This window comes from Pogona vitticeps, chromosome 14 (genome assembly GCF_051106095.1).
Source record: "Pogona vitticeps strain Pit_001003342236 chromosome 14, PviZW2.1, whole genome shotgun sequence".
NCBI classification, from domain to species: domain Eukaryota; kingdom Metazoa; phylum Chordata; class Lepidosauria; order Squamata; family Agamidae; genus Pogona; species Pogona vitticeps.
The window spans coordinates 9,518,008-9,590,096 of record NC_135796.1 but is presented as its reverse complement, the minus strand read 5'-3'; the positions used below and the strand labels follow the sequence as shown (position 1 = coordinate 9,590,096).

The window sequence follows — 72,089 nt, the reverse complement described above, 5'->3', positions numbered from 1 at the left end:
GGGAGCCATTTTATTTACCCAGTAGCCATTTTGAAACCACTGATCAGCTGTAGGAAAATTGTCATTTTGCGAAGAATCGGTTCCTGAAGCAGGGAACCATCATCGCAAAGCGAAAAACCCCTATTCAGACCATCGTTTTGTGATTGCAAAAATGTCGTCGTAATGCAGTTTCATCGTAATGCAGGGCAATCGTAAAGCAGGGCACGACTGTAGATCAAGGATCATCAATGGAGTTGCGGGTGATTTGGGAACATGATTGGAATATTAAAATTGATGAAAAACGGTCAGGAATGTTTACTAAATTCCCATACAAAGGTGTCTCCATCACAGCCAGGGAGATTGCATTGAAAATGCTCCAAAAATGGTATTTGACCCCACATTGGCTCTCCATATTAACCCTGCAATGTCACCAATGTGTTTAATGAAATAAATAAAACTACAAACCAGTCGATTAATAAATCTCCAGAATTAGCACTTCTTACTCTTTTTCTGAGGGAAAATGAATTGGTTGTTGTGGGTTTTTCGGGCTCTTGGCCATGTTCTGAAGGTTGTTCTTCCTAACGTTTCGCCAGCATCTCTGTGGCCGGCATCTTCAGAGGACTGTGCACACCAGAGCAAATGTTGCTGTCCTCTGAAGATGCCGCCCACAGAGACTGGCGAAACGTTAGGAAGAACAACCTTCAGAACATGGCCAAAGAGCCTGAAAAACCAACAACAACCATTCGATCCCGGCCGTGAAAGCCTTTGCGAAAAAATGAATTCATCTCATACAAAACCTTAATAGGCCATCTTTCGACTGCAGCAAGACAGGCCGTAGCGAACGGGTGGAAAAACATGGAGGGAGTATCAGTTTCAGCAGGGCACTGAAGAGTATGGCTGGTAGCACTGCAAGAAAAATTAGCCACCAAATTGCATATAGTTAAAGGGAGAAAACATTGTGACTCTTTTGCAACTGACTGGCATCCCTTTATTGTTTATATGAACAGAGTGGATAATAAGGGACTCCCCGATGTATGCAACAATAATTGGTCATTGTATTTTATCTGGAAAATTTATAATTTTCCCTGAAAAGTTTCCCTGAAAACTCCCAGATCATTTTGGTCCAGAGAGTGTGTTGTTGATGAAGTGCCATGTTCTCCTGTCTTTAGTTCCCTGCCAACCTGAGAACCTTAATTTATACGTCAACATATTTTTTTTGTTTCTGTTCAGCGTAAAACCAGAGACCTTCTTTCCTTACAAACAATGGATCCCTTCTATACCAATTGGCTGGCCTGGAAGGTCACATCTCCTCAGAGGGAGGGAAGCTTGTTCTGAAAAGGGGATGAGTTTGCATAGATTTGCATGATTGGCCCTCTTTCAATTGTGCGGGGGATTTAAAGAGGTTTGCAGCAGGAATGGAGTCCAACCAGTTAGGTGCTAAGTTGCTTCTCTGAAGTCGAAGAAGATCTCACCATGGCGCGGGCTCTGTATTTCCTAGCACTGCTCAGTTACTGCTCAGGTAAGGATGTAGGAGGCGTTGTAATCATAACATTCACTTTTCTGAAGTCTATTTGGTGAGAGAGAAGATGAAACGGTCACTCCTGTTCTTTTCCCCCTTCTCGTTGCAAAGGTGTCACTTCACAGCCGACATTGACCCAGCCTGTCTCCAGCTCTGGGTCCCCAGGAGAGACGGTGAAACTGTCCTGCACCATCAGCAGCAACCCAAACAATGTCTTGTGGCTCCAGCAGAGATCTGGGCAGGCCCCTCGCTATGTGCACGGCGATGGCTACAGCAGGGGACCAGGGATCCCAGATCGATTCACGGCTTCCCGCTCTGGCAACATGGGCTACTTGGACATCGCCAACCTTCAGGCTGAAGACGAGGCTGTTTATTACTGTTACATGTGGTATAGCAGTGGCGGCATGTTCCACAGTGGTACATTTGAAGGAGGAACTAAGACAAAAACCTTCTCTCTTCATTCTCACTGAGTATCTGAAAAAGGAACAGCAGAGCTTAAGCTGATCTCTGTGTTACTCTGTCTGGCCAATAATATGGGATGGAAGAGAGGAACATTCACACCCCCTTTCCCCAGTTTATTGTCAAGGCAAGGAAACTCAGCCAGTAGCCAAGCCACGAGCCGACGGCAGCACAGGAGAGGAATGAGAGATGATTTGGAAACATTCCTTTTTGGGAACCAGGAGTCTCCCGTTGGTTGGGGGATTTGGGAAAAGGTAGGGCCAGAAAGCAACTTTGGCAAGCTCAGGGTAAGGGGTCTGTAGGAGACAGGCTTTGGGGGGAGCAGTGGAAAGAGCTGGGTATGTTTATCCTGGGGAAGAGACGTTAAGTCAAGAGCTGTCAGATGGAAATTGGAGACCTTTTCTGTGGCTGCAGAAACAATAAAGATAGGAAAAGTGAAAAGGAGGAGGAGAAGAGGATGATTGGAAAGGAGATGGATTGACTCACTAAAGAGCTCTTTAAGGGTCTCTAGGGACTTAGTGGCTGCAGAGGGCCCAGGAAAAAGGATTCCAGGAAAGGAGACGGCAGCTACACAGTAGGAGGATGTTGCCAATGCAAAGAGCTGTTTAGCAGTGGAGTAACTACGGAGGAAGGCAGGGGGGCTCCCCCTCAGTGGAGGCTTTCCACCAGATGATGGACGGCCATCTGCCAGGGATGCTTTAGCTGTGGGCTTCTTCCCTGGGAGGGAATCTGAACAGGACGATCCTTGCAGTCCTGTACAGCTCTGTAGGGTTGTGTGCCATCAAACCACTTCAGACTCAGCTTGTCCATATGAAAGAAATAATGACCTTCTAAAGGTCCTGCCTTTCAGATCCCTGCTAAAGGGACTTAAAGAGCCTCTGATTGAGTCAATCCACCTCCTTTCCAATCATCCTCATCTCCTCCTGCCTTCCACTTTTCCTACCTCTATTGTTTTCTCTAGTGCCTCTTCTCTTGTCATAATATGTCCAAAATACCACCAGCACCGTTTAGGCATTTTAGTTTCTAATGAGAGTTCCCCTTTGACTTGATCTAGAACCCCCTTGCTTTTCTTTCGGGTGGGATCTAAAATCTGTTACCCTTTCCTCCGGCACCTTGTTTCAAATGAATGAAGATCCTAAAAATGGCCACATGCGGCCTTTTCATTCTTTTTAGCTGCACAGGCTGCTGTCTCCACCTGTTGCCACATTAGCTGGGAAAATCCCCATTATGGAGAAGAAGGTCTCCAGGTTTTGGAAACCCTGGGAAGATTTTTCTTCCAGGGTCTGGTGGAGTGTTGGGGTCCACAACTATGCCCTGGACCCTCCCTTGCACCCGAAGGAGCCACTGCAGCTGGCAACCATTTGTAAAAGTCACGGCAGCACCAAGGTCAAGGGCCGGGCCCTCTGTGCCGATTTCTTGTGGGGTCGACAGAGGTTCCTTCAGATAGCTTGGCCCCGTGCACTATAGGGGTTTTTATTTTAATCTCAAAAGCAGGACACTGAAGTGGGGCTACACAGAACCTATTACAATAAGCCTCACAAAATTGTGCCTAGAGAATATGTCACCGTAGTCGGGCATTTTCTTCTGTATGGAAATTGTGGCCGTCCCATTCCTCTCCCCCATAATGTCAATTCTTCCTCAAAGGAACAGTGAAGATGTGATGGCAGGACCCATTTGCATGAAGGGGCTGCGCTTCAACAGGTGCAGTTTAATAAAGGAAGTGAAGAAAGTGCCCGGCAGGTGGTCGTTGCCTCAGAAGTCCAGAAGTCCTTGAGGTTCCTCAGCCTGGCTTGGGCTCTGCTTTTCCTTACCCTCCTCAATTTCTGGGCAGGCAAGGAAGTGAACAGCGAAGATTACATGGGCTTAACGGTGAACAATGAAACTGTGCATAATGCGTTCTCATCACAGGAATATTATGGGTTCCAGATATAAAAGCTCAGACTCTCAACTGTAATTTCACCTCCCCCTCCTCCTCCTTCTTTTTTTGTAAAGGTGTCACTTCACAGCCAACGGTGACTCAACCTGCCTCCCAATCGGAGTCTCCTGGACAAACAACGACAATCCCATGTTCAAAAAGCAGCGGTAGCAGCTGGGACAGCTACCTTGGCTGGTTTCAAGAGAAACCTCGGCAGGCCCCTTGCTTTGTGCTCCGCGATGGATGCAACAGCAGAGAACCAGGGATCCCCGACCGGTTCACTGCCTCTGCTTCAGGGAACTCAGGCTCTCTCACCATCACCGACGTTGAGGCTGGAGACGAGGCCGTTTATTACTGCTATGCCTGGTCTAGCAGTGCTAGCGTGTTCCACATTGGTTCATCCTGACAGGGAACTGAGACAAAAACCTTCAGGCTCAAGAGAATTTGTGAATTTCGTTGTATGGGTATACTGTGTATATACTTACAATGACAATAAATTATTGTTATTATTATTATTATTATTATTATTATTATTATTATTATTATTATTATTATTATTATTATTATTATTATTATTATTATTATTATTATTATTATTATTATTATTATTAAGAGAGAAGAAGGTTTAAGACTTGAAGCACTTTATTGCCTCTTAATCTATTGCTTCTTATTTAGACAAGTGGGAAAACCTCTAAGAGGATTTAGATTTCTTGTTGGTCCCAAATTTTCCCCCAGTTTCATAGGTCCTTTTTTTTTTTCATTGACGCTTGGCTGCGCTCGTCTTCCTTTGATTGAGGGAGGGACCCCCAGCACCACCTTCTGCCCAATGTCAGCCACCGTGACTTACACGGGGATCAAAGGGATTAAAGGCATTCTCCTCCTTCCCTCCAGTCAACCTGAGTCTCTGTTATTTCTCTAGAGAAAAGGTATGAAAACATGCATCCTCATTCAATACGCAATAAGATCAGTGCCAGGTCTCTGTACTTTAAAAGCACAAATGCCGAATTTTCTCACAACCCCATGAACATCCTGGGGGTGGGGGGGTCACCAATGCTCTTCTGTTTTCTGTCCAAGCCTCCCTCACAGTCAGTCATTGCCGCTCGCTCTTTCTTCCACACATTCCAACATTTTCTTTCTCTCTTATACAGCCGCCTCATTCCTACACTTTTTTCCACGAAAGATACAGCTTTAGTGTATTTGCGAAGGCTTTCACGGCCGGGATCTAACAGTTGTTGTGGGTTTTTCGGGCTCTTTGGCCGTGTTCTGAAGCTTGTTTTTCCTAACGTTTTGCCAGTCTCTGTGGCCGGCATCTTCAGAGGACAGCACTCTGTGCTCCTCTGTGCTCTATCCTCTGTAGATGCCGGCCACAGAGACTGGCAAAACATTAGGAAGAACAACATTCAGAACACAGCCAAAGAGCCTGAAAAACCCACAACAACCAATACAGCTTTAGGTTTAATATGCTTTTGGCTGGTAGGCATCGCTGTTGGTCCAGAGTTCCAGTCACTCAAAGTCTTGAGCCTTTTGGAAGGAGGAAGCAGTGCATTTGCATAGCAAAGTTAAAAACACTTTTGAAAATGCCCCACGTGGGATCCTGTTCTGGGGGTGAGGGGTCCCCAAAGTTCTCTCTGATCCATTAGAAGAGACCCTAACAGTGAAAACCCTCCTTCCATCTCAGGCAGGGCTGTTGGGAGGAAGCCTTTGAAACTGATGAGAGTGCCAAAATAAGAAGGAGCCCAAATCCTGTTTTTGGGGGGGACACTTCAGGCACAACCAGCTCAGGGCTATCAGACATCATCCTGTCCCGGAAAGAGTCCAGCAGAGCAAAGAGTCAGATGTGGCTCAGCATCTTACTCCCCTGCGTCTCCGGGGAAACCTCATTGGTTTCAGTACTCATTCTGTCCTGATTTCCCCCCATCATTTGATTGGAAAAGGAACGGAAGGGCGCTGTTGCATTGATGGCCCTCTAGCGTAGCCCAGTTGGTGTGCGAGGAAATGGAACTGGGATGAGATGGGATTCCTGTAATTCCATCTCATAAAGCATATCTAGAAGCCTTTGTGCCCAATTTCTAATGCTTCTTTTCCAAAACACACGGTGCAACACGTTGTGATTAGAAGCAGCCATTCACATGGTAGAATTCATATTTTCACCTACAAGTCCTTCCTCTTATTCAAGCACACTTATTCTCATTGTGTTTTAGAGACAAACATATTAGTTCACAGACTTTTCAAGGCACCTTCATAATTCTGACAAAGAAGGAAAAAAATGTTGTATTGTAGAGATGTGGATTTCTGAATGTAGATGTGGATGACCTCCAAATCAGTCCAAGTTAAACCATGCTATTTTTTTTTGCTCCCGACTCCAAACAACCTCTTGTTTACATTCCCAGGACTGTCATGTTTTGGCACTTTTGGGTTCACTTCATAGGAATCTGGATCATGAGACAGATGGGAAATTAGGAGAGATGACCTCATAAGGGGCCCTTCTTCTCCATGATATGCATCCTGAAAGCCTGTTTGATTTTCTCAGTCAATGTGCTGGTCAGACCCAAAAGATCTCTAGGAGTTCAGTATGGAAATCTTTGATTCAATGGGAGAATCCTAGATTTTCCCTAATAGATGACGTGGACAATGTACTGGAAAATAACAGATAATGGAAAAATGACAGTAGAAGCCCTGAACTCACTCCAGTGAATACTGTCTCTTCAGTCAGACGCAACCTGCTCCTTCTCTTATTTTCTGGATGCTATCATTCCCTGCGGCAACGTAACATTTTATCTTTTTTTGTATAATTCATGGAAGATGTTTTCTGAAATGCAAAGAGAAGAAACAGTTATTATTTAGAAAATCAAAGAATTATCAGAAGTCTACAGAGAGGTCCATGCATTTTTTTCAGTCCATTGATTTATAGGGAGCTCCTTTTAAAAAGAATCTTATCACATAAATCCCTTTTCCTACCAAGACGTTTGCACAGCTGAAACAGAAGAAAAGGGATATTCTTCGACTGAGCATTCTGTGCTCAATTGCCCTTGTGGTCTCGTGGGCCAATCAGATTAGAGCTGATTCACATGCGGGGGGGGGGGGGGGATCACAGGTGCTCCACTCCTACAAATAGCATTGACAGAAATATGGGCAACACCAGAGACACAGCCAGCATTGAGAGATTTGTTTCATTCTGCCTCTTTCTCTCTCACTTAGGGCACAAGTCTATTTTTCCATGTTCTAGGTTCCCCTTCTCAGCCTGCTATTAGCGATGTGGTGCACAGGTGAGAATGTGGTGGTTCTGGAACAAAGGAAAGGCTAATTGCCTTGGAGAGAGAGAACAAAGGAGTCAACAAGGGATGTCCGAGCCAGCGGAGCCAACTGGCAACGCCTGAGGGCTCTTTTTATTGACTTAGCATGATTACATAGTAAGTTATGAGAGAAACAGATAGGATACTAGTTACCCAATCGTAACTAGGATTGGCTAAAATAGCCCTTTGATCTTATGCTCTACCTCTAAGTGAAAGGGCAGAAGAAGGGGCTACCCCACCTGTTGGCAACTGCCGCATCCTGCCAGGAGTGTATGCACACCACTGAAACAGAATGCAGCTAAAACCTTTAGGCAGGAGTTTCCCACATGAGAAGACACCATTTGCCTTCTAAAACAGCTGTTCAGGTGAGTGTCCCCGAAAAGGGCGAGAGAAGCCTGACCATTTCTCTCCTCTTTCCTTTCCAGGTGCCAATTCTCAGTTCACACTCTTTCAGCCGTCAGCCTCGGTGTCACCTGGGAACATGGCGAAACTCTCCTGTACCATCAGCAGCCGTGGGTATACTGTGTATTGGTACCAGCAGAAGCCTGGGAGTGCCCCCCGATACCTATTATATTATTATTCAGAGTCCAGCATAGGTCAAGGCTCCGGGGTCCCCTCTCGCTTCTCTTCAGGGAAAATCGGCTACTTGACCATTTCTGAGGCCCTGGCAGAAGACGAGGCTGTTTATTATTGTGCTGCTTGGGACAGTGGTGCTTGTCATGGTGTGACAGTTTAATGGGGAAGTAAGACAAAAACCTCTGTTTGGAGTCCCTCAGGAGGAATGAGGAACATCAGTTCTTTGCGCTTGCAATGCAAGCTGCCCCAAGGCCACACAGGCTGTCTTTTCTGGGATGCAGAGTGAGGACTTGAACTCTCAACCTCTGGTTCCACAGCCCGATACTAACTCACTGAGCTATCCAGCCAGCTGACGTTTGTTATACTGCCTGGCAGAATGATGGTTGTCACAGTGGTGTGTTCGGATAGAGAAGTGAAGATAGGAGGAAACAAGTGGGTGTTTGGCCACCTCCCCCCCCCCCTATTCAGACCTTCTCTCTGTCTCAGTGGGTGGCCTCCTGGAGAAGAGGAGATGGCATCCACACCACTCAACCCTCCACCAGCATCACATACTGGCTATATTTCCTGCACTTGACATTTTGCTGCTCAGAACCACGTCCTCCTCAGTGTCCTTGAAGAACCTAGTGGGAGGATCCCGTGGCATAAAGAGCAGAAGATTAAGCTTTGACCATTGACTCCTCAGGGATCCCTTGTTGCCTTTTCCCCAGAATCTTTTCCAAACCAATATTCTTTGGGTTTCTGAGAGAAGTCACTTTAAATGGTGTTTGACCACTGACCCACACCAATCCCTGCTGAATAGTGTGTACAACAGGACGGGCTCACCAGAAGCTTTGGCCTTCCACTATCACTACTCCTGCACATCATAACCAAACTTGGAACAAACTTCCTCTGGAGATTTGTGCGGCCCCTACGCTGGGTGTCTTTAAAAGCCAAGTAAAAAACATGGATGTTTATTCAGGCCTTCCCTCCAGTCAATACTTGATTCTCTCTTCTCATTTCAATTTAATTTATTTTTACTCTATTTTCTTGGTTTCCACATTTTCATTTGTAGATTTATGTAACTATGTGTTTTTATTAATTGTGTGTATTATATTGGAAGCCGCTCAGAGTGGTCGCATAGACCAGATGGGCAGGATACAAATCAAATCAAATCAAATCAATCAATCAATCAATCAATAACCAGAGGTGAAGGCCTGTGGTCCAAAACTTCAGGGGGTGGTGGAAAGTGTCCCACTTCTTGTTGACCCCGAGTGGTGGCCCTTCCCCACTGTTTGGGAGAAGGGCCTTTCCCAACCCAGGACTTCTCGTGTGCAAAGGGTGTACACTCTCCTTCCAGGATGTCTTTCAGTTTCCTTATTTGGAAGAATGCATGGGAATCACAGAACCATAGAGTTCAAACCCCTGTCAGTTGGGGGTAGATTGTTCATAACTACAGAGGAGCACAAACCAGGAAAAAAATGGCAATTCATGCTGGTTTGTGGTTCATCACTATTCAGGAACCACAAACTTTCTGATGAAAAGAACTGTTTCATTGTTTGTGCAATTCGGGACCTCTGGGATGAGTTGGAGGTGCCAAACACGCAGCAAGTCTTCAGCTGACTCTCTCAGCCTGTAGGGGGAGCTGTTGCTCCATCCATTCCCCTGTTTCTACTAGCCCAGAGATGGAAAAATCTCCACCTGTGCTGTGCAGTGAAGCCAGGCACTCTTCAGCCCAGCCGGTCGCTTTTCTTCCGGCCCTTCCTGCTCATTCAGGCATGGAGATCAACCAGGAGTCGGCCCTACTGGGGTGCACCAGAGGGAGCCAAACTCACGCATCGCTTGAAGGGTTAAACCAGGGTTAAACTTTGATGGTTTGATGCCCTCCGTTTCCAGCTTGCCTTGTTTCCCTTTTGAAGGATGGAGAGAGGCAGGGCTGGTGATTCGGCAGAGCAAGGCAACTGCCTCAGACTGCTGATATGATTGGGGGGGCTTTGGATATCGCCCCCCTCTAGGATCCCCGCCCCCCCCTTGTATTTCTTTCCTTGGGAAGATAATGGCTATTTAATGGATTTCATTAAGGTGGATTAGCCAGGATAGCTCAGGAGAGCTGCAAGCAACCTTCTGGTATGAATACATTCTGGAGTGAAAGGGACCAGGGCAGGGGAATCAGGCCAGCTGTCCAGCCTTGGGAAGAATGAGCCAGGATCTGATTCCAAGGTAGAACACAAAGGGGTTTGCAGGGCATACCTTGCATCACCTACTCCTGGGGTATCGATGCATTGATCAATATTATTGTTTTAAGAAATATATATAAATCAAGGGGCTATTTGGCCCCTTGAATCAAGAGAGAAAATAAACCAATACCCTGGTGTAGCCGGCCATAAAGGTTCAAATTGGAGGAAATAAATTGGTACTGCTAAACTCTGTTGGGACCTTTGTCCTGGGATATAAACCACGTGGCCATCATTCAGTACAACAGGGGTGTGGAAGCATCTGAAGACCTCGGAAACACTTCCCTTGCATGTCCAGGGTCACGGCCTCGGATGCAGTCTGAGCACAGAGGGGGAGGGTTCAGGGTGTGTGCAGCCTTGCCAGGGATTAGAGGCTGCCCTTTCTGGTGCTCAAAACCAATGAATGGCTGTTATCCTGGGTGCATTTCACTCGTGGGTCAGACGTGCCAGAGCTGGAGGGGCAAAAGAATGGCAAGATTGCTAGAACCTTGCAGATTTTTCTCAGTCAAGGCATGACATTCAGATTGAATGAGTCCCAAATTCAGTTTTCTGAAGGAGTCATTCTTTTGCTCCGAGGATATTTTAATGAAAGGGGAGGAAGAAGAGGGTGTCGGCCCAGAATCTTTTGCCCTCAGCAAGCCCTGCTCCTTTCCAGAGTTTGCCATGGGTTGGGGTCCGATCTGCTTTGACTTTTCCAGTTATTGGGTGGATGTAAAGAATCCACTTTCTTTAGGCCCGGGGTTCGCTCACCACATTTTTTATGTTGTGTACTTCTTACCAGAGGCATTGTAGCCTTCTTGTATTACGAACAGAAAACGATATCACAAGAACAGAAAATAACATATCCAGTGTATTTGTTTCATGCAACGGTTCAATATGCGGCCAAGATCCTTGCATGAGGTCAACTAGAGTCACACTTGAAGGTCATTGATGTACAAATGACCTGCACGGAAACTGATAAGGAAACGTTTGTTGGCTGGTTTGTTTGTTTGTTTGTTCATTTGTTCATCCTGCTCCATTAGCGGCAAGAGCACTACTGGGCAGCAAACAAATCAAAATAGCACAATATCTAACAAATCTAATAATAAAATTAACTTGGAAAAGCAAGCAAGGGACATACTCTCAAAGATAAAAAATAACGAATACACTCTTTTGCCTTCTTTACCACTTCCGCCTACAGAGATTTCATTTCGTTTCACATCCAGTCACAACCCACTTTCCTGCCCAAATGCCGTTGGGTTGCTGAGGGAGAAGGAGAAACTCTGACTGCTTTAACTGAAGGATTCACTAAGATTTGCCAGTGGCTCCACGTTCATGTTCAGCAAAAAAAATGTCCATGCAGCTCTGACAGTCTGGAGTGGAGTTTGGTAGTCTTTCGTCAACACCCCAGAAGGGAAATGGGTTCTCTGCGGCAGCCTATCAGGTCTGAGGTATTTGCATACATAAAGAAATCTTGGGTTCGGGGAAGGTTCAAAGGAGAACTGCAAAGATCTCGCAGCTGTCCTTGTGCTAGAGAGTTTGGAAGCCCTCATCATGACCAGGCCCTTGATGCTCGTTGTGCTTCTGGCTTACTCTTGGGGTAGGAGAGAATTTTAGAAATGCTTCATTAAACACCCCTCCCCATTTTTAATACTGATGCAGCTCCTTCAGGAAAAGTCCTCTCGTTGTCATCTTCCTCCTTCTCTTACTTTTGTCACTGATTTGGGTTTCAGGTTGTGATGGGCAGTTCACGATGTCTCAGCCGCCGTCCGTCTCGGCCGCCATCCGAGAAACAGTCCAGATCCCCTGCAGGAGAAGCAGCGGGAGTGTGAATGACCACTGGAACGCTTGGTACCAACAGAAGCCTGGCAGTGCCCCCATGTTGCTAATATATGAACACAGAATTAGAGCTTCAGGGATCCCAGAGCGATTCTCCGGTTCCATTGACAGCTCTGCCAACACAGCCACCTTAACCATCTCCAACGTTCAAGCAGAAGACGAGGCCGACTATTACTGTTTATCTTATGACAGCAGCGAGCAGAGCACAGTGATGCAACCCCAGGGGGAAGTGAGACCAAAACCTCCCTCCAGCTCACACTGGGCTTCACTTGGCATCATCTGTACTTGAAGCACTGAGGTCGTCCACAGTTCCCTGCAGGGATCCCAGATGGCCTCATGAATGGGGAAGGGGAGTGCCCCAGTTTTGGGGATGAGGCACCCATCTGTCTCCATGCATGAGCTATCTAGGGAAATACAGTGGTGCCTCGCTTGACGAGGATAATTTGTTCCATTGAAATCGCTCTTAAGCGAAATCCTTGACAAGCAAAATGAAGGAGCCCATTGAAATGCATTGAAACCGGTTTCAAGGGGTAGACTAATATATATATATATATATATAATACCGATGTGACTTGATCTCACTCTCTTTTCTGGGAAGCCGTCAACCTCCCTCAGCATCTGTGGTCTTCTCCGTTGGTCTGTTGGTCTTTTCTCTGCTGAAAAGACCCCTCAGGCTCCATCAACAGTGAGATGCTGGGGAGGGTCAGGAGTGATGGAGGCTCTGGCCTCAATAGGACAGACACTTTCCTACTTCAGTGACCGTTCCTGAGACTTCCATTGCATGGAGGTACATTTCTACAGGAAGGAGCTCTGGAAACCAAGCCTCTCTATCTTGTCTCTGCCTCCCTTTCTGCCAGGCTCTTGTTGCCAGGATGGGGAAAGGGGTGGGCTTGTCTTTCCAGCCTACAAAACCAAGTAGTAGTTTTCTGAGCTTCAGATTTCTACTTTGTGGTCCACAGTTTTATTAAACATCATGGAGGGGCAGCGCGATCGCATCCTGTGCCCCCCCCACATCATCCTGGGATCAGAATATTTCAGGAACACAAGCAGACTAAGATTTTTTTCTTGGAGGTCCTTTAATCATACAGCTATGGTTCATTTTCCAGGATGTCTCTCGCTGTGCTTTTAAAAATAACTTTTTGGACTACAAATCCCAGAATCAACTGGGCATCAAGGACCACAAACACATTTTCAGTCAGTAAAGATTTCTGAGTCTGACGCATGCGCTTCCCAATATATTTATTTATATATGTTTTCTTTATATATAAAGGGCATGTACTGCCAGAGTTAGTTAGAACATGACTCAGGGGAGTTCACAGAAGTAGACAAAGCACACAATGGGCTAAAATAATCAACCATCAATCCAGATCAACACTGTTCTAATATGTTGAATGTGGTGCGGAACAGGGTGCTGTGACTTGTGTGTGGTGGTAGCTCTTCTCCTTTTGGCCTGCAGAGGTAGCCATTGGTCTAGCTTTCATGCATTCACATGAAGGCATTAACATGACCCTAGATTTAGAAGAGATAGTCATGTTAGCCTATGCTAGCTTTTCAGGCAAAGCTTAAAGGAAAAGCAATAATTATAATATATAAATGAAAATTATAAACATGAAAATGAAATAAACAATAACAACAACAACCGGTGGCACCTTTAAGTCTAACTGCTATATTTTAATATGATCTTTCATGGGCAAGTCCATTTTGTCGGAAAGCACATGTACTTTGCCTCTGGAGATGCTCCTGATGTGGTGGACTAAACTCCCTTTACCCTCAGCCATTTCTATACCTGAAATGTGACATGGGATGCCTGCGCTCTTCCTTTTGACCTCTAGGGGGAGATGTTGCCCCAATCGTTTCTCACTATCTAAAGATAATAGCATTAATCATGGGCTGCTAAGTCAGTTCAGACTTCTGTTGACCCTTTTCAGGGTTTTATAGAGGACTACTCAGATCTGGTTTACCATTCCCTTCTTCTGGGGTTACCCTGGGACTGTGCAGGTTGCCTGAGGCCACACAGACTTCTCCTGTTTTCAGGAGAAACAGTGAAGAATCGAACTCACAACCTCTGACTCCACAGCTGGAGACCTAAACCGCTGAGCTATCCAACCAGCTGAACCCTCTGTCTGGTAGACCAGTGGTTCTTAACCTTGGGTTACTCAGGTATTTTTGAACTGCAACTCCCAGAAACCCCAGCCTGCACAGCTGGTGGTGAAGGCTTCTGGGAGATGCAGTCCAAAAACATTTGAGTAACCCAAGGTTAAGAACCACTGTGGTAGACCTCAGATCAAAAGACTTGCACCTGTGCTGTGCAGTGAGGCTGGGCGGTCTTCTGTGCAGAGGCCTCCTCCTGGCCCTTTCTGCTCACTCAGGGACAGAGACCAACCTGGATCAGCCCCAACAAGTGTGAACCAGAGGGAGCCAGACTCCACTGGTGTGTCCTCACCCCCGTATCATCAGCCCTCCGTTGCAGGGTGAATCCCTAAAGGGTTGGTGCCCTCCATTTCCAGCTCACTTGGCCTGCCTTCGACAGGAGGGAGAGGAGCATGGATGGTCAGAAGGCAACGGCTTCCCACGGCTGCAGATCACCCCCTCTCTCCATCAATTCCAGCCAATTGTATTCCTCTAGTAGTGAATGCAATGATCAGTTAATGATCCCCCTTATTGTAGATTAGCCAGGATGGCCAAGGAAAGCCCCCTCCCCTCAGATAACCCCCTTTCTGTTGTGAATGAGGTCTGCAGCAAAGGCAACTGGAGTTGAGGAACGAGGTTGGACGTTTGGCCTCAACAAGAGGAAGAGAGCAACATTTGCATGTGATGGGGCCTGAATGACACACCTGAGGTCACCTGGGAAGGGTCCTGTCCGTCGTCCTGATAGCAGACTCACTCAGAAGCAGCAAAAGGGGTTGAGATCCACTGCCACAGGGCTTTGACATGAAGGTTTGCCCTTGGTGAGGGGCGGCCCTACCACTGGGCAGAGTGAGGCAGCCCCTTGGGAGCAGAACCTAAGGGATGTGGAAATCCACAGCCTGAGCTCTCTTGCACAATGTGTTCCCCCACTGGAATATCTGGCTGGCTTCAACAAAAGTGAGGAAAGAGCCCAAGATTCCCCTTGTGGCACAAAGCAGAATTCAACAAGACAGATTTTGGACCAGAGGTCTCCAGCCATTTCTCCCCTTCAGGAGATGGTGCCCCTAAAGTTGTCTTCTTGACCACCACCAACGTCTGGGCTGAGGATGAGGCCACTTGCTACTGTTTGGGATGTTGCAGCCGTGCAAGAAGCTCTGGGTTTCCCACTTTGAGAACTTCTCAAGGGAACCTGGGAGAAAAATCTCCCCCAAGAGGAGGGAGGTAGACTTTGGGGGAGGGCGGGAGGCTGTGCCTCAGTTGTCCTTCCGGTTCTGCCTCTTCCTTCAGCGGAGCAGCGGCTTTGCCAACCACCTGGAAAAAACCAAAGCAACGTACAATGCTCTGAACGAATGGTTATTATTCAGCTTTTGTGTATGGTTTCTTAAAAAGTCAGCTTGGGACTGGGATGGGTCCAATTCAGTGTTGGGTAGCTGCTCTGCAAGCTACGTCCCCAGGATCCGACCCCAACATCCCCATTCCTCTCCAGTTGTATCTTGCCAAAAGGATGGGCTCTCCTAGCACTTGTAGCTCTCCTAAATAGCCAATTTGTTTATTAAGTCTACTTTAAAATAATGGATAGCTCATTGGTTTAGGTATCTGGCTGCGGAGCAAGAGGTTTTGAGTTCAGTTCCCCCTTGTGCCTCCCGGAAGAGCCAGCCTGGGTAGCCCTGGGTGACTTGCACCACCTCAGGATGCTCCCCAGAAGAAGGGAAGGGCGAACCACTTCTGAGTATCCTCTACCAAGAAAACCCTGAAAAGGGTTGCCTTGTGTCAGAATACACTGGACAGCACACAATTAGTATTTTTTTCTCTTATTATTAGAAAAAAAGCAAAAGGATGAGAAGTCTAAGTAATTATTGCTAATAATATGATGGCAATAAAACACATAAAAACAGTTGGGATCAACTTTGTACAATTAACAATTAACCAACACTGTTGTTTTTATTTAATTTTTAAAATCATATTTATGCAAGCCTATCCCATATTCATTGGTGTGACAGAATAAAAAATAATTAGATATACAGAGCTGAAGAGCCCAGAATTCATTTGCATGAAGCAGCTGTTCTTCTGTCCTGGATGATTTAAGAGAGGAGCCCAAGTTCCCCTCCTAGCTGCTCATCTGAAGCAAAGTGGGAGGCCTCCCGAGAGCTCCCCATGGCCTGGCTGCTGTTTCTCCTTATGCTTCTCAGCCACTGCTCAAGTAAGGACAGGCCGACTGAACTTTGCACGGGCCAGCTGGACAGCTCCCTGCATGCTCTGTTTCTCGTAGGAACACAGTACCCTTGTGATATATGAAGACATAGAAAGTACACTAATGTAAATCTTGTTTCTTTTCCTTTTTCTCATTTTTTTTCTTCTCTAGGGGCCAGTTCGCAGCATGCCCTGACCCAGTCAGCCTCCGAAGCTGTGTCCCCAGGACAGACAGCTAAACTCTCCTGCACTAGACGTGGTGGCGGGAGCTGGGATAATATCCACTGGTTTCAGCAGAAACCTGGACAAAGTCCTCGTTTTTTATTCTACGGTACAGCCACCCGAGGCCAGGGTGTCCCAGACCGGTTCACCAGTTCTTATTCAGGGAACACTGGTTTTTTAACAATTACTAACGTCCAGGCTGGAGATGAGGCTGATTATTACTGTTGTGACTACTCTCATGGTAGCAGCATGTTTCACCGTGGCATCATCTGATGAGGAACTGAGACAAAAACCTTCATGCTTCCTCTCCAGGATGGGGGGGGGGACCAGAATCACTGAATAGCCCTGTTCGTTCCAAATAGGATTCATCTGTTTTTGAAAAGGATGCAGAACAATAGGTACAGCTAGGGAAATGTACTGATCTGTACTACAAATTCCAGAAGCCCTATCCAATAGGTTTACTGCTGCCATGTACTGAGCCCCATTGAAAAGATCACGTAAGTTACACATGTGGAGAACATGATGAAGTCAGTGAAGAATTCAGATCTGAATATAAAACAGACATTTTCCAAATCGGGTCAAACACTGTGTAGGAAACACTACTCCTTTTTGATATTCAGTCTCCTATCCCACCCCGGAAGAATTTTTCTGTAAACAATGACAATGATGAGTGACTAAATTAATCTCAAGCTACAGATAACGATCTGGAACAACAATAATATCTAATCACCACTGGGGCTTGTAAAGTTGCATTGATTGACTAAGGAAACACAGCTGGAAGTTAGAGTAGATACAATATAATTACTGTATTGCAGTGTTTTACATTTGATAATCGCCTAAGAAACCTTGAGTTATATTTAGTCCACTAAGATGGTTTTTAAACATACTTATATATTTTATCTCATCCATTTCTCTCTCTCTGGATTCTTGCCCTGTCATTTTTCTTCTCCAGAATGGCAACTTTCAGATCTTGTGCAGAATTTCCAGGTCAATTAAAATGATTTGAAAGAGGTTTCTGTATATTGCTATTCCTTATGTCTGAGATGTATCCATTCATTTTTTTAACACAGATATTGTCTCATTTGTCCTATGTAGAGTGCAGAGAGGTATTGTTGACAAAAGATGGCATAAATAAGTTTGGCAGAAGAACATGTACAAGTACCCTTGATGTTGTGTGTGACATTGTTAGGTCCTGTAATCATGTGACCAGAATAAATGTACGGGCAGAGCTGGCATCTGGAATTGTAGCAGAGTTTAGTCATCATCTCTGTCAATCCTGTGTAGTTCACTGTGGGCAATGTAGCCCTCCTGTTGCATTTATCATGAGAACATGCTGCCCATGATAAATTCAAACCTGACACTTGAAAGCCTTTGAAAGCATGTGCCAAGTTATGTTAGGTCACATTTGATTGCCTTCTAAAGTAGTGCTAGTATTTATTTTGCAGTCACTGACCCAATAGATTTTCTAAAGATACTGAATCAAACGTAGAAGAACAGCGGGCTGATATTTGAAGGCTGTCCCCTGTTCTAGCTCTGCTGCCACCTGTTCGAACCTAGGTAACCAGCCTAGCCAGCCTCTCTCTCTGTCCCTGGTGTTGATAAATGCCAGCTCTGCCCACAATAAAACCCAACTCATCCAAGACTTGATCCTGGAGCAACATGCAAACCTGGCCTGTATAACTGAGATGTGGGTGGGTGGTGAGGGCAGAGCTACTCTTTCCCTCATATGCCCACCTGGGTATCCATCCAACATCAGGACAGACCGGGAGGAGTTACCATTGTTTATAAGGACATCTTTGAGGCTGCTAGACTCTCTGAGGTGGCAAGCCCAGGTCTAGAGGCTGCCCATGTGTTATTTGGGGCCAGGGGTGGCTTTGGGATTCTGCTGGCATACTGTGCTCCCTGCGATCCAGCTCAATCCCTGTTGGAGCTGTTGGATTTCGTCTCCGTGGCACTGTTCAGGTTCCCCAAACTATTGGTTCTCGGGGACTCCAACATTAACGGAGAAGCTGAGGTTTCCGGCCTGGCTCATGAGTTCCTGGAAACCATGGCTTCCTTGGACTTGACTCAGAAGGTCAATGGTTCTACCTAAGTGGGTGGGCATATGATGGATCTGGTCTTTGCTGCTGAGCAGAGAGAGTGTCCTCCAATGGTGGCCGACTTGGTATCGGCCCCCTTGTCATGGTCGGATCACCACCTAATTAAATGCAGCCTCTCAGTGGCACTTCCCTCCTCCGGGGAGCTTGGACCCATTAAGATGGTCCACCCCTGCAGGTTACTGGATCCTTATGGATTCCAAGATACCATGCGGGGGATTCCAGCTAACTTGGTCGCCGCTCCTGTCAATGCTCTGGTGGATGGCTGTTATACTGCCACCACCGGGGCAGTTCACTTGATGGCACCTAAATGTGCTCTTCACCACCGAGCCTGACCAGTTCTCTGGTTTAACCAGCAGCTGAGTGCCATGGAGTGTAATCAGAGAAGGATAGAGAGCATTTGGAGATGGGCCCCAATGGAAATTAATTTAAAAACCACCAGGATCACAGCTAATCTTTATCTAGCTAGGGTGAAAATTGCTAGAAGAGCATTCTTCGCTGACCGGATAAGTGAAGCTCACAACCAGCAGGCAGAACTTTTCCGTATAGTATGCAATCTATCCGTAGTTGGCCACAGTGATAGGCCTCCCTCTAGTATTTCCTGTGACCAATTTGCGACATTTTAAAAATCTGTCCAGCGCATTGTCTTGCCTGGTGAGGTTAACTTAACTTTCAACCTGCGACGTCCAATGAGGTGGACAGGGTGCTTGTGCGCTGTTGTGTCACCGCTTCCTCTTTAGACTCTTGACCAGCCTGGCTCATCAAAGCAGCCAGGCCAGTAACAACAGAATGGGCCACCTCAATAATTAATGGGTCTCTCCAGAAGGGCATGGTTCCCCCTGCCCTTAAGGAGACATTCTTTAGGCCCATTAGAAAGAAACCTAATTTGGTGGTGGATGAAATTAGGAATTAGGGGCCCATCGTCTTCTACCTCCCGCCAAAAAAACCTGAAAATCTCACATGGCTCTCCAGCCACTGAAGTGCTAGTGGGGGCTTGGATGAAGATCACCAAATGTTTTCCTTCCCCTTGCACCCTGTTTCGGCCATTCCACAGACCTAAAAGGCCAAGAAGAACGTTCTGTCACTGTTTAGATAGCCTTTTTAAAATTCTAGAATATTTTGTTCTCTTGATCTCTCAGTAGGAGTAGTTACCTACCGTAATTTCACACTGAAACTTACCCTATTAGGGATAAGAGTCAGCTGTGATGAACCCCACAGACTCAAACTAACATGACATGTTATTATAACTCCATTATACTTTGAGGACTTTGTTCAAATGGCACAGTTTTGGCCTTGACATCACAACCACCACTGCACTGAACAATAATGTCTTTTAGGATGGCTCCTCCTGTTTTTGCTATGATGTCAAATCGTCCTCAAAGAGGCTTGACTACTAGATCGATTTGCATAAAGGGGGCCATTTTTGAATTCTCTGCGTTTTTAATAAAGGGGGCAGAGAAGGTGCCAGGAAGGATTCGCATAGCTTCAGAAATCCAGAAATCATTCTGACTAATCAGTATGGCCTGGGTTCTGATTTTCTTCACACTTCTCAATTCTTGTGCAGGTAACCAAGAGAAGAGCTAACACTAAGTAGATTTAGAAGTCAAAAAATGAATTAATCGTGATGTGTATTAACTACGGGTGTGTAAAAATTTACTGGTATTCAAGGTCAGAGAATCAATTCTAACATTACTTCCACCCACTCTTTTTCATAAAGGTGTCGATTCCCAGCCAACAGTGACTCAACCTGCCTCCCAATCGGTGTCTCCTGGACAAACAACGACCCTTAACTGCTTGAAAGGCAGTGGTAGCTGGGACGGCTACATTGGCTGGGTTCAACAGAAACCTGGGCAACCGCCTCGCTTTGTGCATTGCAATGGCTGCAGCAGAGGACCAGGGATTCCCGACCGATTCACTGCCTCTGCCTCGGGGAACTCAGGATCTCTCACCATCACCAATGTTGAGGCTCGAGACGAGGCTGTTTATTACTGCTATGTCTGGTCTAGCACTGCTAGCATGTTCCACGGTGGTACAGCCTGATGGGGAACTGAGACAAAAACCTTCACTCTTAAAAACCTGAACTGCTTCATTGAGTCTGAAAGTAGCACGTCTATGTTTATAAAAGGCAACTGAATTTAAACTGGATTTATTTTATCAATGGTTCGGGTCACCAGATAGTGCTTGAACTTCTATGCCCAGCATCTAGAGGTTTCCTCAGATGTAGGTTTCATATAGTTCACTGGTGCTTATCTCCCTGGTAAGTGGAGATATAGTTGCACAATCCACTTCTAATCTTCTGCACACCTCCTGGAAGTTGCCCACTGCAAAAAGCTGCTCCTGCTAAAAGCTTGGTCAAGAATATTGAGACAATTGGTTCCAAACAGCTTGAAGCCCACAATTTCTCCACCCTTGTGCCAGAGTACAACCATTGCAGGTAGCCCACCATCCAGTCCTTCACCTATAGAGCAAAATAGAGTAGCCCACAGCTCAGTACACTTGTGGAAGTTTGTTTTTCCAGGTTTTTCATTCACACACAGAAATAAAATCTAGTCACAGCTTGAAATATGATCTGTGAATCCCAAAATCTGGGTGAGAAAGACTGAAGCCTTTTATTATTCCAAGCCGTGGTGTCTTATTTTTATTTTTGTTTATTAAAAACCTGTCTCATTCCTACTAGTCAAAAAACGTGGCCTGCGCTGAATCTGGCCACTGATTCGGTGGTTATCTTGTTTGTGCCGCTTAATAAATATTTTGTATGCCAAATCAGAGTCCTACCTGGGAAGGCATTCATTATGAGCTTGAGGAATTTGATACGCTTGTTTCTGTAAAAATTACACTCCAAAAAGACGTGCTTCAAAGTTTCAATTTCTCTATCCTTACAAGGGCACAATCATTTTTCATAAGGGATGCCAGAATATCACCCATCTAAAATTGCGGATTGGAGACAGTTAAATCGGGCTCTTGAAGACATGCCTGTATTTTGGGATAATCAAATTCTCTAAATACCTAGCATTTTGGGAGAAATTATAGTTTAGGCCAAGGTGCAAGATGGAGCATGTTTTGCGAGACATTGAAATAGAATACTGGAAGTCAGTGTCCCTGATCCACTTTTCTAAGATAGGGTATGTGTGGCACAGACTTCCACGATCTGAGGTTAAAGGTGGAGCTTTCAGATCACACAGAGATCCTCAAACAAAGCCTTTGGAAAGAGGGTTGGAGAGAAAATAGTCTGAGTCCCATTAAACTGAAATATTTCCAAGTTTCACTCTTTTTTTAAACAGAGGTGCAAAAGAAAATTCAATTGTCCTTCAAAACCCACATTTTTTATTTTGACACCACGCTGCATTTTTTTTTGCCAAAAGGACATTTTTATCCCAATGTATGTTCGAAAAAGAAAACAGAAAAAAGGAGAGTGATCTTGAAATGACATTAAAATGCATCGTACCTGAGAGGTTTCTCGCAAAACGGCGGCCATTGGGCAAACCCGCAGGCACTGAAGCATAAGGTTGGATAAATGCTCGGGGGGGGGGGAAATGGGTACATTTTGAAAACATCATCTTTTGGTTTTTCAGTTCAAAAATTTGGAAGGAATAGAAAACAAGACTGGGAAATTACTGGTCGGAGGAAGGCTCAAGAGTGGATCCCAGCTGTCACCAGGAATTTCCCATCTGGAAACAGTTTCACTAGTTCACTTTGTCCAAATAAGATCTCCCAAAGGAGCAGGTTCTCCTTCTTCAGGAGGGGTGACAGGAAGCAGCCGCAGGGGAGAGAGCGATTCCAGCTGTGCCCCTCTGAAGACCGAGGAGCCTTCTTAGGCTCTGGAATTGGCAGCTCCCACCCAAAGTTGCCTGCTTCAGCATCCTTCTCTTATCATCCCTTGTGGGTGGAGGGAAAAGGCTCTTCTGGCAGCTTGTGCAACTCGTGAGGAAGAAGTGCATTTGCATAACAAATTCCTGATTGCTTTAAGACCCACAAGAGGATGCTGATTGGCACACCTTCTTCGTCTCAGGAAGCCCCGTGGCCATGGCTTTTCCCATAATGCCTTGGGCTGTTCTGCTGCTTTGCCTTCTCCATCACTGTCCAGGTGAGGGGAGGAGGACAAGATGGGCGCCTGCCTCTCTGTAAAGGAATCGGGGGATGCGCCTTCCATTCCTTTCTCCCACTGATGTCCTTTTCTCCTACTGTCTGCTCAGGTGTAAAGCCTAGAAGGTCATTAATTACACGTATTCTTCCTTCCAGGTGTCAACTCTCTTGCGGTGCTTACTCAGAATCCGTCTGAATCGGTGCCTGTGGGAGGAACTGTGAGGCTCACTTGCGCCCTGAGCCGTGGGCAGGAGAGTTACGTGGTGCAGTGGTACCAACACAGAGAAGGGCAGGCCCCTCGCCTTCTCATCTATAGTGACACCTCCAGAGCCAGTGGTGTCCCTGAGAGATTCTCTGGGTCCAAATCTGGAGGAGAGAGATACTTGACCCTCACAGGCGCCCAGGCAGGGGACGAGGCGACGTACTACTGTGGGGAGAGTGAAGGCAGTGCATAACCCACAGTGATACACTCACAGGGCAAGCTAATACAAAAACCTCTAAGGGGAGGAAAGGAAGTCTGTCCTCTCACTTGTTTTTTTTTTAAATCACTTCAAAGAACCTCTGAGAGTAGCTATTAAGCAGAGAAAGCAAACCTCAGGCTCATGGGACCCATTTCTCTTTTTAATGTAGAAATGCAACATTGGCCTTGAGGAAAGGGTCTGCTTGTTGGTTGAAAACCAAAGTGCAGCAGGAAAGGGGAAGAATGCCTTTAACTATAGGCCCAACCTCATAACTGGTTTTCCGCATCAGAAAAAATAAAATAAAATCTACTCTTGCTTATAGAGGAGTGACAATTTCATTTAGTTCAGGGTTTTCTTTAATGTATATTGTACTTGTTTTCTAATATTTTAATAAATTGTATGGGAAAACCTCGATATTATTTTAGAGTTGATGTGGAAGAAAGGCACGAATTGGCCAAGGGAGAGACAAGGGCCTTGAAGGTTGGGGGGGTTTGATGGCTGAAAGTGAAACAGGAAACGGTTCAGTATAGAAAGGTCCCTTTTCTCTATCTCCTCTTTAACATTCGTACTTTTCTTAATACTTCTCAGTTCTTGTGCAGGTAACCAAGAGCAGAGCTAAGAGGATATAAAAATAAAAGTTAGAAAAAGGAATTAACTGCTTAGCTAGCCTTCAGGAGCTAAGCACATGCACATTTATTTTCTCAAGACTTCTCTTGGATGCTAAATATTTTCTTCAGCTTCTGGTCTCAAAATCTTCACTGCCAGGCATCTAGACGTCTCCTCAGATGTATATCTCACTGAGTTCAATGGGGCTTATCTCCCTGGTAAGTGGGCACACGGTTGCAGACTCTACTTCTAACTTACTCCATACAACTGGCAAGTCCCTTGCTCCAAAAAGCTGCTCCTGCTAAAAGCTTGGTCGAGAATATTGAGACAATTGACTGCTCCACCAGAGAGGGTGCTTTTCCGGGCGGAGACTCGATGGCTGATGGCTCTCTGCCTAGGATGATGCCAAGCAGCTGGTCTTGCAAATGCAACCCAGGAAGGGAAGGGGAGGGAGCGCCTATTGGAAGAAGACCTGTTCCTCTGTTCTGCCTCTTTCGAGGCTTGCAAAGCAGGAGGAGACTCTCCTTCTGGCACTGGCAATTGTGATTTACTTTCATTTGGAGATGGGGAAGTCACATCATCATACACACACAAGGTTTGAGCTTGGGAACCTCATTTTTAAATTGTTGTTGTTGTTTAGTCATTTAGTCGTGTCTGACTCTTTGGGACCCCATGGACCAGACCACGCCAGGCCCTCCTATCCTCCACCGCCTCCCGGAGGTGGGTCAAATTCATGTTGGTCGCTTCGATGACACTGCCCAACCATCTCGCCCTCTGTCGTCCCCTTCTCCTCTTGCCTTCACACTTTCTCAACATCAGGGTCTTTTCCAGGGAGTCTTCTCTTCTCATCAGATGGCCAAAGTACTGGAGCCTCAGCTTCAGGATCTATCCTTCCAGTGAGCACTCAGGGTTGATTTCCTTCAGAATGGATAGGTTTGTTCTCCTTGCAGTCCAGGGGACTCTCAAGAGCCTCCTCCAGCACCACAGTTCAAAAGCATCAATTCTTCAGCGGTCATGTTTCATGGTGGTCTGTCCTGAAGGGGAACCTTCACTCTTAAATTCTGAAGCGCCTCTTTGGGTCTGAATGTGCTGCTTCTGTTTTTGACAAGAGGGCAATGTGTCCAACTTCTTTAGACTCTTTTCCTATTGTTCTCCCCTAGCTGATGGCATCATATACAGGTACCAAAGTACTTCCTTCCTCTGTGATAACAAGGGTTTAAGGGTTTACTTATTTGTCTTGCACTTTGTATTGAGGTGGCATCAGAGATCGCCAGGAAATAGGGCCACAGCAAGAGAGTAAACCACCAGCAAATCCTGCTGTCTTGGAAGAAAATTTGCCATTGATCCTGATAATTAGTATCTACCACTTTTAATATTTTGAATACCCAACGTAATAATAACTGAGGCCTGCCTGCAACTTTTTAATCATGGGTACCACTAGAAGGAAAATGCTGTCATGTAATGTTAATGAGTTATGATCCATAATGAAAAGGTCTTGTATAATGAAAATGGTCGAGCAACATGGCCCACATATGATATTATTTCAGGAGACCTATTGCTGTAGGTTGACCCCAAAAATTCTTTAAAACTTCCCAGTGTGGGAATACAGTTTTGTGCAGGAGGTCCCTCTAAGCCAAGAGTATCCCAATTATCCTCACTATGAAATGCACTTTCAAAGTTGAAATGGTTCATAAAGACACTGAGGGCAAGTAGGACTTCTAGAGGGCCAACTTTTTGATGCATTTCTTACTTCTGTTCTGCTACTCACAGAGGACAGTTACAGCTCATTACCAGATTTGTACAGATACTCGATCGGTGAGATTGCATTAGGAGGAGACACTTATACTATTTTACATAGACATCTGGAAAGATCCTCCTCCTAAGAACTTAGTTCCGATGAGAATTTAATAGATACTACACAGACATTGTACCTTTCTTCACAGATTGACCATTTTTAAAAATCTGTTAAAATTAAAACAAGAAAGTAGAAGTCTCTTAGGTTGCCATTGTTTGGAGGAACTGCAATTGTTATAACATAGATTCTGCCAACATTTTAATTTGCATTTCAGCATTGTCCCCTCACCCCGGAATAAGACACAAGACAACCATTATGGAATAAATATGGGCCACACTTGATTGAATATTCAAATTTATCATTTATGGAAAAAGGGGGGGCTGCTGTAGTGAGGAATTAGGTTCTGCAGAGGGGTCTCAACAGACCCCTACCAAATTATGGCCGAGCCCCAAGATCTCGCAGTCATGAAGACAGTGAGAACCCGGCCAGCCCAAATTTGACCACCCCCAGACCTCAAGTCCCCTTCTTGTTGACTGTAGGTCTGGGATCTTCTCCCCGAAGTGCTGTAGTCACACGATCCGCAGCGCTGGGCGCTCAGATGAGCTATACCTTACGTGTGTTTGTGAGGGGACTCACTGAAACCTCCGTGACCAAATTTGACTACCACTCATTATGGTGGTGGTGCTGTGGGCTAAACCGCAGAAGCCTGTGCTTTAGGGTCAGAAGATCCGGCAGTCGTAAGATCGAATCCACGCAACGGAATGAGCACCTGTCGCTTGTCCCAGCTCCCGCCAACCTAGCGGTTCGAAAGCATGCAAATGCGAGTAGATAAATAGGGACCACCTCGGTGGGAAGGTAAACAGCGTTCCGTGTCTAAATCACACTGGCCATGTGACCACGGAAAGATTGTCTTCGGACAAAACACTGGCTCTATGGCTTGAAGAGCGGGATGAGCACCACCCCCTAGAGTCGGACACGACTGGACAAAAATTGTCAAGGGGAACCTTTACCTTTACCATTATGCCAAGGCACCTGTACTCTTGCAGTATAATATTGAAAGAGTGTGGTCCACTCATACTTTCCCCATTTTTTAAATCCAAAGATCCATTCTCTATTGAATAAAGAATTGATAATAGTGTTCTTAGCAGCTGCAAGGATGGAAATTTCTCAAAAATGAAGGGAAAAAATGCATGGTTTGTCCAGAAATACTTGGATGAGTCAGGTATGGTCAGCTGTACTCAAGGAAAGATTCACATGCAAAAGGAGAATGACTTCCAGAATGGTGGTGATGATGATTATCAAAGGAAGAGAAAAGAAAGAAGGATTTATATAAATCTGATCACCATTTCTTTACATTTATCAATGACAGCTCTGTGTTCACGGGGTGCCCCTAAGTCCAGCTTGGATTCTGGAAAGATGTTGTGTTGAACTATTATAAAAATCATTTCTCCCCACATGAAACGAAAATTATCTTCTCCCCAAGAAAAGTTAGAAATGTTTTAATTTCTTTCCCGTTTCAACCTAATATGAAATATTCTCAAAGGTTATTGTGGTTAATGCTGCTGGATAAACGGAGGTTACACTGGTGATCTGCTTATGGGCTTCCAACTAGGGTAACTGGTTGCCCTTATGGGAACTAAACGCTGGACTAGATGGGCTTTTGGTCTGATTTATAAGCCTTGCGTACATTTCTTCTTCTTCTTCTCCTTCTCCTCCTCCTCCTCCTCCTCCTCCTCCTCCTCCTTCTTCTTCTTCACACTGGGAATTGTTGGAATTTTATTTACAATCTCGCCGGCTGTCTGTAGTTTGAGTAACTACGAGGGAGTTTTCTGAGACAGCATGATTGTCTATCCAGCACTAACCAGTTGTTCTTCCAGCCTTTGAATTCAAAGAGAGCCCTCCCTGTCTGCTGAGTGTTCTAGCACTCTCTCTCTCTCTTGGTTGGGGGCAGTTTTCTCTTTGCTGTTGATCCACTAATTTGGCGGCTAGTACGTGTGCACTAAAAAAAGAGTAATGCACACAAGTCTGTAATTTCAAGCATCTGTAAGAAAAAAAACATCTTTAATTCTTTCTCCTACAAATCTACTCTGAGTCAGTTATTGAAACTTGAAGTGCAAGATAATGGGAAAGGGGTGGTCCATCTCGGGAACTTGAAGCTATTCTGCTCTGTGGATCTATGTACTTCTACTGGGTAGCTAAAAGAAAAATTTGGCAGAAATTCCTGCAGCAAGAACAACTGGGTGTGGATGGATTTCTGTCATCCAAGGGATGGTGCGGCTCTCTCTCTTTTGCTCTATAGTCCTTTTCACGAGTTAGAGGGAAGAGCAGCACCTCAGTACTTTTTCCTCAAACTCAGACCAGAGGACACTTGAGCTTTTCATTATCTCCTTGAGTCCAGGGTCCAAAAGTAAAGAATATTCTTCTCCCCTATAATATTACTCTTTCTAAAAACGTATTTGACATCAATGGACCCTGATAGATATTCTTGATTGGCTTGAATCCAGTTTCTTAGCCAAATGTGTTTCTTCGGTTGGATCCTGGCCAGTGTGAGGAATATTCCTAGTGATTTTAGCTACCCCTTTTTTTTATCATTCAGTCCCTTTGTTTATTAAGCCCACTGACCATGTCCCTTTTCTAAAAAAGGTGGACAGGAGGAAGAGGTGAGATAATTTCAGCTAAACATAAATCTCCAAGCATAGCAATATGAATGAACAGCTTTATATACGGCCAGCTTTTCTGCATTATACACATTTATATTCATTGGCATGGTGATAAGAAAAATAAGTAGATGCAGAAGTTCTTAAAGGGCCAGTGAGCGGAGAACCGATTTGCATGAAGCAGCTCCTTCTGTGGTTGTAGAGCTTTTAAGGAAGGAAAGAAGGGAAGGGCCTCTAGTTAGTCCCCTTCAGGAGGCCACGAGAGACACCCACAGATAACTCACCATGGCCCGGGGGCTGCTTCTCCTTGTTCTTCTCAGTTACTGCTCAGGTAAAGTCATGCAGAATGAATTTTCCACTCTTCACTTACACACTGCTTGCATTTTATGTCTTCCCCAAAGGTGCCTAATGCTTTTGTGGTGCTTGAGGGCACAGAAAGAATTTAAAATCCATGTTTTTTTATTTCTTTGTTTTCTGCAGGTATCCGTTCACAGCCGACAGTGACCCAGCCTGCCTCTGCCTCCGCATCTTCGGGACAAACCGTGAAACTCTCCTGCACCAGAAGCAGTGGTGGGAGCTGGGGCGGCTTCCACTGGTATCAAAAGAAACCAGGAGAGGCCCCTCGTTATGTCCACCGTGACGGTTACAGCAGGGGAGAAGGGATCTCCGATCGGTTCACGGCTTCCCAGTCGGGGGATTCTGGCCATTTAACCATCACTAACCTCCAGGCTGGAGACGAGGCAGCCTATTACTGTTGTGTTTGGTATAACACTGGTAATGTGTTTCACAGTGGTACAACTGAATGGGGAACTGAGACAAAAACCTTCCTTCTTCTTCTCTACAGAAGAGAAACTGAACGACAACCGAATCAAAAACCTCTGGTACTTCTGACTTCCACCTCGTAACTGCCCCCCTTATTTCTCATTTGGTTACATCTGATATTCCTCAGGGTATTGTAGAATATGAGAAGAGAATCAATTGGAAACAGATGTCTTAGATCAAACCTATTACGCGGCAAGCTAAAAATTAACTGAAAAATCATGGGCTGAGGGTTATGGTTGAATAAAGCAGGGAATGTCATCCATTGTTATGAATTTAAAGGTGCACATTTTCAATCATTACAATTCTTATGTGTTATGTGTTGGTGTAAGTCTCAAAAATGCAACCAGGAATACAGTGGTGCCTCGCTAGACAGTTACCCCGTATGACAGTTTTTTCGCTAGACACTGACTTTTTGCGATCACTATAGCGATTCGCAAAACAGTGGTTCCTATGGGGGAATTTCACTGGACAATATTTGGTCCCTGCTTCGCATACCAATTTTCGCTAGACAACGATTTTGACAGCTCCCTCCGTGCTTGCAAAACGGGTGTTTTCGGGACCTAAGCTTTGCAAGACAGTGATTTAAACACCTGATCGGTGGTTCTCAAAGCAGCTTTCCTATGGCCGATCTTCGCTAGACAATGACGATTCTTCCCCAATGGAACGCATTAAACAGGTTTCAATGCATTCCAATGGGGAAATGCTTTTCGCTAGACAATGATTTCGCTAAAAAGCAATTTCAGTGGAATGGATTATCATCGTCTAGTGAGGCGCCACTGTATTTCTGTCTCAAGAAAGCGGACAGGTAGAAACTGAAGTTTAGAAGCTTGCCTACGATTGCCAGGACACATACCCTCAAAGTGTTCACCCAGAGCGGGAACACAGGGGGGTGGTCTATGGCATCAGAGAGGCTCTTCCTAAGGGCAATTGCCTTCGTGTGGTGAGATAAGCAGGGGGTAATTTCATTACAAGTAGGTTTCGATTCAAAGGCAGGTGAGGGGGGTGACAGGAAAGAATCCCCTCACCTATGGGCTTCTCTCTTGCTGGCTGAAAGGTCTGCCTGGAACTTGCACAGCTATCCCTCCAAAGCTAAACAAATATCTATTTTCTCAAGAGATGCACTGAGAACATGCTTTTCAAAATGTTTCCTTAAGCTCAAAACTACAATGGTTTGACTGCATTTCTCTCCCCAGAAATTATATTTCACCAAGTTCAGTGGCGCTTCATGCCAGTTAAGTGGCCTCATAGTTGCAGGATCAGCTTCTGGTTTTCTCTCTCCCGTGTGCAAATAGGAACACACACTCGCATGTCCTGCTCAAGTTGCCATTTGTGCCTCAGAATCAAAGGAGTTGAGAGACCTCCACAGTTTCTTCACAGTACTTCCTATTTCCTCCTCAAACCTCTTGGTTGTTACTGTGGAGGGACCCCCACGCGGCTTCCATCCTCAGGACTTCCACTCTGCCCATTCCTTCTTGCATGGAAGACAGCTCAAGGAGAAAGAGGGGTTTCTAGTCCTGCCCTCCCTCTGAATGGACTTCCATTCAGCTTGAGACTCTGTTATTTCTCTAGATAAAAGCTGCTAAAGCAGAGGTACCCACTCAAGAGCCAATAAGGTCTGTGCTAGCCCTTTACACTTTACTAGCAGAAATACCACATATTCTCTCAATTCCATGAGTACCAGCTGGAGGGGGGGAATCATCGCCACTCCTTAGAATGCCCTCCCAGGTCTCCCATCCAATCCAGTCTGAGGGTTCCCTCCACTCTCTCCTTCCACCCATCCCAAACTCTCCTCCTTCCTCTCTGATTCCTATACTCCCCCTACTTCCCCCTTCAACCCCATTGTTTAGCCTTTAGTTTTAAAATGCTTTTGGCCTGTATAGGTCACTGTTGGTTTGGGGTCCAGTAACTAGAAGCATCAAAATGAGAACCTAGATATGGTGGCTTCTGAAGTCATCACCATCATTAAGTTTATGCAGCGAATTATCTTGGATTCGTTGCTCTCCCCTCAGTTGAGCTGTTAGCACCAGGCTTAGGGAATACTTATCAAATTTGTGTATCAGACAAAATGGGGTGGAGTAGCTTTATACCCTGGAAGACAGAAATAAACTTCAAAAAAGATCTTTAGAGACTGTGGTACTGGGCTGTACACAATGGAATAACATTTAACAGGGATAAAGGTAGCGTTCTACATCTTGGGGTGTCACTGGGGGGGGGAAACGAATGAACTGTTACAAAATGGGGGTCCCGGGATCAGAAATGCTACGAGTATTGTAGTAGAACACAAGCTATGAGCTTGATTTGTGTATGTGTGTTCCTGTGTTCCTGTGACTATTGCTCCTCTCCCCTTAGCCTCTAGGGGTAGATGTTGGTCTAGGTGTTCAATTTGTGACAAAAATCAAAGTGACATGAGGGACCCCTTTGCAGGAACTGCTCCTGTCCCTTGACGCAAAGCAGGAAATGGCCCAGCTGAGACGTCGCCTACTTCTGAACTCTCTTGATTGTTCATGCAGAGATGAAACCTATTCTATTCAGTACATCCTAGAGATGGGCATGAATTAGAAAAATGGATATTCATTTTGCTTCATCAAGGTCAACAAATCACAACTTACAAATGTATGTTTTTTCCTGACAAATCAATCAATCAATCAATCAATCAATCAATCAATCAATCAATCAATCAATCAGTCAGTCAGTCAGTCAGTCAGTCAGTAAGTCAGTCAGTCTATCTGTCTGTCTGTCTGTCTATCTAAAAACCCTATAAAATGGCCCCACAAGGAATAGAAACAGCAAATTTACAGGGGGCATCCCATGACTCTCCTCTAAAACCACTAGAATTTTCATGAAACTTGGGTTTTGGTTGTCTGAGTTATACACCCCTAGAAAGTTTCCTCCCGGGCACCCAGAGACATCAAAATTGTATTGAAGCTTCTCTGCAGTTCCCTCCAAGTTTGGTGAAAATTGGGTTTCAGACGTCCAAGTTACACACCCACAAATTCAGTCCCCAAGAAAAGTGCCTTTTAGCAGCTACCTTGGGGAAACCCAATCTTCACCAAACATGAAGATCCTGTAGAGAAGTGTCCGGGGAAGCTTCAATGCAATTTTTGCGTCTCAAGAGGCTTAGGGAGGCATTTTATGGCCAAACAAATCAATGACTCAGAAATCATTATCAACCTCTTAAAGCCTCCTAAGATTGCCCCAAAGACATGGACACATACATTTGCTAGAAGTAGAAAACATCTTCTTATATTCATATGGGCCCAGTGGCTGACCTGAAGATAATGGGTGTGGATCTCTATCATGCAGGATGTGTGGCACAGCCTTCCAAAATCTGACATTAGAGCCGGAGGTTTCAAATCACAGGAACTCTAACTACCTAGATGTACAACAACCTAATAGTGTTCTGAGGACTTTGTTCAACTGTCACACATTTGGCCCCACACTAGACATAGGGATGAACAAAAAACAAATTGTGATATTTATGGAAAATCGCTGATTTATTAAATATTCATCCCTTCATGTTCGTGAGTTCCAGAGACCACCATGAATACGAAGGGATGAATATTTCCCCATTTTATTCGTCCCTTCGTAATTTAAAAGAAAAACCATTCTGCCTCCCAGCAGAACTAGGCAGCCACCCAACCCCTTCCTCTCCCTACCTTAGCCTCCCCGACCCCCACGAATTGACAAATATATTCATTATTAATGGCTTCATGGGGACCACTTTGTGCTTCATGAGTCGTCAGCTTTTGAGAACTCACGAAGCGGTACAACTCACCAAAACCGTGAGCCGTCTCCATCTCTAATCATGACCATCACTGTTCTGAACAAGAGCGATGGAACCCAGTATGTCTTTTAGAATGGCTCCTGTATGAAAATCACGGCTGTCCCATTTATTTTTGCTGTGATGTCAAGTGTTCCGCAAAGAGGCATGATTACAAGATAAATTTGCATAAAGGGGGGGGCATCATTTTTGAATTCTCCGCATTTTTAATAAAGGGGGCAGAGAAGGTCCCTGACACAGTTCTCATTGCTTCAGAAATCCAGAAACCATTTCGACTGATCAGCATGGCCTGGGTTCTGTTTTTCTTTACACTTCTCTGTTCTTGTGCAGGTAACCAAGGGAAGAGCTAACTTTAAGTAGATTTAGAAGTCAAAAATCAAATTAGATGTAACGTGTATTTGTCACAGGTGTGTAAAATGTACTGATATTAAAGGTCAGAGAATCAGCTTTAAAATTCTTTCTATCCATTCCTTTCTTTTTCATAAAGGTGTCATTTCCCAGCCAACAGTGACTCAGCCTGCCTCCCAATCGGTTTCTCCTGGACAAACAACTATCCTTAACTGCATGAAAGGCAGTGGCAGCTGGGACAGCTACATTCGCTGGGTTCAACAGAAACCCGGCCAGTCCCCCCGCTTTGTCCACTGCAACGGCTGCAGCAGAGGAGAAGGGATTCCCGACTGGTTCACTGCCTCTGCCTCAGGGAACTCGGGATCCCTCACCATCACCAATGTTGAGGCTGGAGACGAGGCCGTTTACTACTGCATTGGCTGGTATAGCTCTCCTGGCATGTTCCACGGTGGTACACTCTTATGGGGAACTGAGACAAAAACCTTCTCTTTTAAAACCTGAAGTGCTTCAATGGGCCTGGATGTGCTGTTTCTACTTTTGACAACAGGGCAAAATTCTCAAGTTTTTTTAATACTCTTTATTGTCAAAAAAATGTCCCTCAATTCCATGGGTCCATTTCTTCACTGCCAAATAAAGGCTTCATTGTGGTGATATTTCTTCCTCCACAACTGTCGGGATCTGCAAGATGAGAGGAAGTAGGGATCTTGCAGATGAAGCCTCAGGGCAGGGATCTTTCTCCTCAACCAGCAAGGAGACAGGAAAAGAGACACAGGACACTCAAGTGTGGTTTCAGGACGGGAACAACAGCATGCCGTCAGGCTGTTCAGAGGGAATCTCTCTCCTCCTCCACGCCCTCATTTATTGATTCCTACTACCTTTCGCCCTGGTTAATTAATACTATTTTCAACAGAGGTAACTAATTTCCTTGAATACACAACAGAATCAACAGACAGGCTGGTAAACAGACAGCTAATAGTAAACAGACACAGATAATGGTCAACAGATAATTTCCTGAGTACATAGACAAGTTAGACAGGTTCTTGAATACACAACAGTGTAGAGACTGTAACTACATTATCCAGAGACAATGGACAGCAGGTTAATGATCATCCTTACTGGAAACTAGTGACTTGCAGTTTTAGCATGAGGCCTGCCATTGCCATAGATATACATTTGCTACTGCCACAGACATATACATTGTAACAGCATAACAGCATATATTTTCCCCACATCCCTACCGTTTTTTATTTATTTTGTTGAAGACAATGGCTGTTGTAGACTCTTGAAAATTCTGAATCCAGGGGGTCCGGTGCAGGTATGAAGTCAGGCTCATCTTCAGCAGAGGGCGGAATAGCATGTTCCAGGCCACTGGAAATAAGGGAAGCATTCAAATAGCCAAACCTGCTTCCTTGTTGCACTGAGAGGCAAAACTCATTCTTTACAACTTTAAAACATTGTTCATATGGAATGAAACCTGGAATCTGGTAAGAGAATTAGATGGCATATTCTGATGACATCAACATTACCGTGTACATTAAAGAAAACACAATATTGGATAACTAAACTTACAATTACAATAATGTTTGCATAATAAGAGTACTTAACAATTTTCAGGAAAAGAAAACATATTGAAAACATATTATTCAGATATATAAGCACAACATACTGCTAAGAGGCAAAAGCAAAAAACTTTAAGGTATACAGAACTTTTGCATAGAAATATGTGACACAGACAACTTCCCCACTGAAGACACACACACCATGAATTTCTTGTATGACACTTGACTGGAGAGATACATATAGAGCTTGGCAACAGAACAGCAACTTATTTTGAGGGATGAGTAGTAAAGAATGATGCTGGTATGCATCTGCCTTGCTCTGGGGCAAAGTTCTTAAACTGTACAACTGACTGAATTAAAAAGTTGCCTGCTAGTGCCCTAAATTTCTCCTGGACTGAAAATGCGTTTCTACAGGCAAGCATGTCAGATGGATTAGCATCACAGTGTACAAAATTGCCTACTATGGGGTCTACGTAGGGAATAATATGCTTCTCTGTCTCAGGGATAAACAGACAAAGTTTTCATATTACATTAGAAAATAATTTTCAAGGAAAACTGTGAGATGTAAAAGAATAAACATGCAGTGTCTACAACAAAATTACATTCATATTAGGAAAAACTCAAAGGCTAAAACTGCAGTTAATTCTGAGCATAAAACCAAGAATTGCTGCTCTAAAATTCAATACTTTAAGATCTGGCTAACAGAGGAAACACGTCATGCACTCTTATCCTACAGAAAGAAAAACAAACATTTTTGACAATTTACAGCATTTGCAACAAACATTTTCTTAGGGATGTGACACTGTTACTCCTGGAAGGCAGAGACAGGAATGCAGGCTTGTATGAAGTCCCATATGTTCAGCTACTCAGGAAGCAATGCAAGGTGTGATGTGATTTGTAGTTCTAAGAACATGGAACCTAGAGTGTGCAGGACATCATTTGGATCCTTACAAGTGGCTTGAGTGTAAACAATGCTTTCTCCAAATTGGAAGGTGATGGGGGAAAACTTTCTGGTTCGCCTCCTCCCACCCCAATATGCAGCATTAGTCTCTCTACTGTCCAGGTGGGAGGCATTCTTTGGTGATCTATATAACTGCAATGTCCAGCTGAGTAGGACTTTTCATTCAAACAGGATTAGCACATGGAAAAAGCAGTTCAAAACAAGCTTCATGTTGGTGTGTAACAGTTACCCCCCTTAGATTCTCTTCCTTCTCCCCTTCCTTATATGATGCATCTAATGCTTGTAAAGCTGCTTTTGTACCCCAGTCCATGATCACAGAAATCTGGGCCTGGGTCCCAATTCCATGAGATATCATGCAACTTTGGCTGAACCGGCGGAGTCACTGAGGTAGCTGCTGCTTCTTTCAGACCAGCAAGGAAGGGAGTCAGGCATGCAGTTTGATATGCTGATTGGAATGCGTTTATAGATACTTCTGCTGCTTGAGTTAGAGCTGTTGTCGTGAAGCTTTGCTGAACAGCAGTAGCAAATGCAGCTCCTCCCATAAACATTAGAGGACCATCAGGGGATGCACCAGCATTAATTTCCACTTGCTTAAATGCTAAATCTTGCCATTCTGGAAGGCAAGTGAGTCTTTCTGCTGGTGGAAAGGAATCTTTTATCAAGGCCTTGCAGTCGTTAGAGACAAGCCATGGGGCAGATAAAGAGCTCATCCCATTGTCCTGGTTACTGCTTTGCAGTTTGTGGATGCCTTGAGCTGGGAACAATTCACAACTAGCAGAAACAGCTGGCGCATCTCTCTGTGCTTCTGCTGCTCCCTCAATGACAGGAGGGGCAGAAATGACACCAGTTTCTGCACAAGCACCTGTTGTATCCATTGAAGGATGGTTATCAATTTCAGTTGCCTGAGGTGCCAATGCTTTTAATCCATCCTGGATTTTGCAGGAGTTGTTCTCATGCTGCTCCAGGCAAGCCAAAGAGGCTGAAGGGAGTGGAGGCAGAATTTGAGGGAGTTGTTTAATTAGATTAGCCTCGAATTCTGGATCGAAAAAGATGTTACGTGTGTCTTGGAGGCAAGTACACACTACAGATTGTTCCTGAAGATTGGATAAAGAAGTTCCCATGTTGCTAAACGTGTAGGTGTCTTACTTGACAAATTCCACTCACCCGAGGGATCCTTGCGGATGATTGACGCGTCTTGGGGCCTGTGCCAGGCGAGATGAGTGCGAATTGCCGAAAGTTGACCTCAGTCCTACTCATCGGGATCCAGAGGATGCGTGCGCGCGCTGTAGCCCTTCCATACCGGGCGTGATGAGTAGGATGATCTTCTAGAGTGGACCTCAGAGAGGTGAATTTCCTCAGAGAAGGCACCATTTTGTCGGGATCTGCAAGATGAGAGGAAGTAGGGATCTTGCAGATGAAGCCTCAGGGCAGGGATCTTTCTCCTCAACCAGCAAGGAGACAGGAAAAGAGACACAGGACACTCAAGTGTGGTTTCAGGACGGGAACAACAGCATGCCGTCAGGCTGTTCAGAGGGAATCTCTCTCCTCCTCCACGCCCTCATTTATTGATTCCTACTACCTTTCGCCCTGGTTAATTAATACTATTTTCAACAGAGGTAACTAATTTCCTTGAATACACAACAGAATCAACAGACAGGCTGGTAAACAGACAGCTAATAGTAAACAGACACAGATAATGGTCAACAGATAATTTCCTGAGTACATAGACAAGTTAGACAGGTTCTTGAATACACAACAGTGTAGAGACTGTAACTACATTATCCAGAGACAATGGACAGCAGGTTAATGATCATCCTTACTGGAAACTAGTGACTTGCAGTTTTAGCATGAGGCCTGCCATTGCCATAGATATACATTTGCTACTGCCACAGACATATACATTGTAACAGCATAACAGCATATATTTTCCCCACACACAACCAGTCATTTTAGTTAGAAGGCAGGTGAGATTTGGGAGGGAGGATGAGAGGAGAGAATCCCCTCAAGAGAATCCCCTCACTTCAGGACTTCTCTCTTGCTCTCAATACCTGGGAAAAACTAAAAAAAAATAATAATCAAAGAACAGATTGGTGAGCATCTAGAAAATATCCAGGTGATTTCTAGAAGGCAGCATGGGTCTGTTAAGGTCATGCCAAATGAATCTTATTGCCCTCTTTGATCAAATGACTAAATTAGTGCACCGAGGAAACACAGTGGATATAGTCTACTCAGACTTCAGTAAGGCATTGGATCAGGTAGACCACAACCTACTTCTGTGTAAGATAGAACCAGTGGGATAGGCAGCCCAACTACCAGGTGGATCTCCAGCTGGCTGACCAACGGCACTCAACGTGAGGTCCTCAATGGAACCATATTTACGTGGAGGGAAGTGTCCACTGGGGTCCCTCAGGGTTCTCCCTTGGGCCCAGTGCTCTTCAACATCTTCATAAATGACCCAATGAGCGGACTGAAGGAGCACTCCTCAGATTTGCTGACGACACGAAGCCGGGGGGAACTGCTAATCCTTTGGAAGATAGACTCAACCTTCAGAAGGATCCAGACAGACTTGAACATTTGGGCCCTATCCAATAAAATGCAGTTCAGTGGCGGGAAAAGTAAGGTCCTGCACTTAGGCAGGAGAAACCAAACGCACAGGTACAGGATAGGTGGTACCTGGATCGACAGTAGTACCTGTGAGAGGGATTTAAGTGTCCTGGTGGACCACCGCCTAAGAATGTGTCAGCAGTGTGCTGCAGCTGCCAAAAAAACCCCATAATACTAGCAAAGATTGTTAGATGTATAAACGTCTTGCTGGGCCAAAGAGCAGAGAACAGGTTTGCACGAAGGGGCTGTTCTGGGGTCTTGGGGGTGTTTAAGGAAGGAGGTAAAGACTCTGCCTGGTCACCCTCCTGAAGCAGACTCCTCCGAAAAGCTCACCGTGGCCTAGGCTCTGCTTTTTCTTGCCCTTCTAGGCTACTTCTCAGGTAGGTCTGTGCCAAATGAAGATTCTATCTCACAGCTGAACACTGGTTTTCATTATGCATTTGCCATAAACACCGAGCTCTATTGCGGTGTTTCAGATACAGTGGTGCCTCGCTAGACGGTTACCCCGCATGACCGTTTTTCGCTAGACATTGACTTTTTGCGATGGCTATAGCGATTCGCAAAACAGTTACTCCTATGGGGGAATTTCGCTGGACAATATTTGGTCCTTGCATCGCACACCGATGTTCGCTAGACAGCGATTTTGACAGCTCACTCCGTGCTTGCGAAATGGGTGTTTTGGGGACCTAAGCTTCGCAAGACAGCTATTTAAACAGCTGATCGGCGGTTCACAAAGCAACCTTCCTATGGCTGATCTTCACTAGACAATGACGATTCTTCCCCATTGGAACACATTAAACGGGTTTCAAAGGATTCCAATGGGGAAATGCTTTTCGCTAGACGATGATTTCACTAAACAGCGATTTCAGTGGAACGGATTATCATCGTCTAGCGAGGCACCACTGTAATGTGTTGGACTCATAATTCTTGCTTTTCTATCTTCCCAAGGTATCAGTCAGTTCAGAGGCGACAGTGGCCCAGCCTGCCTCGGCATCTGTGTCTCTGGGAGAGACTGTGAAACTCTCTTGCACCCAAAGCAGTATTGATAACTACCACAACTTTTCCCGGGATCAACAGAAACCTGGGCAAGCCCCTCACTTTATGCTCTATTATATCAGCAACTGGGGAGAAGGGATCCCGGATCGGTTCACTGGTTCAGTCTCTCTATTAACTATCACCGATACCCAGGCTGATGATGATGAGGCTGATTAGTACTGTGCTGACTTAATAAGTGACAAATGATGTTTTTCGCAGTGCTACATTCTGATGGGGAACTGAGAGCAAAGAAAGAGAATTGCAACAGATGCCACTACATCAATGACTTTTACCTCATAATCTTTCCTAAGTACTCAACTGGCTACAAATTGCGCTTTTTCGTTACTCGTAGATCACGATTGGAGCATCTGCCTGAAACAGACCTCGTAGATCAAACACTGACTATGAAATGAGAAACTAGAAACGACTGGAGAAAAAAAAAACAATGGAGGAAAGAGCTGGGCTGGAATAAAACAAGAAGTCAATTACAAATATGAACTCATATATGCATCGTATATGTGTCAGTTCCCATATGAAGAACATTATTAATAATTCTTTGGTGTTGACATTGGTTTCATGCACATCCTGTCTCACATTTCTCCTATCTTTATTCCTGATGTTTTGATTGTGATGACTGGTGTGATGATGTGGGGTCACTGTTCTCATAATTCTGTCATAGATACCACAGGGGGTTTTTGCCTGCACTGCAGGATTAAATTAATGAAGGCATCGTCCAGTAAAACCATGGGAGATCCTTTTATGGCCCTTCCTGCTCATTCATGCCCTGATACCAAGCCAGATATCATGTAGTGAGGTCTAGCATGCCAGTTTCCAGTATAATCCTTTCCTGTTCTTTGGGGTCGGGAGGGGGCAGGTCCTTCTATGTCCCCCAACACAAAACATTCTCTAAACACAAAACAGAAAGTTGCCACCAGGAATGACATACTTAAGAAACTAGCTGGGTCGGACTGGGATACACACTCACAAACAATAAGAACAATAGCTTTGAACCTGTGCTACTCCACAACAGAATATGCTAGTGCCGTATGGTATAAATCAGCACATGCCAAACAAGTGGATGTCGCTCTTACTGAATCATGCAGGGTTATTACTGGTTGCCTGAAACCTAAGCTCATTTATAAAGACCATTTTTTCCCTGGGGTTGCCCTTTGTCAATAGATACTTGGATGAGTTGGGTCTGGTCAGTTGCACTCAAGGAAAGATTGACATGCAAAATGAGGAAGATGATTAAAGGAACAGAAAAAAGATGTCTAGGATGATGATGATTAAAGGAATAGAAAAGAAAGGTTCTTACATTAGCTTGATTTTTTCCAAAAAAAAGTCTATGACCTCTCAGGCAATTATCCTCACTATGAAATGCAATTTCAAAGTGGAAGCATTTCATAACGATGCAGAAGGCAGATAGAACTCATAGAAGGCAAACTCTTTGATGCAACTCTGACACTAGATTCCTATTATGCTCCTCGCAGAGCACCGTCTTCGTTCATGACCAGATTCATACAGAAGCTCAATCATTTCGTGGAAGGGGAGGAGAGGCAAGGAGGGGATGGTAACACAGTTTTACACAGAAATCTGGACAGATCCTCCTAAGCATTCAGTTCTTGCACAAACATAATAGATATTACACAGGGATTGTACCATAAGACTTATTCCACAGATTGAGAATGTTTCCAAATAGGCTAAAATTTAAATGGGAAATTGTTTGGCAGAACTGCAATTGTTATAACATTTATTCTGCCAACATTTTAATTCTCATTTCAATATGTTGAGCCAGACAATATGTGATTCCACAAATGGTCGAGGCCGTTAGAGAGCATTGGTTGTGAAGGGGAAGCAAAATAATCTGATTTTCTGCAACCCTTCAGCATCTAGAGGAGGATGGGCAGTCCCTAAACTGAAATAAGTCTTTGAAGCTTTTCAATTAAAACAATTAGCTCAGGGGATTGGAGCTGATAATTGAACCCAGTGGGTGGATGGGAAAAATGGAAATCACAGCCACCTACAATATTCTCTTTCACCATTTCGGTTTCAATGACCGGACATGGCTGAGGTAGTAAATCCCTTCCTCGCTGCTACATGGACAGAATGGAAGCCGTTGGCCATACTATTGGATCGTCTTCCTTCTCCTCTTTCTTCATTTGGACCACCTTCAATTCTATTCTGAAGAGAAAACCAAGAAATATACAGTGGTGCCTTGCACAACGGGTGCCTCGTAGAGCGATGAATTCGCTCTACGAGGCCGGTTTTGTGATCGCAAATGTGATCGCAAAACGGTGTCTGCATAGGGCGAAAATCACAGAGCGAAGGTCGGTAAGCGGTTCGCTTACCGACCTTCGCTTTGCGACCCGCCGATCAGCTGTTCGGCGGCTACAAAATGGCCGCCGGAAGCCCCAAAATGGCCGCGCGCAGCGTTTTCGCACCCTCGTTAAGCGAGGGGAGGGCGCAAAAATGGCTGCCGGCCATTGCAAAACATTGCTGAACGGTGAGTAAATCAGCCGATTGGAACGCATTAAACGAAGTTTAATGCGTTCCAATGGGCTTTTCTGCCCCGTTCAGCAATGTTTTCACACAGCGAGGGTTAATCCGGAATGGATTAACCTTGCTGTGCGAGGCACCACTGTAAAACCGGGAGGTCACGTGCTGTCTTTAGAAAGTGAGCTCTTTCCTACAAAGGTCCACCAATCAGTAATGATGCCCTCCAGATCAAGGCAGCAATCTCCCTTGGTACCAAGAGTTCTAGGTGCAAAGCTGTATTATATGTACAGAAGGACCCCTGTATCCACAGGGGGCTGGTTCCAAGCCCCTTGCACATGCTGAAATATGCACGTTAAAGAAAATGCTATTATAATAAAAGTCACTATTTTGATGGCACACAGTTATTTATTCATGGCCTCTGGCTCCCTCTAGTGGCCAGTTTTGGTGACTTAATTTTTTATCAATTCCTTCTCAGCTCTGTGAAAATAGATTAAAGCTATTACACCGGTGCTGTTTTATCTTTGCTACATTGGGCAACTTTGACAGAACGCGGCCATAAACTGCTGGAAGGGACATGGTCACAATGGCTCCTTGATTCTTCTATGGTTGATGTGTACTCTTGCAGTATAATATTGGAAGAGTGTGATCCACTCTTACTTTCCCCATTTTTTACCCCAAAGATCCATTCTCTATTGTATAAAGAACTGATAATAGTGTTCTTAGCAGCTGCAAGGATTGAAAATTTTCAAAAAATGAAGGGAAAAAAATGCATGGTTTGTCCACAGATACTTGGATGAGTCGGCTATGATCAGCTGTACCCAAGGAAAGATTCACATGCAAAAGGAGAATAACTTCCAGGATAGTGGCGATGATGATTATAAAAGGAAGAGAAAAGATAGACCGATTTATAGAAATCCGATCACCATTTCTTTACATTTATCAATGACAGCTCTGTGTTCACGGGGTGCCCACAAGTCCAGCTTGGATTCTGGAGAGATGTTGGGTGAAGTATTATGAAAATCATTAACACACACACCCCCCTCATAGAATGACTATTATCTTCTACCCAAGAAAAGACTCTGAGTTGGAAATATTTTAAAATGTTTCCCTTTTCAACCTAAAACAGAATGTCATTGAAGGTTATGGTGGATAGTGCTGCTGGATCAAAGGGGCTTGCCTGTCCACTGATGTCCAGTTTATGGGTCTCCACAGGGGCAGCTGGTTGTCCTTGTGGAGACTAAATGCTGTTCTAGGTGGGCTTTTGGTCTGATCCGCAAGCCCTGCTTATGTTTGATTCTGCATTACTGAAACAGCGACGTCTACGTTGGCTTGGGCACGTCGTGAGAATGGCTGACGGTGGGATTCCAAAAGATATCCTGTATGGGGAATTATTGCAGGGAAATCGCCCCAGAGGGAGACCACAGCTGCGATACAAGGATATCTGCAAGCGGGATCTGAAGGCCTTAGGAATGGACTTCAACAGATGGGAAACCTTGACATCTGAGCATTCAGCCTGGAGGCAGGCGGTGCATCATGGCCTCTCCCAATTTGAAGAGACCCTTGTACAGCAGGCCGAGGCAAAGAGGCAGTCCCGAAACCAGCAAAATCAGGGAGCTGGATAGGGGACATATTGCATTTGTCTTCAGTGTGGAAGAGATTGCCACTCTCAAATTGGCCTCCTCAGCCACACTAGACGCTGTTCCAAGACCTCTACACAGAGCACAATACCATAGTCTCTCAAGACTGAAGGACGCCTAATCTAATCTGATCTAATCTGCTGTCAATAGTTTGAGTGACTTTTCTCAGCTTGAATGATCATCCCTCTATGCAGCAGTATCCTATTGTTCAGCTTTTAAACGCAATGAGAGCCCTGCCTGTCTGCGGAGTGTTCTCTCCCTCTCTTTGTTGATCCCTGGCAGTTGTCTCTTTGCTGTTGATCCACTCGTTTGGTTGCTAATATGTGGGTGGTAAAGAAAGCAGTTACACAAGTCTATGATTCCAAGCACCTGTAAGAAAAGAAACATATTTGTATTCTGTCTCCTACAAATGCCTCTGAGTAATTGAAACTTTAGTTAATGAGAAATGGGTGGACTCTGGAAAACTTGAAGCTATTCGGTGTTGTGGGTTTGTGAACACCTACAGCATAGCAAAAAGAGAATTTTACAAGAAATTTCAAAACTCTGCAACAGGAACCACTGGATCGGATTGGACTTAGCTCAATCAAGATATGTCGTGGCTGAGAGCTCTCCTTTCTGTTCTATAGACTGTTTTTCCGGAGTCAGGTAGAACAGCAACACTTCAGAATTTTTAACTCCAGCTCAGATCAGAGGACACCTGAGTCTTTCAGGATCTCCTTGAGTCTGTCTAGAATCCAGGGCCCAAGGTAAGGAATTTTCATGTCCTCAACATTACTCTCTCTACAAATACGTTCGACACAAGTGGACCCTGACAGATATTCTTGATCGGCTTGAATCTAGTGTGTTAGCCAAAAGTGTTTCTTCATTTGGGTCCTGGTCACAGTAATGAATATTCCCAGTGCTTTTAGCTACCCTTTTTATCACTCAGTCCCTTCGATTATTTGGTCAGCTGACCATCTCACTTTTCCAAAAAGATGGACAGGAAGAAGAGGCGACATCGTTACAGCTAAACATAGCACTCCGAACATAACAGTATGAGTGATGAATTTATAAACAACCAGTTTCCTAGCATTATTCAATTTTTAAGTCATATTTATAGACATTTATATTCATTGGCATGGTGATAAGAAAAATAAGTAGGTGCAGAAGTTCTTAAAGGGCCAGTGAGCGGAGAACCGATTTGCATGAAGCCGCTCCTTCTGTGGTTGTAGAGCTTTTAAGGAAGGAAGGAAGGGAAGGGCCTCCAGTTAGTCCCCTTCGGGAGGCCAAGAGAGACACCTCCAGAGAGCCCACCATGGCCCGGGGGCTGCTTCTCCTTGTTCTTCTCAGTTACTGCTCAGGTAAAGTCATGCAGAACGAATTTTCCACTCTTCACTTACACACGAGCTTGCATTTTATATCTTTATCAAGGGTGTCTAATGCTTTTGTAATGTGTGAGGACACAGAAAGTATATCAGACCCATGAGTTGTATTTCTCTGATTTCCCAAGGAATCAGTTTCCAGGCAACAGTGACCCAGCCTGCCTCTGCCTCTGCATCTCTGGGGCAAACTGTGGAACTCTCCTGCACTAGAAGCGGTGGTAGGAGCTGGTACAACTTCCACTGGTATCAACAGAAACCGGGACAGGCCCCTCGCTATGTCCACTGTTCTAGTTGCAGCAGAGGAGAAGGGATTCCTGATCGGTTCACGGCTTCCCAATTGTGGACTTCTGGTCATTTAACCATCACTGATGTCCAGGCTGGAGACGAGGCAGTCTATTACTGTGCTGCTTGGTATAGCACTGGCACTGCGTATCACGGTGGTGCAATTTAATGGGGAACTGAGACAAAAACCTTCCTTCTTCCTCTCTAGAGAAGGGAAACAGAAACAAATGTCTCAGGGCCTCTGACGTCCACCTCATACCCACCACCCCTTCTTTCTCCTTTTCCGTCAGCGTGCCATAAATCATGATGAGAGTGTAAGTGTGTGACAAGTGCCTTCATTCACATGGGAAAGTAGGAATGCACAAAAATGTCACAGAAGAGGATACACGTGGTGGAATGAAACAAGAAACCATTGACTGAAGATTCCCCTCATATGTAAGGATTCCAGTTTTCACCTTAAAGGTGATTAAATACATCTTCTGCATTACAAACCATATTAATAGCCCTTTCCTTTCTGGTTGGTGTGTTGTTGGTTTTATCCGTTTTAGGAAAAAAAATGAACTTGGTCATAGTCCACTGAGTTTAGGAGTTCAGGTTGCTAAGGATGTGAGAAAATATGCTGTTTAGCTTTCCTTCAGTCTAAAACTGCCCAACGTGTTCCGGCCTGAATTCACGGCCTTCTTCAGAGACAGTGACTTTTTTTTTTGCCAATATTGGATCTCTTCTTTGTCACAAAAAGGTTTGCCATGAAAATGTCTGCATGCAGGAGTGGAGACCCTTTCCTGCCGTTGAGCGTTATCTGTCCTAATGTGTCCTGCTGCGTTCTGGCACTGCAGATCAAAACCCCTGAGTGTTGTCGTAGCCAACACACCTCTTCCCCCCAGTTTCTCTGGCCAGAGTTCTGACTGAGTGGGAAAAGAGGGGCCACGGAAACATCCAGAGTAGCCAAGAAAGCCCAGGCATGCTTCTCCTGCTCTGTGGTCACAGAGTTTCATCAAAGACCATCAAAGGGGCCATGTGCCTTCATTCTGTGGTCCCAACACACTCTCAAAGGATCAGAGGATGTCAGGAACCAAGCGGGTGAACGCGTTCTCTCCAGGCCGCTGTTCTCAGACAGCTATCATTCGTTTTCCAACATAACTCTAGCCATGCTTGGAAAATTATTTTCTTTTTGTTTGTTTTTTTGGAGTGAAAATCCCAGAATCAGCCAGACATCAAGGGCCACAAACGGGTGTCACTCAGTGGCCAAAGATTTATGAGCCTGACTCTTACATACAAGCTTCCTAAAATATGTGGGAAATTGTACGGAACGTTTTGTTGTCAAAAAGTGTGGGATGGCAACTCTTTTCCTTTCGGCCTGTGGGAGTCGCTGTTGGTTGAGAATCCAAGCCACTGAATGCACCAGAAGGTCAAGGGGAGCCGTGGGCCTGTGGCTTGAAGTGCAGCAGGATATGGTTCAGTACAGGCGTGTCCTTCTCCATCGTCTTTTCTGCTCATGCATGGGGAAATTAAACCTAGCTAGAAGAGTGTCCTTCTAAGGGTGCATGCCCTCTGGGGCTCTTCTTCCAGATCCTCAGCTTCATTCATGAGAAATGAGCACATGGTTTGGATGCAGGGAATCAAGGGAGGCAAGGAGAGTGACATTCCAGTTTTCTAAAAACTGCCACAAGACTTTCTTCTTCATTTTTTTAAGGACCAAAAAAGAGCCTTCATTTTTTGTAAGGACCAGTAACTAAAAGAGAGAAATTCTTTACCAATGGGAACATCTCCGTGTCACAGCAAGAGCTTCTGTCAGTAGAAGTCCTTTGATTTCTTTTATATTTGGCCTTCAGGAATGAAGGAAAGGATCAAATTCTGTAATTCCAGAAAGAGAGAAAGACATCCTCATGTCTCTCTGCACCAGGAACGCTTTGAGGTCCAACTGTGGGCTCTTTCCAATGCCTGCTTCTTCTCTTACTGAACATGTTTCTGCCAGGAGTCTGGCTCGTGGATGCAGCCAACACAGAGCGTAGAAACTCAAGAGGAAACCAGCAAGGGACCAAGCGATCTGGACTGGTCAGGAGGAAATCCAGATCTCTTCAAATGAATGGGGAAAGGCCACACTCTGCGTCTCCACTAAGGCTCAAGAAAATGCCTAGGGGGGCGTGATTGGGAGGGGAAGGAAGGGCTCAGGGCCAGTCCTAATGTGCCATCTGAGGAAAGAATTTCACCACCATTTCATCCACAGGGATGGGTGTGTATGAGGCAATGAGTTTTCTTAAAAACAAAAAGGTTATTTTGACAATTCCCCCTGTTTTTTTCCTCTCTAACGATATTCTTTAGTGCCTGCTGTTTTGCCCAACAGACACGGTTTTGCCAAGAACTTCTGAGGCAGGATGCATTTTAAGGTCATGTTAAGATGCTTTCCCCCCCCGTTCTCTTCCTTCAATATAGTCATCAAAACAGCAGGCACTGAAGCATACAGTTAGAGAAAATAAGAACAAACTGGGTGAATGTTCAAGATAACCTTTTTGGTTTTTAAATCACAAAATTTGGAAGGACCAGAAAACAAGGCTGGAAAATCAAGAGATAGATTTCCCTCCCTCTAAAATGATATTTGGCAGTAGAGTTAGTTGCTCACTTCAGAGTCCCTAAGTCCTTAAGGCACCCGTTTTTCATGGCGTAGCCGCTTCCAAGCTCCAGGTGTGATCTATTGCTATCTGAGCAAGTGTTGTTTCTTGAAGGAGACAAATGAAAACTCCTTATGTCCTCAGATACCCAGGTTTCACTCCCAAGGGATTTTCATGTTTCCAACAGCCATCTGAATCTAATTCAAATCTTTTTAGACTGACAACCTAATCCGACTGGTCTTCCTTCTGTGGTGCTCAGTTCTTCCAACCATGACCATCACCAAGCAGATTGAGGGTGATGGGTCCTCCTGATCTTTGTATTTTTTAAAAAAGATCTCCTGTATGGAATTCAGGACTGTCTTATTTGTTTTTGCCGTGACATCAAAACTTCAAAGAGACACGGAGATGGAGAGTGGCCAATGACTGCAATATAAATTTGCATAAAGGGTCAATTTTTCAGTTACGTGCACTTTTAATAAAGGAGCACAGAAAGAGTCAGGCAGGGTCCTCTTTGCTTCGGAAGCTGAGAAATCCTTTCAACTAACCAGGATGGCTTTGGTTCTGCTTTTCGTGACGCTGCTCAGTTTCTCTGCAGGTAAGGAAGCCAATTTTATGTAAACTTGATACTTAAAAAAAGAAATTGACTGTAATATGTATTGATTAACAATTCACTGATATCTGGGCTCAGAGTATCAGCTGCATACCTTATCTCTCTCTCTCTCTCTCTCTGTTTTTTTTTTTTTTTGGAAAGGTGTCACTTCACAGCCAACAGTGACTCAACCTGCCTCCCAGTCAGTGTCTCTTGGATAAACAACGACCCTTTCCTGCTCCAAAAGTAGTGGCAGCTGGTATGACTATGTGAACTGGTTTCAACAGAAACCTGGGCAACCGCCTCGCTTTGTCCACTGCAATGGCTGTAGCAGAGGAGAAGGGATTCCCGACCGCTTCACTGCCTCTGCTTCAGGGAACTCGGGATCTCTAACCATCACCAACGTTGAGGCTGGAGACGAGGCCGTTTACTACTGCGCTGACTGGTCTAGCAGTGCTAGCATGTTCCACGGTGGTACAGCCTGATGGGGAACTGAGACAAAAACCTTTACTCTTAAAAGCTGAAGTGCTTCATTGGGCCTGAATGCGGTGTTTCTCTTTTTGTGATGACAGGGCATAATTCTCAAGTTGCCTAGACTTGTCTTTGGCAAAAATTGCCTCTCAGTTTCCTGGGTCCATTTCCTCATGGTAAAATTGAGGCTTCTAGTCGTTGCTGGCCTTAGATATGCAGATGAAACCACTCTGATGGCAGAAAGTGAGGAGGAATTAAAGAACCTCGTAATGAGGGTGAAAGAGGAAAGTGCAAAAAAAAAAAAAAAACGGTCTGAAACTCAACATCAAAAAAACTAAGATCATGGCCACTGGTCCCATCACCTCCTGGGAAATAGAAGGGGAAGATATGGAGGCAGTGACAGAGTTTACTTTCTTGTGCTCCATGATCACTGCAGATGGGGACAGCAGCCACGAAATTAAAAGACGCCTGCTTCTTGGGAGGAAAGCAATGACAAACCTAGACAGCATCTTAAAAAGCAGAGACATCACCTTGCCTACAAAGGTCCGCATAGTCAAAGCTATGGTTTTTCCTGTAGTGATCTACAGAAGTGAGAGCTGGACCATAAAGGCTGACCATGGAAGAATTGATCCTTTTGAATTGTGCTGCTGGAGGAGGCTCTTGAGAGTCCCCTGGACTGCAAGGAGAAGAAACCTATCCATTTTGAAGGAAACCAACCCTGAGTGTTCACTGGAAGGACAGATCCTGAAGCTGAGGCTCCAAGACTTTGGCCATCTCATGAGAAGAGAAGACTCCCTGGAAAAGACCCTGATGTTAGGAAAGTGTGAGGGCAAGAGGAGAAGGGGACGACAGAGGACGAGATGGATGCTCTGGTCCATGGGGTCACAAAGAGTTGGACACAACTACATGACAAAACAACAACAAGTCATTGCTGGAATATTTCTTCCTGTGTAACCAGTCATTTGTAGGTTCCAGTGAGATGGTAGGTGAGATGGGTGGTGATGGAAGAATCTTTGCAATCAAAACGAGTAAACCAGCTGAGTTTCTTGAGAGTTTCTTGAGAGGTCTAATTTGGCCACGGTGACATATGATCTGACTTGGTTTGATTAATGTAGCACATTCTACATAAGGCTACCTTTGGAAAGTGTTCAAAAACTCCAGCATTTCCAAAATGTCACAGCCAGATGGCTAGCTGGGGCTGGTTGCAGGGGACATATAGCTCCTCTGTTACAGCAGCCCCACTGGCTGCTGCTCTATTTCTGGGCAGAATCCAAGTTTTAACCTATAAAGCCCCATATGTCTTGGGTCCAAGCTATCTAAAAGGCCGTGTCTCCCTCTATGAGCCATCCTCGACATTAAGATCATCAGGAGAGGCCCTTTCTCTTGGTCCCACCGGCTTCACAGGTGCACCTGATGGGGACATAGGAGAGGGCCTTCTCTGTTCTCTGCTTCCATACTGTTTTTAACTTTTAAATATTGTCTTTTTAATAATATAAGCCACTTTGGGTCCTTTTAAGGAGAAAGGCAGGATAAAAATATTTTACATACACACACACACGCACGCACGCACGCACGCACGCACGCACGCACGCACGCACGCACGCACGCACGCACGCACGCACGCACACATACATACATACATACATACATACATACATACATACATACATACATACATACATACATACATACATACATACATACATACATACAAGAATCCTCTTAGTAGCAGAACATCATCTGTGGATTCTTCTCTCATTACCCAAAAGGTCTGTGTGGAACCTGCGTAGCTATCCTTCAGAAGCTAGGCAAATGCATTTTTTATTTTCTCAAGACTCGACATGGATGTTAAATGTTTCCTTGAACTTCTGGCCCCAAAAGCAACCATGTCTGTCCTCTCTGTGTCTCCTTGGATGTCAGTTTCACAGCATGTAGTGGTGCTTTCTCCCTGGTAAATGGGCCTGTGGTTGCAGGCTATGTTTCTCATTTTCTCTGTACGACCTAGAAGAAGGAGGACATACACAAACACACAACCTACCCATGTTGCTTTTTCTACACAACAACAAAGGGAGGTTTGAGGGCCTTTCTTCATTGTTTCAATTCTGGCTTCCTCTTCAAAGCCTCTTGGTTGTTCATGTTTCCCTTTATTAGAAGCAGAGATCCCCATATTATCATCATCACCATCATAATCTAAGATGGTTTCCCGCCTCAGTGCCAGCCACTCTGGCCGTACACGCTTGCAGGGAATCCGCTTCAAGGCGACTGAGAACTTTCTCTTCCTGCCCTCCCTCCGAGTCGATTTTGAGCCAACCTGAGTAGCTATGACTTCTCTAGATAAAAGCAACTAAAGCGCCGAGACCTATTTAATACCCAATAAAGTTAGCAGTAGAGATGTGACGAACCGCTGAACTCGAAGTCCCTGCCGGTCCATTTTTCAGCTGAATGGGAGTCTGGTGCCACTTAGCCCCACCTTCTCAAAGACATCTTCCCATTCAGTCACACCTTCCACCCATTACAAACCCCTCCTTCTTCTCCTATATAAATCTCCCATTTCTACACTTCTCTTTTTCTCCCCCCCAACCCCACCCCACAATCCTGTTATTTGCAGCTGGAAAGAAGGCGATCGCCTTAGGACATAGGGCATAGCCTATGCCTTTGGACTGTAGAGGTTGCTGTTGGTGCAGCATTCCAGGAAATGAAAGAATTTAAAGGACCTTGGAGATCTTGCACTTGGAGCTTAAGAGAGGAGCACAAGATGCACCCTCTTGATGCAAAGTACTTCATTTTAAATCACTCTCTGGGTCGTGCGGTGTGGGTCTTTCTTTGCAAAATGATGCTTACTGGGGATGTATTTTAACCTCCAGGAATGAAGGGAAATCACTGAAATTAGGGCATCTGATTGGTTGTGTCTTTTGAGTGTAACATTTAGGTTAAGTCAGTTTTAACACTGCACCCTTCTGCATTTGCTTAGTTGCTGTCCTACATCAAGATAAACAGAGTAGCAAAAATGGCCAATTATTGAGAAGTGGTTAACCAATGAAAAAAGGAGTCACTTTCTGCGATTTCCCCCTGCTTGGTGTCTCATTGTGAATGGTAGTAGTGAGTACAAGACGGTATCCTGTAGACCATCTTGACTGCAGACATTCATCGCCTCAACATTCAGGATGCCCTTTTCTAGGCAGTTTATCATTCTTTTTCCTGCTGGCAACATGGACCTGATATAACACAACAATATTGGGCCATTTCCTGTTTTTTTGAATTGTGGATCCAGAAGCATAATATCCCACATTCATAAACCAAAGGCTTTTTAAAGAATTGAAATATTTCATAATGATTGCAATGGCCAGCAAATTATTGTCGTCGTTATGCATTGGTCATAATGGCTCAGGAGAGCTCTGAGAAACATGAATGAAGAGAAAGTTTCTCTTGCAAGAAACTTTCTCTTGCATCGAAGAGGACCAGATTTGGAGGAATCAGGACAGAGATTTAGTCTTCCCCAAGAGCAAGCCAGTCTCTGAGAGCAAGGTTCTATATGAAGGGGCTTGCATGAAACCGTGGTTCAACTACTCCTAGAAAGGATTATGTGTGTTGTCCCAAATGCACACTCTTCCATATCCCTCTCGAATCAGTCCTTGTTTTTCAGCTTGGTGGGGGCCGGCCCTACCACTAGGCAGTGTGAGGCAGCCGCCTCTGCCCATAACCCGAGGGGCATGGGGTTCCACAAAATGACCTTCCTCGCCAGTAATGCACGCAGCTGATTCACACAAAGAGTCTCATCTGTGTCTCTTGGCCTTTAAGAGAGAGACTGGAACCTCTACAACCCAGGCCTCCTTGTCTTTGGAAACCTGGTCTGAACACTAGGGAGTGGCCTTTCTTCCCGGCTGCGTTACGGACATTCAGCCCAAGTGAAAATTGTCCGCCAGCCTTAATCTCCTTCCGGTGAAATTGCTTTCTGTTTGTTATTTTTGTCCTGTATCCTTGCGTGGTTTCTAGTTTATCTAGAAGAAGTGGAATGTTAATTAAAATAAGATGCTAATTCTGACTGGGTGCCGGCCAGAAGAGATGGGTCTGGGCAGCCCCTAACACCTCTCCGATTGATGGATGAACCAGCATGAACCGCCGGTTGGTGGTTTCACACTCATCTCTAGCTCTAAGGCAACACTTGCTTCTAGAAGAGGAAAAAACCAATAGTCTCTTTCTGAGTTGGCCCAAGATGTTTTCCCATTTGGGATGTTGGTGAGGCCGTATCGCCCTCTGTATCCCAGGGCACGAAGGGACATAGGATGATTGAAGACACATGTATCCTCCATCGGCTCTCCAGCCTTTGCTGCCTTCAGCCGTCAGCTCCGTCTGCCCAGTGCCAGGGCCGTCTGTCGTCCCCTTTTATACCTCCTGTTTTCTGGAACAAAAGGGGAGGTGCTTCCATCCCCGTTTCCCACCAATGAGCAGATAGATGATTTGCATATTTGGGAGGGGACCATCACGCAACTCCTGGAAGAGCTTAAGGCCAGAAGAGAGGATGCTAAACAGGGCTGTGTTTCACTGGGAAGCCCATCACTCTCAGCCTTTCCCACCATGCCTTGGGCCATCCTTCTCTTTCCTTTGCTCTCTTGCTGTTCAGGTGAGGGGAAAGAGTGTTGGCAATCTACACATTCTAGATGAACTGGGAGGCTCCCGGATGCACGACAGGTACGAAGGTATTGATCCTTGTCCTTGTCTTCCAGGTGTGGCCTCCCAGCCTCTCCTGACTCAGGCTGCCTCCCAGTCTGTGAGTCTTGGAAACACAGCAAGGCTGACCTGCAGCCTTAGCAGTGGCTACGAAAGCTACGTTATTGCTTGGTATCAGCAGAAGGCAGGCCAGCCCCCTCGGCTTGCGCTCGACACATCTGATAACAGAGGCCCTGGGATCCCCGACCGGTTCTCGGGCTCCAAATCTGGCAGGGACCGCTACCTGACCATCACCAGCATCCAGGCGGAGGATGAGGCCACCTACTATTGTGGTGCAAATCATGGCGGTGGCAGTGGCTATGTGTAACCCACAGTGATACAACTGCAGGGAGGACTGAGACAAAAACCTCTGCTAAGAAAAGGAAGGGAAGTCTGCGCGCTCTGTGCTCTCCTTTGTTTCAGCATTTTCAGAAAACCTCTTACAGGTGGATTCGGCCAAATGGAACATGTGTCATGTGCAGCCAACTTAAAACAAAGCCATGTAGTTCTATTCTTTGTTACACTTAAAAGCTTGTCATGTGGTTCTGTTCACTGTCAAATGCAAAAAGAGTGCACTGAATCAAAAGGAAATATATTTGCAGAACAATAGTAGCTAATACTGCTCCGGATCCATCTGTCATCAGATATGGCATAACACAACATCCCTCATTCCTGTAGTGAATCCTGTCTCATGTGTGTGTTGAAAACAGATTCATACGATAGCTTGCTTAATTTAAACTTTTCAGTGCTGCCATCATAGGCATCCTTCAGTCTCAAGACTATGGTAATGTGCTCTGTATGGAGGACTTGGAAGAGCATCTAGTGTTTCGACACTGTATGCAAAGCTGGAGTGTCCTCTCCAGGGCACGAAGCCTGGGAAAAATAATATGGAGGATAGGCTGTTACCCAAGGAGCAAATCCCCCCTCTCCACATCACTGAAATAGTCCAATGGAAAGGCAAGAGCCAATACAACTGGTTCCAGCGATGTTGCAGGAGTTCCCAGAATGACACAAACTGCCTTCGGGACTCCAGCTCCGGATTTTGCTTCGAGGTTAACTCCTGAAGCCTTTTCCATGAGTGGATATAGCCACAAGGCAGTGGAGGTTTGAAGTCGGAGTTTTCCTTCTCCTAGATGGGCTGCCTTCCCAGGCTAATGAGTCCCACCTACCCGGGCTGCTCCCTCACGGCATGGATGACGATGGCAGCGCCTCAATGGGAGTTTGAAGTCGGAGATTTCCTTCTCCCAGATGGGCTGCCTCCCAAAGACCGTACAAAAGCAATAATAATAAGTATGATGATGATGATGAATCACAAAATGGATGTGAAAATACCCTTTGCATAATGTTGTCCTTTGGTGGTATCTTTAGTGTGGTCCTCTGTACACCAAGACTTGTGTCTCAACCTTAAATATATAGACTCTGACACCAGGTTCCTTGGGATAACTAAGAGGATTTGAGATATAGATGTAGTCCAAATCTATCGACAAATGGACTGGGGTTTGAATGATGTAGGACAGGAACATAAATGCACGCAGGGCTGCAGACCTCACTGCTTCACTCTCTCGGGTAAGAGGAGCGACTAAAACCCTTGGGGTGTGGAGACATTTCTCTTAAACATCTGCCGGGAGGCTGAAGTTGTGAAACACAAGGAAAGCATTTTATTCATGTGGGTGGGAATCAAATGCCACCATAACACCCCTGTCCCTCGGAGCTTGGGATGAATGTTTTACTGTGTGATCTCTGCATTCTACTTCACATGCCTGAAATAGGGGGTGAGGTTTCATGAAAGCTGACATTAAAATATAATAGGGAATGTAGCTGGAAGTGTTAAAATGACTCTAGGGATTTTGCACCTGGGGCTTAAAAATGGAGCAGACGATGGTCCAGTTCTTCTCCTGGTCTTTCCTGGTCATTCATGGGGAGAACCCACCTATCCAGAAGGGTGTCCCCACTGCTTTTTCCTTTTTTGGCTGTTTTATATTGCTTCTGTGCTTGAACGCACTCTGAAGAGCAAGGAAGTTTCTTGAAGGGGCTGCTCTCTTAGGATGTAGGACAGATCAGGAAGATGCTAAGCTGAGATCTTTTTTCCTTCAAGAATTTCACCACTTCTCTCCAACCACATTGCTTGTAGTGTGAGTGAGGTATTCGTCCTCAAAGTTACATAAGTCTGATATTTCAGACACTCTGCTGTCCATTCAGGTCTCAGGTTCAGCTGTACAGCAGTGAATGCTATACCGTCTGGAGGGAGGGGGCCTGATGTGTCTCTGATGGAAGGCCATCCCAAAGTGAGGGAGTCATCACTGAGAAGGTCTGATCCCAAGTGAAAGACTTCATTGCCTCTCTCGGCATGAGCGTCCACAGCATCAAGGCCTGGTGTAACAAGCAGTTGATCTTCAGGAGAGAGGCTCTGACAGGTATCAAGTTCCAAAACTAAACAGGGCTTTATATGTTACGACCAAAACCCTGAACCTGGTATAGAAAACAACAAAACAGGGAACCAAAGCAGGCAAGCCAGGACTGAAGGGATATCATCAAAATTCTTTCCTGCAGAAATCAACCTGTCCACTGTAGTCCGCACCTGCCAGAGTTTCTGTATCAGCTTCAAGTCTGGCCCCATGTAGACAGCATTGCAGTAATCAATCTTTCAGATCCCTGTGCCTGAGTGAGCAGGAAGGGCCAAAAGAAAAGGATGCATCTGCATAGGAGAATGTCCAGCTTCATTGCACAGCACTACGTAACAGATACGTAGAGGGAAATGAGTGGAACAACATTTCCTCCAACAGACCAAAGAGAAGGCAGCAGGCCTCCCACAGAGGAACCGACTGGAGAGGTCTCAGCACCACAGAATACATGGAGGATGGGTGAAGTGCCGGGTGATTGGAGGAGGGCTAACATTGTTCCTATCTTGAAGAATGGTTAGAAATGAGGAGCACGAGGACGATGGACCAGTCACCCCGAGATAAATTCCAGGGAAAGTCCTAGAGCAGATTATAAAGTGATCCCTCTGCAAACGCTTTGAAAATAATAATAACTAGAAGGCAACAAAGATTTGTCAAGAACATGTCCAGCCAGACTAATCTAATCTTAATTGGATAACATCCCAGTAGATAGTGGGAATGCTGTAGATGTAATATACTTTGATGTCAGCAAGGCCTTTGACAAAGTGTCCCATGATGTTCTGATAAGCAGGCTAACTAGGTGTGGCCTAGATCAGTGGTCCCCAACCTTGGGCCTCCAGCTGCTCCTGGACTACAACTCCCAGAAGCCTTCACAACCACCTCTGCTGGCCAGGATTTCTGGGAGTTGAAGTCCAAGAACATATGGAGGCCCAAATCTGGGAACCACTGGACTAGGTGGCACAATTGTCAGGTAGCTACACAGGTGTTTATAGAATACTACTCAGGGGGTTCTTATCAATGGCTTATCCATGGCTCCTCCTCAAACTGGGTGGAGAAAACAAGTGAGTTGTGGACGAGATGCAAACAAGCACAATAAAGATCATGGATCAAGCTATAGCTAATATGGATTTTAAAATTAAATGCAGTTATAAAGCAAAAAAAATGGAGAGTGGAAAGTTTAGGCCAAAATATTAAGGAAGAATATAATTTAAAAAATCATAAAGGGGGACATATTAAAAGAAATGGAAGAGGAGACAAAAGAGAGAAGAAATTTGGATATAGGGGTTAAAATCTTGGCAGAAATACAAACTGGATGGCATTGAAATTGAAAGAGTTCAAAGAACCTTAATATTCCCGAAGAGAGAATAATATAAAATTAGTTTAGAAAAAGCTCAAAAATGTTGGCCAAGTCTACTGAAGTCAAAAAGCTAAGAATATAATAGGAGTAATTAAAGATCAGAATAGAAAAAGGTACAAAGTAATGAAAGAAAAACTGAATGCTTTTTAAAAAAGTATCTTATACATTATACACAAGTGGTAAAATATCTGAGGGAAAAATAAAAAATTACATAGAGATGAATATACGGAATATAATTTCAACTATGGTTGGAACAACTGATTTCAGAAGAAGAGATTATTTAAAAAACAATGAGGAGAACTCCAGGATTAGATGGATTAGGTTTGAAATATAATAAAACTTTTAGAAAGTTTTTCTAAAACTACCAAATAGTTCTCTAAACACAGAATCGTTGGCATGCAAGCCGTGAACTTTCAGTGCCTACTGATTTCCTGTTTTCTTTCTAGAACGTGCTCCCCCATACTTCTTTTCCCCATTCATTTTCTAGATTGCCATTAGATGTTCAGTTTTTCATCTAAGAGGCCTCTTTAACCCCTGTGCTCTTCTATGAGACCCAGGAAGATCAATTAATAACTACAGTGGTGCCTCGCTAGACGATGATAATCCGTTCCACTGAAATCGCTGTTTAGCGAAATCATTGTCTAGCGAAAAGCATTTCCCCATTGGAATGCTTTGAAACCTGTTTAATGCATTCCAATGGGAAAGAATCATCGTTGTCTAGCAAAGATCGGCCATAGGAAAGCTGCTTTGCGAACCGCCAATCACCTGTTTAAATAGCTGTCTTGCGAAGCTTAGGTCCCGAAAACACCCGTTTTGCGAGCGCGGAGGGAGCTGTCAAAATTGTCATCTAACGAAAATCGGTTTGCGAAGCAGGGACCAAACATTGTCCAGCGAAATTCCCCCATAGGAATCACTGTTTTGTGAATCGCTATAGCGGTCGCAAAAAGTCAATGTCTAGCGAAAAAACTGCCATGTGGGGTAACCGTCTAGCTAGGCACCACTGTACATGAGAATAGAGGGAACATTGTGAGGTAGCAGTCAGAGGGGGAGCTGTTTCTAATGAAATGCAGGTTCTCTGCTCCAGGGAGGCAGAGAGAAGGTTTTTGTCTCAGTTCCCCATCAGAATAAACCACTGTGGAACATTTTGCTTTTATCCTCCCAGGCAGCACAGTAATAAACAGACTCATCTTCAGCCTGGGCGCCAGTGATACTTAAGTAGCCTGTGTTCCCAGAATCAGAAGCCGTGAACCGATCGGGAATCCCGTCTCCTCTGCTGTAACCTGCACGCTGGACATAGCGAGGGGCTTGGCCAGGTTTCTGCTGAATCCAGTGGAGATAGTACCAGCTGCCACCACTACTTAACGTGCAGGAGAGTTTCACTGTCTGTCCCAGAGACACAGACGCCGAGGGAGGTTGGTTCACTGTTGTCTGGGAACGGATTCCTTGGGAAGATGTAGACGTAAAAACAAAACAAACAAAATGAGTCTGATACACTTTCTGTATCCTGGAATACCACAAAAGCATTACGTACCTACTGGAAAGAAATTAAATGCAAACAAGTATGTATATAGAGAGTGTACATTTCATTCTGCTTGACCATACCTGAGCAGTAATAGAGAAGGGCCAGAAGAAACGCAGCCCACGTCATGGTGAGCTAGCTCTCCGGAGGTGTCTGACTTTGTCTCAGAAAGTAACTGTCTGGAGGCCTTCGCTTCTTCCCTTTTATCTTCCAAGCAAAGAGAACAGCTGTCTCATGCAAATGTGGTCTCTGCTCGCTGGCCCTATAAGAACCTACGGTACGTTTCTAAATATTCTTGTTATTGCCATTCCAGCGAGCATTGGAGAAATGTGCATTGACAGGGTAAGGAAAGCACTGGGAATGTTCTTCACCTTGGCCAGGAAACAAAGGTAGGAATGTGATAGGTTAAACGGCCAAGGAAAGACTGATGAAGGATATCCATTAATGCCAATTAACCACAGAATCATAGAGTAAAGGATCTGGAAGGGACCCACAAGGACATCAAGTCCAAACATCTGTTCAAAGCAGGAATCCAAATCAAAGTCAATCCGATAGATAGGTAAAGGTAAAGGTTCCCCTTGACAATTTTTGTCCAGTCGTGTTCGACTCTAGGGGGTGGTGCTCATCCCCGTTTCCAAGCCATAGAGCTAGCGTTTGTCTGAAGACAATCTTCCGTGGTCACGTGGCCAGTGCGACCTAGACACGGAACGCTGTTACCTTCCCACCGAGGTGGTCCCTATTTATCTACTCGCATTTGCATGCTTTCGAACCGCTAGGTTGGCAGGAGCTGGGACAAGTGACGGGCGCTCACTCCGTCGCGTGGATTCGATCTTACGACTGCTTGGTCTTCTGACCCTGCAGCACAGGCTTCTGCAGTTTAGCCCACAGCGCCACCACGTCCAATCCAATAGAGAACTGTCCATTTTTTCCTAAAATGCTGCTTGTATTGGAGCACTCCCCACCTCTCAAGGAAATAGGTTCCATTCTCATACTAACAGTTAGGTTTTCCTGATATTTATCCTAATTCTGATTCCTGTAGTCCAGTGGTCCTCAACCTTGGGCCTCCAGATGTTCTTGGACTTCAACTCCCAGAAATCCTGGCCAGCAGAGGTGGTGGTGAAGGCTTCTGGGAATTGTAGTCCAAGAACATCTGGAGGCCCAAGGTTGGGGACCACTGCTGTAGTCCATTCTTACCTGTCTGGGATGATAATGCTCCAAATATTTTTTTTAAATAAAGTGTCAACAGTGATTCAAGACAAGCATTCAATCAGGGATTACGTCCTAGCCTATGCAAGCCACATTTTTAAATATTAGGAATAAAGTAGGATTTAAAGAAATCGTTGATGGGAATTATAAAACACATCACTCTTCCCCTGCCAGAGTTGAGGATTCAAATTTTTTTTCCAAAGCTTGGAAAATGGGTTAAAGTGATTGGTGTTAGCACTCCTAGGTGCATACTTAGTGCTGAAAAGTTTTCTCTCTGTGCACGAAAGAGAAACGACCCCCAGAAAACCCAATTTGCAATTTCGCTGACCAATGGGCTGCTCTGCTTCACTATGTAGGTGGAGATGTGAAGGACAGGTTATCTAGGGACAGGTATATCCTGACACAAAGGGAGGGATATGTTGGCTGTCAAATGTGTTGCAGGGCAATTATCGTATTATAATCAGGGGCAACTTTTACTATGCAAGCATTCTGTGTGTGGAGGAAGGAGATTTCTGGGACCTACGGAACGTAGAAGGACAAAATATTTCAGTTCCTAAAACAAGGCTCACCGGCTCACGGATTGCTGCTGAGCGAAAGGCAAAACTGAGAAGGATGCTAACCGACTCTAAGGAATCAACTGGCAATTTAAGACAGAGAGAGGGAAGTTAGTTGCCTCCTAACCGTTTGCCAGAAGCTCTGCAACCTGCAGTTAGCAACCTGCTCAGCTGAGTAGAGAGGAAACTGCAAGAGATAACTGACTGTAAGATGCCAATGAACTCCCCCACACATGCAGCTCTGTGGATGGGAAGTGGCAGTGAAATCCTTGCTTCAGACTGTAGGTTAAAACTCTGATTGAACAAATCCCCCCAAGCATACCACCCAGGCATTTTCTTTGGTCGTGCTGGAGACACATTGTCTGGCCTTTTCCCATTCATTTTAGAGATCTGAATCACCAAATTGGTCCAGATTATTTGGCCCACTGCTGTTTTCCTCTTGAACCAAATCTGAGAATTCCAGTTTGATGAGACCTAAAGATAAATACCCCTTCATAGATTGCTGCCTTGTTGTGGCGAAGGGGCTTGAGCAACTCAGAGAAGTTATGGGCTATGCCGTGCCGGGACAACCAAGATGGACAGGTCATAGTGGAGAGTTCCGACTAAACGCAATCCACCTGGAGTAGGACCTGGCAATGCCACTCCAGTATCTTTGCCAAGAACGCCCCATGATCAGAAACAAAATATATGACACTGGAAGATGGGACCCTCAGGTTGGAAGGCGTCAAGCATGCTACTGAGGAAGAGTGGAGGACAAGTACAAGTAGCTCCAGAGCTAATGAAGTGGTTGGGCCAAAGCCAAAAGGACGCTCAGCTGCGGACTATCCTGGAAGTGAAAGGAAAGTCTGATGCTGCAAAGAAAAATACTGCACAGGAACCTGGAATGTAAGATCTATGAACCTTGGGAAGCTGGAGGTGGTCAAACAGGAGATGGCAAGAATAAACATCGACATTCTGGGCATCAGTGAACTAAAATGGACAGGAATGGGCGAATTCAGTTCAGACGATTATCACATCTACTGTTGTGGGCAAGAATCCCGTAGAAGGAATGGAGTAGCCCTCATAGTCAACGAAAGAGTGGGAAAAGCTGTAATGGGATACAATCTCAAAAATGATAGAATGAGAGCAGAAGGGCATCTGGTTCTGGCCATGCAGTTGCTGTGAACCAGCGACGCCACCCACAAGGCCCCAGTGGGCTTACCTGGTGGTGGCCCTGGCCTAAGGGTCTGGGAGCCACCCAAGGGTGCTGCTCCACTCACTTCCTGCTGGATTGAACACAACAACTGTTCGGAGCTGCCTGCCCCCCGACCCACTGCAGTCCCAGTGCTGGGTGAGACTGCCCTCCCCACTTGTGTGCTTCCTTGACTAGAAGGGTTGGGTCAAGGTAGTTTCAGGCGGTGTGTCCTGGAGGGTGAGGGTCTGGACTGGTGGTGGTTGCTCTTTAGGGGCCAGAGCCCTGGCAGAGGGCACCAGCACCCACTGGGGCAGGAAATCTCAAAGCCAGAATTGGTGACTCCAAATGTCGTTCCCATCCACAGCTGGGGGAAATCCTTTTGTTGGTTCACAACACCTGGGATGTGCCACTTGGCATGACCACCTATACTGGCTGACCATTCCGGGCAGGTCAAAACTATTCCCTTCCCCATGTTTTCTTCCTGGACCTCATTGACTCAAGCAGGATGTCTGAAAATGCTTCTTGAAACTAGCAAGAGTGCCTGCTAAACAACAATTCTTTCCTTCCTCCTCTTGACAAAGCTTTTTGTCTCACGTCCACTGAAGATTGTATCACTGTGGGTAACCAGTGCTACTGCTGTAACCATGACAGTAGTATGTCGCCTCATCCTTGGCTTGGACATTGGTGATGGTCAAGTAGGCAACAGTTTTGGCAGCATTTGCAGAAGGGGAGAAATGACCAGAGACCTCCGGTCCAAAATCTGTCTCTTTGGCTTCTATTTTATGATACAAGAGGTATCGCGGGCTCTTTCCTCTTTCTTGCTGAAGCCAGCCAAATTCTCCAAAGATAATGCCGCCGTGGATGGTGCAAGAAAGCCGAACTGGGTCTCCCAAAGAAGCCGATGCAGATTCTGGCTGAATTAAGGTGAACCGGGCAAAGGTACCTGAGTTGTTGGGGAGAAAGCCTTTTGTGAGTACACGTAAAAAGATGAACATAAAGCCACAGACGATAGCAGGACACAGAGAAGGCAGAGAAAGTGTTTTCAGCATCAGGAGAGAAACGTTAGGGCAGAGTTTTCACCTGGACTGAAAATCAGTAATGCGGTCAGAAGGAAAGGCCAGCCCATGGTGTTCAACCCGGTTTGGAGAGGCAACGAGACTTGGGCTGTTGCTCTTCCACCCTCTCCCTTAAAGGCTTGGAGAAGAGACTGTCCATGCAAATCAGCTGCTTGCTCATTGGCTGGGAAGTGCATGCTGTGGAATCCCGCGTCCTATAGGGTCTGCTTTTGAAGGTGGCTGCCTCACTCTGCCTCCTGGTCGGGACGGCCCTCACCAAGTGGGATGGCAAACATTCCTTTTAGAGGGCTACGGATGTTTTTGCTACTTTCAGGAGGGTATTCTATGAGTACAACAGACAGAACATTTCCTAGGAGGAAGCAGTTTCATACACAACATTGCTCTCAGAGGTGAGCTCGCTCTTCCTGGACTGTTTCTTCAATCCTGGTCCTCTTAGCTGCAGACTTCATTCACAACAAAAAGCTGCTTCTAGTTTTCTTCCACCATCTTGGCTAATCCGCCATAACGACAATCTTTAACTGATTACTACATTCATTACTCAACAAATACAAATGGCAGAAATGGTGGAGCCGGTGAAAGCAAAGCCCCCCTGGTGAAGGTCAAGGTTCCCCTTGACATTTAGTCCAGTCGTGTCCGACTCTAGGGCACGGTGCTCATCCCCGTCTCCAAGCCATGGAGCCAGCATTTGTCCAAAGACAGTTTCCGTGGTCACGTGGCCAGTGCGACTAGACACGAAACGCCGTGACCTTCCCACCGAGGTGGTACCTATTTATCTACTCGCATTTTTACATGCTTTTGAACTGCTAGATTGGCAGGAGCTGGGACAAGTGACGGGAGCTCACTCCGTTGGGTGGATTCGATCTTACGACTTCAGGTCTTCTGACCTTGCAGCACAGAGGCTTCTGTGGTTTAACCTGCAGCGCCACCACGTCCCAAAGAGGACCCCACTATTAGCCATCAAAGGCAATTGCTTTACTCTGCCTGAGGACCAGCCGTGCCCGTCTCCATCCGTTCAAAGGGAGGCAAGGCAGACTGGAACTGGGTGGTCTCAAGCCTCTCAAGTCTAACCCTGGTTTAGCCCTGCAAGGGAGGACTGGCCGATGACATGGGAGCGAGGAGACCCCATGTGAGCTTGGCTCCATCTGGCATGCTGGGCCTCATCAGTGTTGATCTTTGTGCCTGAGTGAGCAGGAAGGGCCGGAAGAAAAAGAGGCATCTGCTGCACAGGAGAATGCCCAGCTTCATTGCACATCACAGGTGCCTGTCCTTCCCTTTGAGGTCTAACAGACAGAGGGAAGATGGAGAGAAGATGGTGGAGCAACATCTCCCCCTACAGGCCAAAGGGGAGACAGCATGCATCCCATCCGAAATTTCACAGTTCTTCTAAACGCAAGGCTGTGGGTTCTTTGAGGGAGTCAGTCCATCTCATATTTGGTCTTCCTCATTTCCTGCTGCCTTCCATTTTCCCCTCATTATTGTTTTTTTTCCCCAGAGAATCTCACCTTCTCGCGATGAGCCCAAAGTAAGGCCGTCTCCGCTTCAACACTTTTCCCTCCAAAGATAGCTCAGGTTTGATTTGATGGTTTAAACCAGGGGTGGGCAATTAATGTCTATGGGGGGCACTATATCTGACAGATGGTTGTCCAATTTTCTCCTGAATGCCCCCAGCATTGGAGCGCTCATCGCCTCCTGAGGCAATCGGTTCCACTGTCATACTATTCTAACAGTTAAGAAGTTTTTTTTCCTGATATTCTGCTGAAATCTGGATTTCTATAACTTGAGCCCATTTTTGTGTGTCCTGCACTCTGGGAGGATTGGGATGATGATGATGCCCAAACCATTTTTAATTAGGAAGGTGTCAACAGTGAAGGATCCAAATATATAAAAGAGACCAAGACAGACATTCAAGCTGGTTTATGTTCTAGTCATGAAAGCCACATTTTTAAGTGTTAGGAACAAAAGAGGGTTGTTGTAGGTTTCTGAAAACACCCTGGGCGGGAATAATAAAATTCTTCACTCTTCCCCTGCCGGAGATGAGGATTAGAAAGCTCTTCTGAAGCTTAGAAAGTGGCTTAAGGAGAAGACCACGAGCACAGTTAGATGTATACGTAGTGCTGAATGCGTTTGATTTGTCTGCATGAAAGGGGGGGGAGCCTTCCGTTACCCAAAACAAAACATTGGACCCATAAGAGGACAGGATGCAAAATGGCAGGCAGCCCAGCTGAGTGCAAACCTGAAGACCGTCCTTGCACGGCATGGCTTCAAGCTTGCTGAAGTCAATGCATTTTAATAGCTCTTACGTGGCCTCAGAATTGCACATGTCAAAGGTGGAGAACATGGTGCTCTCCAAATATCCTGGAAAACCATCCCCCTCAGAGGCAAGCCCTCATGACTAAGGTTCACAGATGACAGGGGCTGTAGCCTCAAACATCTGGGGGATATGAGGTTGCCTGCAAATGTTTGGTCTCCTAAGGGAACAGGACCGTCAGCTCTTAACTCCCTTCTGCATTTGAAGCAAGCAGACGGTTTTTGTCTCACTTCTGCATCGGAATGTCTCGCCGTGATACACACTGTTGTGCCAGACTGCACAGTAGTAATCAGCCTTGTCTTCTGGCAGGGACCCAGCAATGTTCAAGTAACAGGTGTTTGTAGAGGCATCTTTGGAAGCAGAGAAGCGAGCAGGAACCCCCGGGCCCTGGTTCTTGCTGGAATCTGAATAATACGCTAAGAGGTACCGGGGGGCACCCCCAGGTTTCTGCTGATACCAGGCTACCCAGTAGCCACCAATGCTGGATCCACTGCTCATGACACAGGGGAGTTTGGTGGTGCTCCCTGGTGACACTGATGCTGAGGGTGGCTGAGACAGCAGAGGCTGAGAATCAGAACCTGGAAGAAAATTGGAGAAAGAATTACATTCACTCTCCAAATGACCTTATATTTCAGCAAATATTTTGAAGGCTACGGAAGCACCTCCTACCTGTGCAGAACATCACAAGCAGGCTAATCAGTGAATCCCAGAACATGGCGGAGAGGTTTGAGGCCTGAAAACCCAGGAACAGGGAGGAAGAAAAGAATGGACCCTGAAGCCAGCCCCAGAGGTGGTGGGCCTTTATACCCTCCCTCATGATGGAGGTGGAGCATCCGTGACTCACCCCCATCTCAAGCAGCTCTATTGGTCCTTCTGACCAACCCTCCTGATGGTGCAGACCCTTAAATGGAGGTGTAGATCTTTGACTTGTGTCAGTGCAAATCAAAGTCTTTTACACTTTAGACTAGCAGTCATGTACTCCATGTTTCTTAGTAATCACGTTGCAGTAAAATCTGCAGGTCCTAAAGATGACACAGAACTTCCCCTTTGCTGGAAAATGTACTTCATAGGCTTTGAATGCATAAAACCCCACTTTTCAGGATCCAGTACTCTAAATTAATAGAATTGAACTCCCATGATTATTAAACGTGTAGAATCATGAAGTTGGAAGCCCATCGAGTCCAACCCTCTGCTCAAGACAGGAATCCTAATGAAAGGAGATCTGCAAGAGGGTTGTCCAGATTTCTCTTGAATGCCTCCAATGTTGGAGCACTCAGTAGAGATAATAGGTAGTGCTGCTCTAACAGTTAGGAACTTTTTCCTGATATTCAACTGAAATCTGTCTTTCTGTAAATTGAGCCTGGAAGGCTGCTTTAGATGTCGCACGAGATGTTTGTCTCCAAAATTCAAATAACAATAATGATGTCTGACTTCTGGTGGGTGAAGAATAATGGGATAATTTCTACCATTTGGTGAATGACTGTGTTTTATTCTGCTGGGGCAGGTGAATTCAGTTTTGTCTTGGGATCTTCCAGAAGAAAAAATGCAGACGTGAAAAATTATAATGACTTTAGTAAAATATGGAAACCATTTTTGTTGCAAATACTAGAGAAAAGAAATCGATTTACTCCAAATGAAGACTCCTTGTATTTCAGGAGAGAAACAGGGTTATATAATATCTAAAAAATAAGTCAGTAATATAACAATGTAAAAGGAAAAATTGGAACAGTTCTGTAGGGTAAGGGGAGCATAAGTGTGTGTGTGTGTGTGTGTGTGTGTGTGTGTGTGTGTGTGTGTGTGTGTGTGTGCTTATTAATGTATCTGTATATGTCAGTTATTATAATTGATTTTGTTTCTTATTAAAAGGTGAAGGTTCCCCTTGACAATTTTTGTCCAGTCGTGTTCGACTCTAGGGGGCGGTGCTCATCCCCGTTTCCAAGCCATAGAGCCAGCGTTTTGTCCGAAGACAATCTTTCCATGGTCACATGGCCAGTGCGACTTAGACACAGAATGCTGTTACCTTCCCACCGAGGTGGTCCCTATTTATCTACTTGCATTTGCATGCTTTTGAACCGCTAGGTTGGTGGGAGCTGGGACAAGCGACAGGCGCTCACTCCCTCGCGTGGATTCGATCTTACGACTGCTTGGTCTTCTGACCCTGCAGCACACAAAGTCTTCTGCGGTCTAGCCCACAGCGCCACCATGTCCCTTGTTATTAAAATTTATTTAAAAAATTAAAACGTGGTAAGAGAACTTGTTTCCAAACATGCTGATGAGAAACTGTGACTGGAACTAATAGTGAAAGCAAGTACCCAGTCCAGAGCAAGACCACAGGAACAAGTTAGAAACAACCCCACAGCCCAAGCAGAGACTCATCAGCTAAGGTTTTGAGTCCGAACAGCAGCCAAGTAGAAGGATGAGGCGAATCGTGGTCAGACCGTTCAGGAGTCAAAGTCAGGAGGAACCGGATCAAGGCAACAGGGTCCAGGGATGCCAGGAGAGGCAAGCCAGGAACAACTGGCTAAGCAGACATGATAGGAAACATCAGGCAGGTAGGCAGGGCAGGAATCCCCAGACAAGGAGGCGGGCAGGCAGCGAGGCAGGAATGACACCACAACACAGCCAGAGACCTTCCCTGCCAAGACCAAGGTCTGCAGGGGAAGCCTGTTCTCATCTAGCCCAGTCCTCAAATTCCACAGGTGGCCCTCCTGAGGAGCTGGGTAGCAGCTGTAGGGAAAGGGCCCCATCCTGCAACCTCTAGAGCTGTTCTCCCCAGAGGGAGGGGGCCAGTCCTGCATGCACTCAGGTTGCTGGGTTCCGGCACAGCCCCAGTCCTGACAAAGTCTATGGCAGCATGGCCTGGGGAGGGTGGGAACCAAATACAGGAACAACCACATCCAACTCTGCGAGAGTCCGGCACAGGTTCATGGATGGCTCCCGACTCGCCGGCAACATTCCCCGCCCCTGAAAGAGTCACCGCAGGTGTGGGTGGACAGGTTGGATAGCGGTCACCCAATTCCAAGGTCTGGCCTAGTTAATCTTCCCCGTGCTATGGAGGGGCACACCATTCAACCCCAACTGCTCTGCTGGGAGTTTAATTCATGGGGTTCATGTGCTAGGAAGTCTTGGCATTACATGCACAAGTGCTCCATCTGCAGCGGGTACCCGTGCAAGCTCCCAACGTTTCAACGGGTGACCCCAAAAGAGGAACAACAAGGAGCCAGGTCAGAGCAGGGAACCCGATGGCTCCTCTGGGGCTGGAAAAGGGGACTCAGGTTTTAGTTAAATGGTTGGGAAGGTACCCGAGGAAGTAGGACAACGTGTCTTTGTTAGAAGGTTTTCAATTTGGTTTTCGGATTCCAGGGTCTGAGGAGCGTAAGGCTGCCTAGGCTAACCATTTGAAACTGATGCGGGGCAAGGAGGATATTATTAGAGCTAAGATAGACAAGGAAGTTCACGAGGGCCTCTTTGCTCAGCCTCTGGTTCCCAACCTTAGAGTTTTCTCATTGTGTTTGGTGCCCAAGAAAACTCCAGGAGAGTTTAAGCTGGTTCATCACCACCTTGCGTATCCCGAGGGTGACTCGGGGAATTACGGTATTCCGCAGGAGCTTTGCTTGGTGCAATACACTTCAATTGATGCCACAGTGTGCATGTTGTGTTCTTCTGGCATGGTGTCACGTTCCCGCCTGCCCCTTGGTTGTTTCACCAAAGGTACAAGCTACAGGTCATTCAGCTGCCACCAATTGATTCCATCAACATTATTCAAGATAGAGGTCCAGTCAACGTGTCATTTAAAAACCAAGTAGAAATTATTGTTACAAGAAATAAAAGTTCGATCAGTGTCGCTAACTCTCAGCTCAAACAACATTCCTTCCTATTCTCTACTGCCTTCCCAAATTCTCTCAAATCGAAACTCCCAGATCTAAACTCTGATTGCCCCGTTTCTCTTCTAATCTCCCTCCTTTTTCTTCTCCTCCTTAACTCCGCCTCCCACCAACTCCCATTGGTGCATGCGAATCTCAACATGAATATTAATGAACAGGGTGAACGCTACACATGGGTGCGGAGCTGGCAAAATGTGATGTTAAGTTGGCATTCCACCTTCTCCCAGTACACACAGATGATTTTGAACTGTTAGGTTTTGCATTTGAGGGAGCCTTTTTTATGGATTAGGTATGGCTCATGGGTTGCGCAGTCTCCTACACTGCATTTGACTACTTCAGCTCCAAATTACCGAGGTTGCTACCCAGCTCTATGGGGGGGGCAAGGTGTAGCCTGCATAATTAACTCGTAAACCACCCAGAGAGTGCTTGGAGCGCTATGGGGCGGTATATAAGCAGCACACTTTGCTTTGGGTTTTTTTTTTTTTTTTTTTTTTTTTAGTAGGAGCTCCATCATGGGGTGGGCCTGAGAAGCACCACCCATTACAATATTTGAATGATTTCCTTTTTTTGCAGGAAAACGAACTCTGGGCATGGCAAATTCCTGATGGAGACATTTCAGAGTTTAACTTGGGAGCCTGTATTCCCTGAGGAGAAGACAGAAGCACTTGCCTTGATTTTTATCTTTTTGGGCATTGAATTAGACAAACACCAACAGTCATTCCAGCTGCTGGCAGTAAAGATCAATGAGCTCAAGGCAAGGATAACTCACCTTGTTGGCCAGAAGAAAGTTGCTCTCAAGGAGCTGTAGGAGGTGGTAGGTCACCTCAGTTCACACGTTCCTGTCTTGACAATAGTATTTTCTGATGCTCTGTCCCGACAGCAGATAGGGTGGCCCAAGTTCTTCCACCTGAGTTATGGCTAATTGGAGAAGAGATGCCGACTGAGCACTAGGGTGGGCGCAGGTACCAAGTACTCACCAGGGCTTACACAGCCATGAGCGAGGCATTCAGGGCATTTCGCCCTGGTGAGAGTTTGGAATTAGCTTGGCCTGTCCTGGTGGAACACCTCCAGGAGTTCAGGGGTCTCCGCATAGAAAATGTTTAGCTCCTAGTTCTATTTGAGGAAAGATGTTAGCAGGATATATCTGCATATACGACATTCTAAGTCTGATCAGGTTGTGGGAGGGGCTGATATTATGCTAGGGCTGTGTTCTGTTTCTGAAATATGCCCAGTTTGGATAATTATCTCAGACACAGGGGGGAGAAACAAGGATATTTATCTTCCCACAGTGACAGATTTCCTCTAACTAAATACCAGTTCTGGAAGCTTACAGATATAACATTGAAACAGATGGGATTGCAAGGGTGGTGTTTCAGAACCCACAGCCATATTTGCATGAAGGGGCCATTCTTCATTCTCTGCAGCTTCATAAAGAACAGGGAAGGGCCCGAGGCTGCTACCTGCTCGCTGGAGGAGCCCAAACTCCTTTCATTTGCTCACCATGGCCTGGGCTCTCTTGTTCTTCACACTTCTCAATTACGGGGCAGGTAAGGATGTGGGAACCTAACTTTGTATAGGCTGAAAGGTCAACACTCAGCCTTAACTGGGCTCTGCATTTTCTGCTGGGAGCAATGGGCTTCCCTGATATTTGCATTTACTGTCTTTGTTTCTTTTGCAAAGGTGTCAGTTCACAGCCAACGCTGACTCAGCCTGCCACGCAGTCGGTGTCTCCAGGCCAAACAGTTAAGCTCTCGTGTTCCAAGAGCAGTGCTAACTGGGGCAGCTCTGTTTACTGGTATCAGCAGAAACCTGGACAGGCTCCTCGCTTTGTTCACTGCAGTGGCTGTAGCAGCAGAGGAGCAGGGATCCCAGACCGGTTCACAGCCTCCGCTTCCGGGAACGAGGGCTACTTAACCATCAGTAAAGTCCAGGCTCAAGATGAGGCTGCTTATTCCTGTGGCTCTTGGTACGACAGTGGAACCCAGTGCCACAGTGGTACAATCCTATGAGGAACTGAGACAAAAACCTTCACTCTTTCTCCCTAGAGAAGCGAATCGAGAGTCTCTAAATAGGATGACTTGGTCTTTGCCTGTAAATCTCTTGAAATCAGGAAACCTGAATGCTTCCATCTTCTTAAGGAAAGAAGGACCACCCCTGACTAATCCCCAGCAGAGTTCAACCTCCAGATTTCATCCAGAGATTCATCCATGGAATGCAAGTTCCTCAAAGCCTCCTTGGAAACCAAAGTATGCCTTTAACCAAGGGGAGGAAATTATAGTCCACTTTCCTGTGTTTGATGAGATTGCATAAATTTAAACTCAGCATGTGCAAGCCTTGGTTTTTTAGCTGGAGCTTTTGAGTCGTTTCCATCGAAACGATCTGGACATCAGATCAGTGGTGGATCTATATTTTTGGAGCCCTGAAGCTCAAATTGTTATGGGAGCCCCATTGTTAACTGTTTCAATGGGATTGTTTCACAATAGATCACCATTAAAAAAACATAATTAGAGATTAGGGGCTCTGAAGCTTAAGCTTCATAATAGATTCATCCTTGCAGGAGATCAACCTCTCTTACATTCCTTTCTTCTGCTAAGAAACTGGTCTGGGAAGCAAAACGGGGTCAAGTGTGTGAATTGATACAGGGCCAGGAACTGATCTGATGAATGCTTATTAAGGTTGCGATGGGTTCCTAAGCAAGAGGAAAAACTTGTTTGATTCCATGACACGTGGGGTTTTGTACTTCTTTCGGAAGAGAAAGGCCCACAGGGGCCAGGTTTGGAACATACACAATTCGGAAATTATTCTTTACTGTCTTTGAATTTGGAACAGGGTGGGGTTTTTTTTTATGTATCTGTTTTGTTTTGTGTGCCACCAAAAGTATGGATTTGTCCAGAACTGTTGATCTGAAAGGCCCTTCAGTCTACAGATCTGAACCTCCCAGTCTTGGTGAGGAATTGGGCAGCTCAATCCTGTGTGAAGTTTGAGCGTGGATGATTATGTTGGTTTTTTTTCTCTCAGAATGTCATCTGCAATCCAAACCAAGGTCCTTGCAGCCTCCACTCTGGCTTGGCTTTTGATACCCATTACTGGGGACCAGGGGCCAGCCAGGGTCCTCATTCTTCTGTTCTGCTCATGAGTTTCCTACAGGCCACTACTTTTAAGTCAACAATTCACCTGGAGCTTTTTCAGTCTCCTCCAGAAGCAGGTATTCTGAGTATTGTTCTTTCTGAGACCAACCTAGACCCCCCATATTTTGGGTGGCAAAACCCACTGTTGCTGGAAAACCGATTTCTCCCCAGCTACTCTGAGGATTGCAGTTAAACTCAGAGCAGGCTGAGCAGCTT

The 72,089-nt window shown here is 45.5% G+C and overlaps 1 long non-coding RNA gene and 2 pseudogenes across 1 annotated transcript; all 3 read left to right on the top strand.

The window, feature by feature from the left end:
- Window positions 1-28,291: 28,291 nt before the first annotated feature.
- Window positions 28,292-32,959, top strand: LOC144584808 (immunoglobulin lambda variable 2-23 pseudogene; annotated as a pseudogene).
- Window positions 32,960-44,472: 11,513 nt separating this feature from the next.
- On the top strand, window positions 44,473-46,133 carry LOC144584771 (uncharacterized). Its single transcript, XR_013539199.1, has 2 exons — window positions 44,473-44,589; window positions 44,739-46,133. It is a non-coding gene; the product is annotated as an uncharacterized LOC144584771 (long non-coding RNA).
- A 7,003-nt stretch (window positions 46,134-53,136) lies between these two features.
- LOC144584807 (immunoglobulin lambda variable 4-60 pseudogene) lies at window positions 53,137-53,596 on the top strand (annotated as a pseudogene).
- The last annotated feature ends 18,493 nt before the right edge of the window (window positions 53,597-72,089 follow it).